The sequence below is a fragment of the Chinchilla lanigera genome, unplaced genomic scaffold (genome assembly GCF_000276665.1).
Source record: "Chinchilla lanigera isolate Chin_1 unplaced genomic scaffold, ChiLan1.0 scaffold00043, whole genome shotgun sequence".
In the NCBI taxonomy this organism is placed as follows: domain Eukaryota; kingdom Metazoa; phylum Chordata; class Mammalia; order Rodentia; family Chinchillidae; genus Chinchilla; species Chinchilla lanigera.
Window position 1 is genome coordinate 4,502,781 of NW_004955444.1, and position 72,089 is coordinate 4,574,869.

Sequence of the window (72,089 nt, forward strand, 5' to 3'; positions counted from 1 at the left end):
ACTGGCCAGAAGGAAGAGAATTAATAAGATATTTACTGTGGATCAGTCTAAGAAATTTCATTCGGGAGGCTGAAGTTGCCTTTTGTAATGTATTTCACTTTTTGTGAAAAGAGGAATTTGAAATCAATTATACATTAAAGTTCTGTTATGACACAAATGCAAACTAAATAATTTTAAAATTCTAATATTCTAGATTTTACTGTAGGCAGAATAACATATAGGTACTGGAAATAATGGCACTTGAGTATTATCCACAGTCATTTATCAACATCAATATATCTTGTAAAATATTTCTTTTAGAAGAATAAGAAACATAGAAATAGATTTTTTGTTTGAAACCATTTTTGTTTGAAATCATTCTTACTTAACTAGAAGTTTATAATGTTTTTTGAAAAACAAAAACCAATATTTTACATTATTGCTATACTTTTAAAAAATGAACAAAGATGATCATGTTTATAAATGAAAAAGTAAATGGAAAAATTATAAATGGAAAAGAACATGGATTTGAGTATTTGACATTTAAACATTCTATAGACCAAAATTAAATTTGTGTTTATTCTCCAACTCAATATTTTAAATTTCAATACTATATTTTCTAATCTAATTTAAGCTTTTAATAACAAGGAGAAAAGAACTCTTTATAATTTATTTGTAAGAACTAAGATATAGATCTAGCTATTATGATCATTTTGACTTTGCCTTTTTAAATCAATAGTTGAAATCCCACTACAGGGATATATTTCCTCCCTTTACCTCCTGATCCAGGGTAGTGCTTGACAACTGTGAGATACAAACATATCTTTTCAACGCCAGTCACTCCTGGTTGGCTGGACTTGTCATACCTGAATAATAAAACCTGTATGTTAAATCTTCCATTGACATGTTTAATACTCTTCTGACAGGTACTTTTTGTGTATTATTTTTTTTAAATACTGTCAAACACCTTGCAAATCTCTCATTATTTTTCAATTCCATTTTTATGTGCTGGACTGAATTTGGACCTGAGTAAGTCAAAATAGTGTGCTCCAACGAAGAGTTTAAGGATATGAGAAAAATATAAGAAAACACTATATTTAAGTTTTAGATATACAGTATCCATAATAATAAAACTCTGATAAAAATATAGGCATGTAAGATTGCTTAAACAATTAAACATTAACTGTTCCTTTCAACAAAACAATAGAAATCAGTAGTACAACTATCTTAGCTAGCCCAGTATACACATATACATATTTTTCCCTTCTTTCTTTTCTCTTTTCCCTCATCCCAGTTGTTCTTTCTCTTTGAGCAATTAACTTCCCTTTCACAATATCTATTGTACATCCTAGATATTTTAGTCTGAGTAACCAATGTGAAGATATCAATATGCAATTGCTAATGTTTCTCAGCTCATCTTAAAGAAAGAATGACATTCTTTCCCCTTTAAATTCCTGCTTCACCTGTAAACTGTAATTCTATAACTCTATCATCCCCAACTGCATATGTACCATGTAGGCAGGGTGTTGCTCAAAAAAGACGGCCCATTTGAGTTTGTGAATGTAATGTTGGTCCCTGTCTACCTCAGTGTAATCCCATAGACTCTGATTCTTTTATGCATTTCTAGTTTAAATGAATATTTTCTCAAAATTCTTTCATCAAGATAATTTTTCTTCCCCCTTCCCTCCATATTGGAAGTAAATTATCTATTCCTCCACCTATAAATGATTTTTATCATTGAAGCTTCACACATAAGATGGACTCATCTTTATTATGATAATTGCTTTGAAGATATAGGATAGATTTAATAGTAGACTAACTGAAAAGTGTTTTTATTTTATTCTGATACTAGTATGCAATTATTTAGGTTAGTCAAGATAAAATCATGGTGTAACTTCACGTGAGGAAACAAAAAATTCCAATAGTCAAATAAATACCAATAGTTAAGTGACAGCCCAGAAAACCATCAGCTCTTGACACTTTACAAAATACCAAAAATATCCATCTTTATTTGAATCTACAGAGCAGCAGGAGAATCTCATCATTGTTAACAATTTATTTTACACAAGGAATTTTGTGACAAGCTTAACTATACATAATTATCTTTTTTTGTGTCTTTTTTTGGAGACAGGGTCTCGCTATGCAGTTCAGGCTGGCTTGAGCTCACTTTGTAGCCCAAGCTAGCCTGGAACGTGCAAGGATCCTCCTGCCTCAGCCTCCTGAGTGCTGGGATTACAGGCATGCACCACCATGCCTGGCCTATACATAATCATCATAGTTGTCACTAATTTACTTTTCCCTGAATACAAGAAGCCAAAGCATATAACTGATGATAAATACAATATATGTAAAAAAAAATCATTCTTTTCATTTAAAAATTAATATGAGCTTTAAAATTTCATTGGAGTTCCAAGAAATATATGAATCAGGCAAATCTCTAGCTTTTTGGTCAGAATCTATAGAGGACAAAATCTTTCTTGTAACATGTTTTTATTTTGTGAATTCATGTTTTTAAAGTGATAATTGCTGTATTCTAAAGAAAGACTTAAAGGCTTCACACTCTCTCAGACTTAGAAATACTACGCAGCAGAAGCACTGGGAGAAAACCTTGTGAGTGTGTATTCTATAGATGATATTGCCTCGCTATGCTTTATTTAAATCTTAAATCACAAGAAGGAAAAAAAAAAGCAGAAAAAAGGTAAAATACAAGTAATTCATTTTCATAGTGTTATATTTGATACTCAGAAAAACACAAATAAAGCCTACATATGAAATAATAGCACCATTAAAAAATAAGTTAGCCCCTAAAAATACAGTGAGACAAACAGCAAATGTCCCTGTACCATTATATCACAGACAGAAACAAAAATGCATCCTACTTGGTTTGGGGTATGAAAGGCACCGTGAAGTATTGGAATGCTTCAGAAAAAAATCAATAATATTATGTGTTTGATTTAATAAAAGTTAAGGAACAGCAGATCTCCATGCGTATAATAGTCACTGCATAAAAGTCCTGAGATTCTAATCGCTTATTGCTTAGTTCCTTTTGAAATATTTGTAAACAATAAACAAACTAGTAATTTCCAGTTGATTATATATAGTACATTTTAAAAGTTATTTTAGGAACTAAAATATTTCTACTGTTTTATGTAATTAATTGTAGGATGGGTTCTTGGCCTGCTTTTCAAATAATGATGTCCATTTTGAAATCTGTATTGATGGTGATCATTTAGTAGGTAACTCTTGATAGGACAAACCTACGAGTTTGTTTGGAGTAGGTACTGTTCACTCCATTTGTAAGGAACTACGTGTGTGTGTGTGTGTGTGTGTGTGTGTGTGAGTGCGTGTGAACACTGTGCAACCTCTACCCTCTACTCTTGAGAGCTGTAGCAGCGGCAGCTTTAATCTCTGAGCCCCTCAAGGCCTTTCTCTGCTGAGGAGAGCTCCTCAGTGAAGGTCACACTCTGTCCCTCTGCGGGTCTCATCCAAAAACTGGTAGGGGCTAGAATACAGAGGCCTGTACATTCTGGAATCACTCTGTGCTCAGTTGGGTTTTATGTTCATTTGTTTTGCTTTGTTTTGTTTTTATCAGGCATCACAAGGTGACTTTTCTCTCCGCTTATTCTTACCTCTTTCCTCTCTTTATTACCAGAGTGTGTTCCGAGGTTACGTCCTCATAAGCTGCCGGACACTGGTCTCTGTGGTGGAGTCGGCTTTCTGACAAATCATCCCTCAGCCAGCCACATCTTGCCCAAGGTCATTTAGAGAATAGGAGACCCAGTCAGGATTCGAACTGTTTGTTCAGCTCCAGACCTCTTTGTCAGTGTGCTGTATTCACAGCCTTATCACCCTACGGAGCTAATTCAGAGATTATTTCAATGAGCCTTCAAGTGACATTCACATTCTGTCTATTCATAAGGCATCTCAGTGGATGACTACATTTTCACTGGATTTAGCCACAGTCCAATCATTACAAACTGTTCAATGAAAGGAATGCAGCAAGTTCAGTTCTAATGAAATTATTACCTTCCCTTCACTACATTTCAAATTAGCCTTTTTATTTCTTTGAATTTTATTTTAGTTTATAAGCAGTTAAATTGCAAAGTTGTTCTAATTGTGTAGACACATGTGCTGTGCTTTAACAGGATGACCTAGAAATGCATTTTTAAGTACATCACACTTATATTACCAACATTATGTTTTATCATGTGTACCTACCCTTTCAGATTTACTTCAAAATCCTCTGGCATACTTTAACTGGATTTGTATTATCAGTAGCCTGACAGCTCTCAAAATAAGGTTTTAAATATAAAAGCAATTTCTAAGCTTTCAGCAAGATCATAACAATAGATCCATTTGCTTGTGGAATTAGCATCATACCTCAACACTATCAATATGTCCGCAGAGCCTAGCGCAGACGTATCTTGATTGTACTGAGCGCTTCACATCTCAAAACGAGTGCTACCCCAAGTGCCTCATGACTAATAAACACAGGGCCCTGTGCAAACAGCACTGTTTTTGGAGGAAATAAACTGTCGTTGGTAACGTGTGAGTTGATTGTTTGGATCTCCTAGTCAATGGAAAACGTGAATGGCTTTCATTTATTATTTGTGGCTGGTAGAAAATCGCCCCAGGATCTACAGTTTCTCAGATCTATCTCCCTGAAAGAGTATTCTGTGGAAGTACTGCAGAATCTACATGGCTAGCTGCCCTGTGATCTGGGGAGTATTTCACCAGAGCTGCTGCTGCTGTCTTTACAGGAAATGGGTGGAGAAATTCTTTCAAATTAATTCTATGGGCTGTTCTGAACCCAGACCTCACTCCCGCCTTCAGATGTGCACCTCTGTCCTGGACCCTGGCAGGGCTGTTTGAGTTCGGACGGAGCTGTCAGCCTCTCCCACTGGTGTCATCTCTTTCTCTTTTTCTCTTTCTTTTCCTTTTTTTCCCCTTTCAAAGCCCCATTGTTGCAGAAGCTCAGCATCGGGCAGGGACTGAGGAAGTCTTTGAAAAGAGACCTAGCTCCGCTCTGCCATGGGGCTGAGCAGCAGTGAGAGAAACCCACCTCACATCTGTCTAAATCACGCTGCAGCGCATGAACTTTTAAACAAATGAGCTGCGTGTTTTTCTCTAATGCTTATTACTAGCTGTGCACTGAGGCTGCACCGCTTTGAAAGGCTTTTCAATCCCTGCACAGAACTGGGAGGCTGTGCCAATGGTTCTTTGATAAGAAAACACCACGGCTGGGACAGGCAGGCAGCTTGCGCTTGGCTCAAAGACCTCCAAAAGTGACAGGGAACGGCAGAGGGGACGGTTCGGGCTACAAGCAGCTCAAGAAATTAATATAAAAGAGGCTTTCGTCTGTCCCCTACTGCAAATATTTTCCCTTGGGAGAGGAATTCTTGGAACTTGTCACACGTATGAATTCTCTTTCAACTCCAAGGGCCAACTTGCAGCCCTGCCCTTTAGAACCGCTCTAGAAGTTAGACATTTTAATAACCACGTCTGTTTACTTTTTTAAGCTTCAGCTAAACCTCTTTAATTGTGCTCTTCCTTATTCAATATTTTTAAGCATTCCTAAGGAAAGTGTGTATTATGCTTTGTTTTCGCCTTTGCATTCTCCAAAAAGATTCTGAATGAATCAGATTTCTGACGTGAAAATATTTAAATTAAGGATACAAATGAAAATTTAAAATAGTGTTTTCAGTTGAAAGGATTCCTCCACCTAAGCCCCTATCCACGGGATTTTGGACAGTTCTTTGGTATGCTAATTGGGAATCACTCTAATCTCTTCAACAACAGAACTTCTTTTAGGTGTCCTCCATTAGGACAGTTCAAGTTACACTCTCTACCTAGATGTGATGAAGCTATGTGTCTTCAAGCATATCTGCTAATTTAGGCTTCTCTTTCATTTTTCCTAACCAATACTTCTTTGATCCAAACTAGCAAGGTTGAATGTTGAAATTTAAAATAATCCTTCAATTCTGAGGATATAGTAAAAAAATCTCTGAAAGTTAGTAAGAGAAACTGCATTAAATATTTTAAAACTATGCCTTCTAACCAAATGGGAAACCAAAACATCATCTCATAGAGTAAAAAATACTCATAAAGATTGTTTCTGTAAAGCAATTTGATGGTGTGTGGAGTTGGATAGATTTGGATTTATTACTGTACATGTAGTTATTTTAAGCATTGAATAGAATGAGTTTGTGTGTGTGTGTGTGTACATATATATATATTTTATGTATATATATACACATAAAATCTCCTTGGTTCGTGAACTTAATTTGTTCCACAGTTCTGGGGAAGATGGCTGTGGTCATGTTCATCACCCCATGTGGAGTTTGGGAACAGAAGCAACATTTTCCCTAATGGTTCTGTTTGTAATCCAATTAGGAAATAGAGGAGCTTGTGAACTGAGGTATTACTTCATGTGTATATAATCTTCCTACCAAGATAGAAAATATCTTAATATACAGCCTTAAATTACCCAAATGGCCTTTCTGAGTTGGACGTCCTGCTTTTAACACAAATTCCCAGGATGATAATCTTTCTTTCATTAAAGATTAGTTTTATATATTGATGAACTTCATATAAATGGAAAACCACAGAAAGTAGCCTTCTGTTGAACAACATGTTTTTGAATTATGTCCATGTTGTTTCGTGCATTAAAAGTTTTAGTTTTTCATTAATACTTTATTATAGGAAAGTATCACTCTGTTTAGCCCTTGAACTGTTTAGGCATTGTCCTGACAGTTATTTGAATTGATTCCAGCTTCAGACTGTCATGAATGAAACTGCATTGAAAATTTTTGCATAAAATTTTCTTTCTTCATGGACAAAAATTTGTGTTCTTCTTGGTAAATATGTAGGAATGAAAGTTTTAGATTACAAGTAAAGTACTTATTTTATTTTATAATAACTGCTAGTTCAATAGTCTTGCAAGGTAGATATACAACTTTATGCTCTTGTAAGAATTGTACAAGATTCCTAGTTGCTTTATATCCTTAGAAATACGTGGTATTATGTGGAAATTTGCTGGCATGTCATTGTGATTTTAATTTGTATTTCTCTGCAATGATATTACACATTTTTAGAAGCATATGAACATTTTATATCTTGTTTAGTGACTTTAATATTTAAATATTGGGTTTTTCAATTCTATTTTTAATTTGGAAGTTTATATATCTTTATTTTTTCAGATAAGCATTGCAAATAATTCATCTTATTACTTATCTTATTACTTATTACTTATCTTATTACATAATGTAATGCTTCTTGAAAATATTTTTCCTCCTTAAATTATTGTAGCACCTGGTAGAAAATCATGTTTCCATATATATGTGCACCTAGTCTAGACACATTATTCCATTTCAATTACCATTATTCACTTTTTTGATTACTGTAGATTTACTGTTTTTAAAATCATGTAAAAAAATTCATTATATTAATTTTTGTTGTTCTTTAAATCACATTGGCTATTTTTGCTTGCATTTTCAAATATCTTTTTGAATTAACTTGTCCATCGTATAATTAGAATAGAATTTTATTTTATTTTTTATTTTAAAGAGAAAAAAACAGTAATACAGAATTTCAAAATAAGTCAATAGGAAATTAACAGAGGTTATTATATTGCATATTATTATCTTTAAAGTAGTTGCTCCGATTACCAGGTACAGGCATGCAAAATTGACCAAACAGTATAAGCACTAACCGTTCCTTTCAATAAACTAATAGAAATTAGTAGTATAATTTTCTTAGCTATCTTGTGTATATATATATATATATATACATATATATATGTATATATATATATATTTGTTTGTTTGTTTGCCCTTGTTTCTTTTCTCCTTCCTCCAGCCCAGCTGTGATTTCCTTTTGAGCAGTTTCTCTCCCTCTCACAATGTCTATTGTATATTTTGGATCTTATTCACGCTTTCAGTTTCTTACACTAGGGAGACATCACTATGTGTACACATGTGAGTCATTTATTTTACTTATGAGTATGGTCTCTAATTGCATCCATTTACCTATAAAAGCCTCGAATTTAGCTTCTTTAGAGCTGAGTACTACTCCATTGTATAAAAGGACCACATCTTTTTTATCCATTCCTCTGTTGATGGGCATTTGCGCTGTTTCCATGATTTAGCTATTACAAGTTGTGCTGCTATACACATGGGTGCACATATATGGCTGTGATATGCTGTTTTTAATTATTCTGGGAAAATATTCAGAAGGGGAGTACCTGGGTCAAATGGAACCTCTGATCCTATATTTGAGGAATCTCCATGCTGATTTCCACAGTATCTGTGCCAGTCTGCATTTCTACCAATAGTGGCGTGGTTCCTTTATCCCCACAGCCCCTCCAGCATTAGTTATGGGTTGATTTCTTGATGATAGCCATTCTCTCTGGGGTGAGATGGAATCTCAGTGCTGTTTTAATTTACATTTCTTGAATGAGCAATGATGTTGAACATTTTTTCATATATTTCCCATTTGTATTTCTTCACTACAGAAGTATGCACTCATCTTTGATGCCCATTTTTGGATTGGGTCTCTGAATTTGGGAGGGCCTCGTTTTTTCAATTCTTTACATGTCCTAGGCAGAAGTCCTTTGTCTGAGAGACAGTTAGCTAACATGTTTTTTCCTGTCGGTTGGTTTTCTTTTCATTTTGTTGATTTTTTTATGATGTGCAAAATCTTTTTAATAAGATGAGATCCCAGTTGTTGATTCTTTGAAGTATTTCCCATGCAGTGTTATTTTTATTCATGAACTTTCTGCCTACCCCACATCTTAAAGATTTCTACCTATTTTCTCTTCCAGTGGATTTAGTGTGTCTGTTTTAATATTTAGATCTTTGATTCCTTTTGACACTAGTTTAGTGTACAGTGATAGTCATGGGTCTAGTTTTGGTCTTTGACGTGTGGAGAGTCTGTTTCTCCAACACCATTTATTAAAAAGGCTTTCTTTCTCCCAGTAGGCATCTTCCTTTCTGTGAAAACAAGGTGCCTGAGTGTTTTTGTAGTTTTGCTTCATCTTTCAATCTGTTCCACTTATCTTCAGGGCTGTTTTTTGCCAGTGCCACTATCGTATAATTTCAAGTTAGGGATTGTGATGTCCCCTATCTTGCCTTTCTTGCCCAGAATTACCTTTGCTATTCTAGGTCTCATCTGGCTCCAAATGAATTTTAGGAATGTTTTCTGTAGATCTGTGAGTATGCTAATGGTATTTTGATCAGGATTGCATTAAATATTTGTAACAGTTTTGAGAGTATGACTATTTTCACGATATTGGTCCTTCTTATCCAGGAGCAAATAATATCTTTCCATTTTCTGATATCCTCTTCAATCTCCTTTTTTAGAGTACTGTAATTTTCAAAATATAGATCTTTTATTTCCTTTGTTAGATTGATTCCTAAGTATTTCATTTCTTGGATGCTATTGTTAAGGGTGTTTTACCCTAATTTTTGGTTTCAGTGAGTTTCTTGTTTATGTACAGGAATACTATTGCCTTTAAATGGTGACTTTGGGGCTGGGGATTTAGCTCAGCGGCAAAAGTGCCTGCTTGGCATGCGCAAGGTCGTGAGTTCGGTTCCCGGTACCAGAGAAAAACCAAAAAAAAAAAAAAAAAGACTAGAAATGTTGACTTTGTATCCAGCTATGCTATTGATTTTGCCTATAAATTCTAGAAATCTTTTGGTGGGTTTTTTTGGGTCTTCTATGGAGAGTAACATCACCTGAAAATAATGATAATTTAACTTATTCTTTTCCTATCCTTATTCTTTTTATTTCTCTCTCTTGTCTCATTGCTCTGGGTAATGTTTTCAGAACTATATTGAATAAGAGTGATGATAGCAGACATCCTTGTCTTGCTCCTGATTTTAGACCAAATGCTTTCAGTTTTTGTCCACTTAGTATGATGTTGGCTGTTGGTTTGTCATACATGGCTTTGATCAGATTGAGGAAAAGAATATCTGTTCTGATTTTCTGTATATTTTTTATCATGAATGAGTGTGAGACTTTATCAAAAGCTTTTTCTGCATCTATTGAGATCATTGTGTGATTTTTGCCTCTGGCTCTGTTGATATGGTGTATTATGTTTATTGATTTGTGTATGTTGAACCATCCCTAAATTCCTGGGATGAATCCCAATTGGCCATGGTGTACAATCTTCTTGATGACTTTCTGCATTCTGTTTGCTAGTATTTTTTTGAGGATTTTTGCAGCAGTGTTCACTAGGGATATTGGCCTGTAGTTCTCCTTTCTGGTTGAGTTTTTCTCTTGTTAGGAATCACAGTAATACCTGTCTACAGCAATGAGTTAGGGAGGATTGCTTCCCTTTCAATTTCATTAAAGAGTTTAAGAAGAATTGACAATAGATGTTCTAAATTTCTTGTAGAATTCAACTGTGAATTCCATCAGGATCTGGGATTTTCTTTGTAAATTTTTAATTATGTTTTTTATTTCATTAATTAATACTAAGTTATTCAGAATTTTTATATCTACTTGATCCAGCTTTTACAATTCATGTGTCAAGGAATCTGTCCATGTCTTATGTTTCTCATTCAATGAAAGAAGTGATTGTCAAAGTACATACTGATGATCTTCTGAATTTCCGCAGGATCTGTTGTGACTTCACCATTTTCTTTCCTAATTGCATATTTTTTTCCTTTCTTTTTATTGGATAAGGTTGGCTAGGGTTTTATTAATTTTATGTATTCTTTTAAAGCATAAATTTATCAATTTCCTTAATTCTTTGTATTGTTTTTTCAGTCTCAATTGTGTTAATTTCTGCTCTGATTCCATAATGTCCTCCCTTCTCTCACTTAGGGCTTGACTTCCTCTTCTTTTTCTAGGAGCTTGAGGTGTAGCATTAGGTTGTTTATTTGTGCTCATTCGGTTTTCCTGATGTGAGAATTTACTGCTATAAATTTTCCTCTTAGGACTGCTTTTACTGCATCCCACAGGTGCCAGTAAGTTGTATCTGCATTTCTGTTTGTTTGTAGATATTGTTTAATTTTTTCTTTAATTTCACCTGTAACCCATTGGTTGTTTGGAGCGTGTTATTTAATTTCCATGTGTTCCTGGAATTTTTGCAGTTTCTTTTGTTATTAACTTTCAATTTCATTAAACTCTGTTCAGATAATAAGCAGGGGACAATTTCAAATCCTTTGCATTTACTTAAGCATGGCTTATGGGTAGTGTATGTACAGTAGTGAAGAATGTGTGTTCTGATATTATTGGGTGGCACACTCTATATATGTCTACTTAGTCCATTTCTTTACAGGGTTGGTTCAGTTGTATTTTTATTTTGCTGAATTTTGTCTCATTGATCTATCTCTTGTGACAATGGGATATTAAGGTCCCCCATTACAATTGTGTTATTGCTTATTTGATTTTTCATGACTATTAATATTTGTCTGATGTAGTTGTATGCTCCCATATTTGGTGCATATATATTTATGATTGTTATCTTTTCCTCTTGAATTTTTTCCTAACAAGTATGTAGTGACCTTCTTTATATCTTTTAATCATTCTTGATTTAAAGTTCACATTATCTGCAAATAGTATAACTACCTCTTCTTTTTTCTGGGTTCCTGTTACATGGTATATTATTTTCCATTCTTTGACTTTTAGTATCTGAGTTTTTTATTTTTTAATTAAATATGCTTCTTGTATACAGCATATTTGTGGATATTGTTCCTAGATCCATTCTGTCAATCCTTTTGTTTTGATTGGTGAATTGAGACCATTTATATTAATGGTTATAACTGGTATATATATTGTCTTGTTTTTGTCATTTTACTTTCCTGCTGTTGGTTCTCTGCTTTCTTCCTCTGTTTAATTGCTTGCCCTGCCTGGTGGTTTCTTTTTGATATTGTTCTTAGAATTGTGATTATTTTTAATCTGTATATAGAATGCCTTTCTGATATCTTTTTGTCAGATCTGTTTCTATCTATCTTTGTAGGGTTGGTTTAGTGGTCATGAATTTCTTAAATTGTTCTTTTACATGGAAGTATTTTATTTCTCCATTAATTTTGATAGTTAGCTTTGCAGGGTATTTCAATGTAAGTTGGGAGTTGTTTTCTTCCAGTACTTGAAATTCTTCAGTTCAAGCTCTTCTTGACTTGAGAGTGTGTGTTGAGAAGTTGGCCGTGATTCTAACGGGCCTCCTATTATAGGGAATCTTCCATTTTCTCTAACAGCTTTTAACATTCTGTTCTGGTACTCAGTTTCTGGGTTATTGATTACATATGTCTAGGTGTAGATTTAAATTGGTCATGACTGCTTAGAGTTCTATATGTCTCACTTACTGTATGTCAGATTCTGTTCCATCCTTGGGAAATTTTTTGCTATTGCTCTGCAAATGGTCTTTTTATGTCATTTGTATTGACTCCTGCTTTTTCATTGACACATATTAGCCTTATCTTGGTTTTTGTTTCATCTATTTGCAGCTGTGGAATTGTTATTTCCTGGTCCCTTGATATGTTGTAGAGATCTTTTGTATCATGATTGCTAGCTGCAATCCTGTCTTCAAGGTCTGAAAGTCTATTTTCAATTTTGTTCAAGCAGTTTAGCCAGCTTTCAGTGGAATTTTTAATTTCCTGGATATCTCCATTAATCTGTTTCATGCATTCTAATTTTTTCTATATTGTTCATTCAAGGTTTCAGTCATTTTCCTATCTTATGTATTTTTTATCTATGTCTTCTTTAGACAAGTTGAGCAACTCTGTAATTATGGTTGTCATTTTTTTTAACCAGAGATTATTTCTGATCTGATTTCCTCTATAGCCTCATGGAGTTGTTTCTTTACTTTGATTGCTATCTTTTCAGAAATTTCAGTTTTGTGTCTTCCAATTTCATCCATGCCAATATCTGCTGGACTTGTTCTGAGTGGGCTGGATGTCTGAGATTGCATTTTGATTCTTTATCTTGTCATTTTCTATTTCAAAAATATTTTATTTTGTTTTCTGTTATGATCTTTGTGAGTTTTTGCATTAGATAGCTATATCACTAGCATCAAGCCCTGTCTAGGAAGTGTTATTTCGTCAGGGGTGTCTTCTGTGTGTGGGAGAGTTGGTCTGCGTCTGTCCCAAGATCCAGCTTTCCCAACTGAGAGCGGTATGTTGGTGTCTGTTTGGCTCAGTCCCCAGTCTTTTGATGTAGGCCTGTGGTGAGAATATTACCCCAGAACCTCCCAGTATTGTTACAGAAGGAAGGGCAAGTGATTACAACAGATATGACATCCTAGCTAAAGTAGAACAATAAGCAATAAGGATAGCATCAAGCAGAATTTAGAAACTGGCAAATTGTAGTATATAATATAGTTATATAATAACCAATCATACAGTTATATAACAACCAATCATAAATTAGGAGTTTGTGTACTAAGTGTTTCCTCTTTGTAGAGTGGATTTACCTTGTGGTGGAGAAATTTAGGGAGGATGGTGTGCGAGATAAAAATAACTGAGAAGAAAGTAGAAGGAAGGCTTGAGGGCAAGGGATGGTCACGTAAGGTTTGGGAAACTAGAGAAGGGGTAGAAAAGAAAGATGAAGGATTTTGAGGGGTCACCTGAACTTTAAAGGATTATCTGACCTTGATCTGTGGTCTTGTGGGATGGTGTTAGAACAAGAAAAAGAAAAAAGAAAAAGATTGAGAAAAAAAGAAAAGAAAAAGGAAGAGAAAGTACAATAAAAACAAAGATAAAATAAAATAATATTAAAAAATAAAGGGGGCAGTCCCACCCACCTGTTTCTATTTTGTGTGTCTGTGTCACTAAGCACAATGCTGGTGCACCTAAATTACCACCTGTTGACTCATATTTCAGACATTTCCATCTCACTAGTCTTGCCTGTCCATCTTGTGCATCCTAGCCTCCTGTGTGGCTGTCACTCCCCCAACAACCTACCCTTGTGGTATAGGGGTCTGGACCACACACCTGGATTCCACTGATAGGGCCAATTCCTGAGTCCTGGGTGTTTCCTGTGCTGGGCTGCCAGTCTTGCCCTATAAGTGCATGAGCCAGACACCTTAGAGTAGAATTTTAATTGAAATTGCTTTAATTCTACAGATAGGCTGAAGGAGAAATAAACATCTTAGCATTATTATGTTACCATCTCTCATTACCTAAATATTTAATTATTCTTCAGCCATTTGTAGTTTATATATTTACTTTTCTAAATATATAATAACTATTTGCAAGTAGAGTGAAAAATTGTATTTTTCATTTGGTTTTTGATAAAATATAGAAATTCAATTAGGATTTTATATTCATTTTGTGTCTCATAATCTTGGAAAACTCATTTATCAGATCTAGTATTTTTTGTTTGTTGTTTAGGTTTTTTGACTCTATACAAACCTGTCATCTTCAAATAAAAGACTTTTTGTTTATTTCATTCCAATTAAAAATATCTCCTTTCTTAATCATTTCTTCTTCATTAGTTTACAGGTTAGGTCTTTGGCTGGAATGGTGAGTAGAAATTGTAGGGGATAACCCTGGCTGACCTGAGAACTCATTAGAAAAATCCTACAATCTTTCATAACTAGTAAGAAAGGAATCCAAAAATATTCAACTATAACTATAAATTAACTGAAATCATACTGATTTTATCTGTATTTTTTATTCTGTATTATCTTTCTTCTCCTGTTTTTCACTGATGATGGTATAACTGGAGTCACTATTTATCTTTTTTGCACATGTCAAAGATAGAAAAGGCAAAAATACAAAACTGTTTTAAATTCAGGACATTTCCTTGAAAGCAAGAGATTCTAAATGCCATTAGTAGTAATGTGTGCCAATTACAGAGGAATTCATTTTGTTAGACATTGAGGAAAATCTGCTCTAATCTGTGCATGCTAGGCATTGATGATTTCTCCTCTCAGTCTGTGTAATTGAAAAAGATAGACACAGAAGCAGCCATTTTCTCATAAAATAGAATGTCCTGATGGAAATACATTCCAATATGATAGGGTAGGGTAGCCTAAGTATTAATTTTATTGATATAATTGTGCCTCAACTGGGTCTGTGCAGGTGAAAATTCAATCCATCCTTCCATCCATCCATCCATCTGGAAAAGAGAGATGCAAGGAGCATTCTGGCCAGAGAATATGAAAAAGAATGAACTAATTAGCCAAGTACAAGGAAGCATCATTTCTCTATCCTTAAATAATAGAATAGAATGCACAAGAACAGTTTAAGAGTCACATCACCAAATGATATGTAAATTCTGAGAAAGAAATTAAGATAATCCTAGAAGGAATGAAGAAGGGACTAGGGAAATTGGAAGAGGTTTCTGCACATGAGTAGCGTGGATAAATTAGTGTGACTTCAACACAGTCACGTAAGAAGGACAAGATAACAAACGTAGATCAGGAATAACGTAAGTGTGAGTCAAGGTCAGTATCAGTAGGGTTTAAAATCAGAGTATGGCTTACATAAATATGTTGGAGCTAAAAATTTGAGAGATTTGTCAGTTGATTATAGAATATAAAAAAGAGACACCAACTAAGATTGATTTCAATATTTTGGATGAAATGAAAGGATTTAGAAGTAAGTAACCTATAACTATAGGTTCATATTTGCCTGAAATTATCACAAGGTAAACACATGGGAAAATTACCAGTCCCTAAAGACTTTCTATCTACAGAATTTGCATCTTAGTGTCTTTATAGACATCATAGCACTAAGATTAGTTATCTGAAGAACACTGACATCTAAAATATTGGACAAAAGAAGAGGAAGATGGGGAGGCTAGTCAAGTGTTTAAAGAGCATGGTCATCGTTTTCCAGTGCGGCAGATGCTAATGGACTTGGTGATGTGCAGTGACACGCAGTGCTACTGAGAGCACTGGTGGGAAGTGGGGATGAAAACTGATTAAACAAATCTGAGGACGATGCCAACACACCCTGCTCTTTGGTGATGCTTGACTGTGCATGTCATAGCGACTAAAGGGATGCAAGTCAGGGTCAAGAGCTGGGTCTGAGTATTGCTTCTATCACACGCAAAAAAACATGAAGAAAATAAAGCTCTTTGCCTTTGTGCAGAAATGAGCCACTGTGGACTCAGCTATGCAAATGTAACTTGGGTATTAGGGTGACTGTCTTATTGGGTTTCTGCAAACTTCAGAGGAGATGATGCCTTGAGGGTGTATGTGATATGCTTGGCTCTTCGTGAGCATGTAGTGGTCATTATGTAAAAATCCCACAAAAGTGTTGATTTTAAATTGTATTTCTTTTTGGCTATCTATCTAATTTCACATTACAGTAAATAAATGTTAAATTTTCCTTGTGTTTATTTCATCTAAGCCTACATATAGAAGAATAGGTCATAGCACAGTACAATACACCTCCATTTTATCTTTGTATTATTGTTGATATGTATTTAGACTTTGTATCATTACACTTCAATCTCCTCTTCCTCTTGCCTCAAAGAACCATTTTATAGTAACTTATTCATTTTACATTTGTATGTTTTAGAAATTTAGTTCCCTTTTATCTTTGCATATATTTTTCATACGTCTATAGAGGTTCATATAATGTGGCAGTCTTCACATGACAACATATTTTGCAAGATCTTTCCATTGCATGCAGAATCAACAATGTCTATTTGTGACACTTCACCTGTTCTCATGCTGATGGTTTCTGAGATACATTCCAATTTCTACCACTATAAATCACCCTCACTGAGCATCTTGATACATGTTGTTCACTTATATTACATTTTTCGGGCTGTGAATATTCTGGATGGGTATGGTATGTTAATAGTGTATAGTGACACTTGATTGCTTGATTAGATTCAGCGGGTTCTCCGTGCTAGCTCTACTATTCTAGGCTCCCATCAGCAGCACATACCGGCCTCTGACTCTCCATAATGCCACCAGTATTTGATATTATCTGTTACTCCAATATTTTTAAGTTAATAGATGTTAAATGATATCTTCCTGTTACTTGCATAATCACGAAAAATAACAGTGACTGAGGATTTCTTCATCATTTTTTCCATTTTATGTTTGAAAGTCCCTATCCTGTGAGCCTAGAATAAGAAAATTTAATACCTTATTAGGTGAAGATACCCAAATGCATTTCCCAAATGTGCACTACGCCTTAAATCAGAGTTACTGTTTCTTTCATTAGATTTCACTTCATATACATATTTATATCAGAGGATACAAAAGGGAAAAGTGACTTTAGACACTTAGAACAAGTATTTTTGTTTCAAATTAGAAGGCAATTCCAAATGCTAGGATGTTTTTTCTGAATCATAACAAAATTATAAAGAAATGTTTGCTTTGGGTGCAGTATCACTACTGATATAATCATGATCCTTGACTCCTTAACATTTTTACTTCTGTCTGATGTATAAGTTATCTACTCCTTAACAACTCCCGAATCCTTGGACAAATCTCAGCTTCTTTCATCATTCTTTGAAACAGCAGTTTTAATACAGACATCATCAAGATTTCATCTCGGTCACACTCTTCTTTTGTTGAAAGCTATGAGTTTTTAAAAGGGTTTGTTTGAAAGAGTTCTGACATCAGGCAGTCCTTTTGTCAGAGATCCGAATGTTCCACGGATAAAAATGCAAAGACAGATACATACGTGTTTTTTCCTATTTATGTTAGTAGATTGAATTTCAATTTGGAGTGTAATTTACACCTTTCTAATTTATTGAAACAAAATGCCAGAAGCAACAAGGAAATCCGGTTTCTCTGATTTCTTGCTACTTTTCTGTCCAATTAGCTTTTTATTTATTTCTTCCCCATAGCCTAAACACAACATAATTACTTAATTTTATTTTCTAACTCTATTTTCCTTTAGTAAACTCCAAGCAGGAAAATTTCTCACTCTATATGTAAAACTCTGATGATTATTTGTTTTTGTAGTACAATATATGCTTATTTTGGTTTTATCTCTTAATATATGTTTAATTCTTTACTGGTACTATCAGAAAGATGCTTTCTCTATAAATCATGATGATTCATTTGTGATAACACTTGTGCATTAAATTCATTTTTTTTAAAACTTTCTAAACAAGAGAATAGTATTCGTAGTATATGCAAAGTGCTAACTCAGTAATTCATTCCCTCCAGTTCCCCTCTGTGTCTTCTTTGGAAATAATACAAATTTGTATGGCTCTAAAATTCATCTTTTATTTTTGATTGTACTTCTTGAGCTATTGCACTTTTCATTCTAGACTTTTCCTATAAGCTATTGGCTTAATTCTAAAAATAATTATAAGCAATATAACCTTACCATACTAGAAATAGATATCTCTCACAAAAAGGTAACTCTAAAAAGAAAAATATTTTTCCAGGGATAGAATTAAGACATTAAATCTATTTTTAGTTTTTACCACCACCTAAAGGTCAGAGGAAAGACAGAAGACCAAACTATTAACAAAAAGCATAACATTTTCTGTTTTTTTGGTGATTTAATCCATGTTGCAAAATGATAATATTCAAAGCTATACAAGGTTTATTTTAAATATGTGTTTAATCAACAGACTAGATACAAATAAAAAAGTAAAATAAAATTATATTTTAAAGCATTCAGGACTTGTGCCCAATTTTAAAAATTTGAATGCAATGTTTATAGGTCTTTTCAAAACTAGATGATTGTAGATGCTTGGGTGTGAACAAAATAAGTATTGATCCTTCTTTGAATTTCAGGAACCAAACAATGATCCAAAACTATGGTTTTGTCACAGTGAAATATTTACATTTTTGTGATGGCGTACTTTAAGATAGTCATAAATATCCCTAATTGAGGCCAAACACAAAGTATACTACAGAAAAACATAAATAACTCTGATAATAACCTACCTGTCTTGTGCTCTTTATTAAAATACGTTACAAAGTCCTTGCCTACTTTGCTGCTATTTCTCTATGCTGTTCCAATAGGTTCAAGATCACCAAGTCTGTTCTTTTGTTAACAAAGCCCTCAGAGCATTTTTGTGTGTGTGTTTGTTTACTGTGTCGTCACAACCATGTTAAGATTCAGGGCACAATATTTAGTGTCAGTCTCTGACAATCTACAGTTTGTACATAAGCTTCCTTCTATTTTATTTCAGTTAGAGAAATTCTTATGTCTTGTATGAATCTGGTTGTAGTAATGTGAACAATATGATCTTTGATTGTTTTTATATATCCCATAGGTTTTGTCTTACTCCTTTCTTGATGAATTAAAAAAAAAAAAACTGTTTTGAAGGAAAAGTAAGGCAACTTATGTCCTTTGATAGAAATTAGCATTTTAAATACTTAAAATTACGCTTTTTCCTTTAACACAACAAAGACAACAAGAGAGTGAAGACAAGTCTAACTAAAGGAAAAAATCTCTTCCAGACACTATTTCAAAACAGGATTAATATCCAGAGCATATAAATAACTCCAAAATGTAACACCAAAGGTGGAATAATATTATTAATAAATGAACAAGTGATATGAAGAGATACTTCTTGAAAGAAATACAAATGGACAATAAACACAAGAAAAATGCTTAAAACCCTTAGTCATTAGAGAAATGCAAATAAAATACCATCTTATCTTATTCAGAGTGGCTATTTTTAAAAAATTGCTGGCAAGCATATGGAGAAAAATGAACTCTTCTACACTGTTGGTGGTAATGTAAATTAGTATGACCAAATGGAAAACAGTATGGGGATCGTCAGAAAGCTAAAAATAGTGCTACCTTATGGTCAGCTGCTTCATTCATGGGTATGTATGCAAATAAATTAAATTTAGCATATGAAAGAGATTTCTCTACACCATGCTTATTATGCACTATTCACAAGAAATAATTTGTAGAATAAACCTGGACATCCATCACTGTACAGATGAATAAAGAATATGTGATATATATAGTCATATATAATACTTTATTATTCAGCAAAAAATAAGAAAGAAATTATATTATTTGGAAAAAAATTGTTGGAATTGGAGATCAAGTAAGTAAAATAATCCAGTGTGTGGTGACACATACCTGTAATCTCAGGACTATGGGAAGCTGAGGCAGGAGAATCACAAGTGCCAGTTTAGCTTGGGGAACTCAGTGACTTAGTAAGGCCCCATACCAAAATAAAAAATAAAAATCAGTAGAGATGTAGCTCAACGCAATAGCCCTGGATTAAATCCTTAGTGCGGAAAAAAGGGGGAAAATAAAAGAAATATACAACATGAAAGTGGATGGGGCCTATTAGCAGAGGGAAACAGACCATGGGGAGGGGCAGAGCAAAAGGGCACATGGGAAGAATGGGCACAGTGAGCCGGATTAAATGCGTGTGTATACAACTGACACATAATAGTAATTACAATAACATGTGCTTCAGAGAAAACAGTGGCAACTGACAGAAATTCAAGCCTGCTTAGATGCTATGTCAAAATACTCTAATAGGATGTATTTCTCACCATAGCCCTTCACTAGCTTGAGAATCAGATCTTACCACTGTTGATTTGGAGACAGTGTTAGAGTTTTCTGTCAGTATTGAATGTCAGACTAGGTAGCTCACGGAGCATTTTAACCAGGGCCTGCTGAGTAACTCTCTGCGTTTCTCACTCAGGTCAGGTTGACAAGCTCATCGCAGCAGACGTTTTTACTCCACCTGATTTGATTCACTTCTTTCCGTCTCAGTGTTCATTCATATGTTTTTAGGTAATACAAGCAGGTGCAGCTGTGCTCAGAATGTCGCACGTCACTGTAACCCACATCCTCACCCAGGTGCCCACAGGGTGTTTCTGACTCTTTGGAAGAAATGCAAAAGGTGGTGGGGTGAGAGTTACGTTTACTGTTGTCAGAGTCACAATAGGTACAACACCAAACTTTGTGCCACGTCACGCTTGGAACGCTTCTGTCTCCCACTAGAGACAAACTTGAGTAGCACAGCTACACTGGCTGAGAGAAAATGACCAGAGATCTAGAACAGAGATGAGGAAATTTTTTTTCACTTGTGAGCAGGAAGGAAATCAGGTATTCTGAGTTTTATTTATTATTAAGGTGTTCAAGCTTTAACAATAAATTCTTACAATTTTAATTCATTCTGTACAAATGGTCAATGATATTTCCACGAACTTCAAAAAGACTGTTGTAAGTAATACTATTTTGGTCTTTATTCTAAACAGACACCTAGCAAGGTTAATATGGTCACTTTTTCTGTGTAATTGGCAGAGAAAAAATTGATTAAATGCTCAAAAGCTGCTTCTGTTTCTTCTTTTTGAACAAAGTTGAATTTTGTTTTTTCAAATTGCATGATATAATTATCTTTTCCTACTTGAAATAGTACTGATTCCTGCCTTAATCTCTTAGTCCTTTGGCACACAACCTGGCAACATTCTTGGCAACATATGATAACTGCACCATTTCCCACCTCAATTTTCTGATAAACTCAATCCCTAATTCCAAAACACATTCATTCTATGGAATGAATAAATAGTCCTATGCATCTATGCTATTAGCCATGTCTCATTGTGGTGAGAACTGAAAAAAAATTGTTATTTAAATCAGATCCAGGGCTAGGGATTTAGCTCAGCGGCAAAAGCGCCTGCCTGGCAAGCGCAAGGTCATGAGTTCGGTTCCCGGTACCGGAGAAAAACCAAAAAAAAAACCAAACAAACAAAAAAAAAATCATATTCAGTGGGGTTTAATTCCCTTATAAATCTCCAGTTGAGACAAGTTGAAGTTTAAGGTATTTTCAAACTTTTGAAAATCATCACAATTTCTTCTTCAGGTAAAATTTTATGTTGACGCCCAGAACAGAAGATCCATGAAAGCCGAGCTCTTCTGGGGTATCACAGGATACTTCGTTCCACTTTCTTCCCTTCGCACAGGGAGACTCTGAGTGCCTTAAGCAATGTGCACGCACGTGTGGCACACAGTTATAAAGCATTTGCAGTCGCCTTTTGATTTGTGCAGCTTTGAATGCTGATAGCCAGATATTATGCAGCATATTTCTGACAGACGTTTTCCCTGTTCTCTTAGGGTAATGAATAAAAGCTTCACAGAAAAAAAGCATCGCATATTCACAAATAGCTTTCAGAATAAATAAATAGTGGCTAGTGCTGCATTGACGGACTGGAACTTTTCCCGATGTCTTCTGTGTACTGAAAACTCTGGGGAAACGTAGGAAGATTCTGCAAGAGAAGGAAAAAAGGCGTCAGATCCACTAGAGATGCTTGGATGAATGTAATGGCGCATTAGTGAGTTCCTTGGTGTCTCCTTTTCACTCTTAGAACCAAACAGAGCTAAATAAAGTGATAGCCTGGAAATACCAGTAAGTACAGACCTAAAATATCCCAACGCAAGACTCTTGGTCTTCAGCCAATCTACCAGGAAAATGCCGCCCTAACAAGAGAGAAAATGTTTAGACAGGAAGCACGGTTACAAACAGCACAGAAAGAGGGAGCGGCACCACTCCCGGTCACGCCATCAAAGACTGAGACAGGATCTTTGCTTTCCTCATTGCCAGCCCAGAATGAGATGCTCCGACCTTCCTGGTAGGGTGGTTTCCACGGAAATCCAGACATTCCCCTGCCTGGTGGTGATGAGCCTTCTAACCTGTGGTTTGGGGTGCACAAGAGGAGCCTGTGGTTCCACCCACACCTGGAAGTAACACTGTGTACTTTCCCTATCCAGTGGAGCGGTTTCAGAGCAGAACTCAAAGAAAGCCAGGAATTTCACCCCTGCAGAGGTAAGGAGGGCACATCTCTACCCTTGGGGTGCTGGTCAAAGGTAAGTGGGGAGCAGAACAAAGCTCTTCAGGCTCCCAGCCAGAGATTCAACAGCAGATTTTTTTTTTTTTTTTTGTCTTTTTGAGACTGGGTCTTGCTGTGCAGGTCGGGCTGGCCTTGAGCTCACTTTGTAGCCTAGGCTGGTCTCGAACTCTCAACGATCCCCCTGCCTCAGCTTCCCGGGTGCTGGGATTATAGGTGTGTGCCACCACTCCCGGCCCTGAACAGCAGAATTCTAATGAGAAGCATGAACTCCCACAAGGGCTTGAAGTAATTTTGATCCATTTTTTGAGTACCGAAGAAGTCATGAGGGAAACTCATGCAGTAAATATATTTTCTTTCTTTTCTTTTCTTTTCTTTTTTTTTTTTTATTTTCCAGTACTGGGAATCGAACTCATGACTTCGCGCTTGCCAGGCAGGCGCTGTGCCGTGGAGCTAAATCCCTGGCCCCCATAACTATATTTTAAATAACTAAGTGACACTTTCTTCCCTTGTTACAAAAGTGTCAGAGGGAGCCACCAGAAATAGGATGTTTAAATAAGAATCCCATAGTATTTGAATATTCAGATTTCACTACGAAATAGTTTGTAATATTAAAAACTAAAGAGATATGAAAAAATACCATCTTGGAAGTCAACATTTAAATGAGAGATATTAGGCTTCTCTATCAAGATTTAAAATATCTTTCAATGAATAATTACCAAGATACTTGAAATGAAAAAAAAATAAATTTCACAAAAGTAGAAAGGTGTAAAGGAGAACCAAATGGGAAAGTTTGAAGTGTAAAACAATAATTGGAATGAGACTCAATGTATGTTTCCTTAGACTTTTTAGTCCGCCATAACAAAATAATTAGACTAGGTAATTTATAAGTCAGAGAAATTATTGTTTATGGATCTGAAGCCTGACAAGTCTAAGAACAATGTCCTAGCCGATCTGGTGTTGCTGAGATCTTGCTCTACACTTTCAAGATGATGACTCCTGAAGGAGTCCTCTCCTGATAGAAGGAGTGAACAGCTCCCTGAAACATCTTTCATAAAGGCACTAATTCTATTCATATAGTGAGAGCCCTCATGTCGTATTCATCTCCCAGAAACCCTAACTTTTAATACAACCACCATAAGGCTTAATTCTCAAAAAATAAGTTTTGGGTAGACACAGATACTCCCATCAAGGCAGAGAGGACGGGTACAGCGGAAAGAATAAGAGAACTAAAAGAACAAGAGAAATTCTGCAATGTGGAAAACAAGAGAAAATATATTTGGGAGGAAAAGAGTATTAAGGATCTGTCAGACTATAGCAAACACTTAATAAATTCCAAATGTTAAATATTAGAGTCCTGCAGGTGGTGAGAAATAAGGCAGGATTGAAAATATGCTTGAGAAAATAGTGACTGAAAAATAAACAAAACCCAAATTTGGAGAAAGACACACACACACATGAAATAAATACATAGAAAATTAAGAAGCTATGCTAAGAATATAAGCTCCAAGAATGCTAAGAGAAATATTACTTGTTAATAATAGATTTTTCATTAACATCTATAGAGTTGTGAAGGAAGTTGTTTTCTTCAGTATTTTTCAACTGCTGAAAGAAAAAAATGTCAGCTCAAAATCCCATGTACAGAGAAAATATCCTTTAAGATTTTTTTCAAGCAGACTTACTCTAACTGAATGGCCAAAGAAAGTTCTAGAAGCAGGAATGACCAAGGAATCTAGGAACATTAAAAAGGAAGGAAGAAGACGGTAAGCATGAATGTGGCTGTACTGTGTGTAGCAGACTTTACTCTCCTGAGTTTTCAAAATTATATTTGATGGTCAGAGCAAAAACTATAGCACTCCTCCATGTGATTTGAAATGTTCTAATTGCAATAAATATGATTATATTTTAAATGGGGGAAGGTGAGACAATTAAAAGGAAAACAAGTCTTCCACACTTCAACTAACCTGATAAAATGGTAACACTGGTACACTTTGTTTACAACCATGTAAAATATGCTGAGAAACTACTAAGAAATACTATGAAGAGATATACTGCATTAAAAATACTCCTTGACTTCTAAAGAATGTAACAATAATACATAGGAAGGTGATAAATGACAAATAAAAAATGAAGAGACTATAAAAACAAAACATAAAGCAGATTGAAGCAGTAACATCAAAAATTAATTTAAATGTCAATAATTTACATGTAACAATAGAAAGGTAGAACTAGGCAAAATTTATTTTAAAATAACAAAATGTAACTATGTACTGTCTGAGGGAAATTTAACAATAGTAGTTGAAGTAATGAGAAGGTAGAAGTTATAACATTGAAATATTAATCAAAAGAAAGGAGTAGCTACATTAATAACTTAAAGTACACTTTTTAGGAGAGAAAACTTCTAGAATATTAAGATTTTATAAAATGATAAAAGGGTCAATTTACTGTGAAGAACAGTAATCTTAAATGTGGAAGCTCAAAAATATATTTTAAAAATGAATAGAATTGAAGTGAAATTTTTTTATTATAAAGATACACAGATCAATTAGATAAATTAGCAATTATGGTTAAAGCCATCAATATATTTCTCTGTCAAAAACTGACAGGATACCTACACAGGAAAGTATCGAGTGCACAAAAAACTCAAACACATAATCAAACATCTAATCACTGCCTACAAGGCAGGAGAAAACATGTTTAAAAGTGCTCAGGAGACATATACCAAATTCGTGCACATACTGGTCCATAAAATAAGTCTCAACACTTTTAAAATAATTGAAATAATGACAAATGTCTTCTGTGAATTACAAAACAGCAGAAATTGAAAAATATTTAAATACTTAGAAACTTATCCAAATACTTAGAAATTGCCCCAAACTCCTGGCAATTGCCAATCTGTTCTCCATTCTGAAGTTTTGTCATTTCAATGAAGTTCTATGAAAAACGCATATGGTACAAAACTGCTGGTAAGAACTGTTTCTACTCATCAGGAAATCTATCCAAGTTCGTGTATTGGTGATTTATTCCTCTTTGTTGCTGCATAATATTATAAAGATCCACAGATCATTAAAAGATTTTCCTGGTCCAGAACATCTGGGTTGTTTGCTTTTTTTCTATCTTGTTATCATGAATAGAGGTCCCATAAATACATGTTTTCAAATTTTTTATAAACATAAAGTTTTCTGGCTTCAGAATAAAATTCAGAAACACAATTGCTGAGCTGAATGGTTATTACAGGTTTGGTTTTAGTTTTAGTTTTTCATAGTTCTTTTTTAGAAGAAACTCAAGCTTCTCCAGGGCAGCCATATCATTTTACACTTTTATGGGTAACAGGAATTATATATGTTCTCAGCACATCCACTAGCATTTAGTGACAACTAAAACATTTGTAGCCATCCTGACGTCTCACTGCGGTGGTTCACCTGCATTATCCTAATTGTTGATGAAAATTAAATGCTCATTCATGTGCTTCATAATCGTATTTTATGTTCTTTGTTGAAATGTCTTTTTTTGCTTTTTGCTTGTTTATTCCACCGTATGAAGACAATATTTTGCTTCATTTTTATTGTATTATTGGTTCTTTCACCGTTGAGGTTGGAAGAATTTTTCAGTGTAGTGCTACTTACAATTGTTTTCATTACTCTTTATCAGGGTGAAAAATTTCTCTTTTATGCCCGTTCTTGTGATATTTTTTAGCATGACTGTTGTTTGAAATTTCAAAAGAAGTAATATGATGATATTATTTTCTTCTTTTAGCTTGTTAATATAATGGATTTCATTATTTGATTTTGAGTGAGCCAACCATGACCCCTTTGGATAAACTCTGCTTGCCCGTGGTACATTACTCTTTTTTTTGTTTGTTTGTTTTTCTCCGGTACTGGGAACCGAACTCACGACGTTGCGCTTGCCAGGCAGGCACTTTGCCGCTGAGCTAAATCCCCAGCCTGGTACATTACTTTTTAAAAACTATTTTACTAAGAGATAAGGAATCTGCACTTATAAGTAATATTAATCTGTGTGTTTACTTTGTGTCATTAGATTTTATAGTGAGGAACATCAGATTCTGACAAAATGATCTAGAAGGTGTTTCTTCTAGTTCTGGAAGAGTTTGAATTGGAATTAATTCTTTGAGCAGCTGGTAAAAAATTGGGCTTGGTATATCTGGATTTAGGAACTTTACTTAGAGTAGAATTTTATTAGGGATTTAATTTTCCTTAAAAGTTATAAGTCTTTGACAACTTTCCATTTCTGCCAGAATCTGTTTCGGTGGTTTTGTTTATGGTGGAATTGGTACTATTTATCTGAGAAGTCAAATGAACAGGTGTAGAATTGTTTGTGGTATTTTGGTGTCTCCGGGACCTATAATGATCTCTCCTCTTATTAGTTACTGGCAATGTGTCCCTTCTTTCCACTTTCTTGGTCATTCTTCTAGATATTTGACAAATTTCCTAATTTTATCAAAGGACCACTTATTAGTTTCAACAATTTTATTGTATAGATTCAACAATTTTTGTTTTTGTCTTTTCAGTGCACTTCTACTTGGTGGCCTTGGGTTTATTTTGCTTTTACTTTTCCAGGTCTTGAAGCAGGAGTTTAGATTAAAGTTTTTCTAATTAACATCTGCATTCATTGTTTTGTAATTTCTTTTACTCACTATGACTGTAGTTATTCCCACAACTGTGGATATGCTGCCTCACCACTTTCGTTCAACTCAATGTACTTTTCAAAAGTTCCTTCTCTCTTTAACTGTGTGCATTACACATTCAGGGTAGGCAGAGAAAAATCAATATATTCAGAAAATCTTTTAGTTTAAGAATACCAAAACTGCCAATAATACATTATCTCAACCAAGTTGTGATACACTAAATGTTAAAGTGTCACATTATGTAACAAAAAAACCTTCATTTTACCAAATCATAAAGGTATGTGCCATCGTATCTGAGATAAAATGTCCTCTTAAAAATATATGTACAATAACATTATCTCACATTTTGAAGCTTTATATGAAATAAGGCCACTCCAAAAAAGGAATGTTTATGATTTTAAACTCATCTCCTTTGTATTTTAAAAATAATGCTGTTATTAGAAAAGACATTTTTCTTTGAATACTTAAAAGACAATTTAGCATTCAACACTTTCAAGATTGTCCTTTGTCTTTGACTGGGGAATACACCAAAAGCAAAACAAAAATAAAGCAAGAAAGTAAGTGAATCCCTCAGTGAGCAAAATGAGGTGGTAGGAGTCACAATTTGGGTCAGATCACTTATATCTTATTGAAGGGAATAAGACAATGGTACAGCTATTTACATTTTAATATTGTTAAAATAGTCATTATTGGAGCCTAGGAAAATTATGCAATTATTAAGAATAATGGTCCTTTTTTTCAAAAAAGAGATTATTTCATGGCATCAAAAGACAGGCTGCCACACTTACCCACTTGTTTCTCCTTTTCCTTTTTCTCTATGAAGCAAAAGTAATTTCTTTCTGTTTACTCTTTCTTGTTCTGTGAACCTGATTCTGAAGGTAGTCATACAAAATGCTAGCGGGGAAAATAAGAGGTACTTTGTAGACTAGGTGTTACTTAATTATCTATAAAAAGCTAATTTAAAATAATACTCTGTTCACAGTAATGAGGCAGCGCTGACTGGAGGCCACGAGAGTGCTTTTAGCACACGCCTTCGAATCTGCCGGCGCTGGAGAGCACTTGTCTCTTCACAAATCATCCTTCATCGATACTGGCTTGTGATGGGAGATACTCTTCATATCATCATGACTTCCCTTTCCCCATTTCTCTTTGATTGGCTAGAATAATATGAAAGGACTGACACAGAGTGCTGTTTGTGAGAAACGTTATACTTAAAGATATATGACAGTCAGAAAGGAATAATATATTCTTGAATTGCGTCCTCTGCACTAATTAAGAAGGTAAAGGATGAGGGGTATTTCAGAATCATCGCATTAAATTGTTAGTCGTAATTTTCGGGACAGTAAGTGAGAACGTGCCATTGATTGAATAGTGTAGCTCTAAATGATCTATTTAATAGTAAAATAAAAATTTTCTTCAAAATGAATAGAGTATTATTCATCCTTTTTCTTTGTCCTATCCTATGCCTTCTTCTTCCAGGTTCTTGTTAGTTATAGCTGTCAGCTCATCAATATAGTTAACATTCCTGTTTGATGCTGTATAGAATGCTAATATCTCTAGCCAGTTTGTGCTGAGATACTATTACTACCCAAAGCTATTGATCTTTTGCAGGTATTAATTCAGGAGTCAACATATACGTGCTGAATAGAGTTATAATTACTCAGCTACAGGGATGACCTGAAAATCTGTGGAAATGACAGTGGTAATATGATTGAGGATCACAGTCATACTACCGCTAGATGAGAACATTTAGACATTATTAAACATAAAATTTTAAAAGCATTCATATGCAAATACAGAATAACACGGGTTTTGTTTGTTTTGCTCTAGTACATCTCACAGCATTTATTAAGTCAGTGAGTAGCAGTTTACACTTCGCAAATGCTAATCTTTCCACACAATTAGAGCAAAGATGGTTCTCTATGTAAAAGAAAATATAAAGAATTTTCTGTTTTCCAACAGACACATGCAAAATTGCCTGATGAGGTTCTCTGGCCCAGGTGTAAGAATAATGCATTTAAAAACCTGAAGGGCTGTCCGTGTTTCATTTGTTGTCATATTTGATCCAAACTATTTCAAGCCTCCTATTTAACTTCCTGAATAAAAAATTACAGCTAAAAGCAGGTCTAGTGTAGGAGAAGAGCTGCAGAGGGCCAGAGCAAGGCCAGTGGGCTCTAGTTTTGAAGCTGTCTTTTATTTCTGCATCTCTGATATCCAAGGTACAGCTTTCAAAAACACTCCTCTTGTGACTAGGCTGCTTTTATCTTCCCTGTTTTATTAAAGGAGTTAAATGGAAGGCATTCTGAAACTCCAATTTAGCTTTTATTTCTCAATAAAAATGACAGTCGACAAGAGTGTAGCCACAGGAGAGGCAGGGCAGCCTCGCACAGGGGCGGTGAAAGCCCACTGAGCTGGGACTACAAAGCGTTCGGAAAACAGACTCACCAGGCTTCCTAGACACTTCGGTGTGGCGCGGCCAGAGGAGGGCAAATGATAGTCTTCATCTTTGTGTTCACCAGGGCTCTTTCTCCTGTCCTGAAATTTTTATTTAAAGCAATCTTAAAAGGAGCCTATTAGAATACGGTTCTGGAACACCCCAAATGCCCTTATTTGGGTTGGATATTCCTTTGTACCAAAACTTAGAAAGCATAAATTTCACGTCTGTGTTTGAAGTCAAACAGTTAAGCCTCAAGATCTCTCCACCAATGATAACATTCAGTCAACAGCATGTCCTCAAGTCATATTTACTGAATTTCCCCAGTGGTCCCTTAGGTTGTGAACATAAACTGGCTCTGTAGGCTATCTTCTTCTAACATATTTGGAAGAGATTTGCGTTTCACACAACTTCTATAATCCTTGAATAATTTTAAAGTGTGATCTCAGTCCAGTTTCCTTCTGAGTATCTGTGTTTTCTTAAGCATATCATGATGTACTGATATATTTTATTTCTTGCCAGCACCAGGCAGGATTAACGATGGTCCCATTCAACAGCTTTTTAAAGGATAATAGGTCCGTAGTATGGATGGCACAGAGAATTGATTGGATTGTTGAAAGGGTACACATTGGATGCAATAACCTATGCAAAATTGCAAGCATAGTCAGTCATATTTTGAAAAATCCTGAATGGAAAAGGAATCATCATTTCTGTATAAGTGAGTGCAAGATAGTTCAGCTGAAGTAGACGGATGTTTCCATGATGCAGAATTTTAAAGGCGCAGCATCAAACAACCCCGCTCTACCATCTGCTCTCCTAGAACCCCAGTTCATGACCCAGCAGCAGTCTGCACAGTCTACTGTCTTACCTTTGCTCTTGAGAGGAGAGGCTCCAAGTGGAGTGAAAGCTGAGTACGCTGGGTTTATGATGCACCCAGAATTTTCATCTAGCTGAGTCCAATTTCTGAAGATCACTTTTCCACGAGAAGCATGCAGGTTTCCGAGCATGCTGTCACTCTGACTCACCCAGTGATGTGGCTGTTGATACACATGAACTTATTTCTGGTTTTCAGTGCAAGCTAAATGCTGACAATTTCAATCTACCCACTAATAAGCCCCCTGCATGGACTGCGTGAATCACTGCAGTAGATACTCATTCAAAAGCATCAGATTGCTGATTTTAAGAGTTAACCATTTAGTGCTGATTGATAAAAGTAGTTTCAAGGGTTAGAAGAAAAAATAGCAAATTAATTAGTTTACTCAGTGGTATAAAAAATAATATTTAAAGTGTAGCCTGAAGGATAACATCCTGGACTAAATGTACACCACTCAGTATATGGATCCGATTCACTAACTGTATTCCTCTGCCTCAGATTCCTCATTTGAACAAAATACGCCATAATAATAACTTCTTATAGTTGGTTTGCATTTTTAAACATTTTAAATTTTGCAGCTACTTACAATGTGTCTGAAGCATGATAAGGATTCCTTAATTGCAAAATGGTACCACGTGGCATACAGGACAAAGCGACTCTTTCCCTTTCTTCACCTGAATGCTGAGCTAATGCTTTCGACATTTCTTCTCAGTCATTTACTGGTTACAGCTGATTTCTGAAACCTACATGTTTATCCAGGTTTCTTTAGACCAGCAGTTAGGAGTTCATCAAAAGAGCAAAGTTAAAAGCAAGGGAATAATAGATAGAATGGGGTGGATGGCATGATGCCGGTATCAGAATCTTCGGTGCACCTGCTCCATCTTTTTCCAGGCTATCATCTTTCTGGCATTCTTTGTTAGGTCTTTCAGTATCTAGAAGACTGTCAAGTGCATAGATGCCACTTGATAAATATTTGCTTGATATGTCAATACACAAATTATTTTAACTTAATGATTATTACTAATAAAATATGAAAAACATTTACTAAAGATCATGCCATCCCTACATTTTCAAATGGAGTCGTAAAGCTAAATATTTTAAATTTATAAATTACTGCATCAAATAGGTTGGAAAATAAAAATGTAATCATTGTTTAAAAGCACAGCCTGGAGTGGTGGCTCACGTTTGCAATCCCGGCACTTGGGAGGCTGAGGCAGGAAGATCGCTGTGAGTTCGAGGCCAGCCTGAATTACATAGTGAAACCCTATCTCTAAAAGACCAAAACAAAGTTTTTGCATGTTGACATATTTTGGGCAATCTCCAAAGTTGATGCGAGCAGACATGCCAGGTGGAGCACTTAACTTGCATTAAAGAAACTAGATTAATTCTTGCACTCCGCCTTTCATAATGAAGAAATCCATCTGCTTTACTCAGAAAGTTTCCTGGAACTGTGACTGATTTTTAGTTCTCATATTATAGTTTCCGTTCAGTAACATTGACTAATTAGCAGATTGATTGTGCTTTGTCTATTTTGACTTTATAGAATGAAAGCTTCTTAAGAGATGCGATAACACCAAAAATTGTATTCCAGAGAACAGATGATTTTATCACCTGGAGATAACTTACTATTTAGGCAGAAAGAATTGCTATTAGGGACGTAATATAAGATGCAGAACCTTTATGATGTATGAGAGACACTTAAATTTCAGCCTAGCATATTCCCCACTGCCTGCGAGAGTGGAAACCGTGGTTACCGCCAAGGCACACCCAAGTAACCATTCCTCTTGTCGGAACTGTCTGGAAAATTGTATGGAATATAGTTTTCTTTGAGAAATTTGAGAAACACAGTTTTGACTGGTTGAAAACATTCAAGGATTCCTAAGCTCTCGCTAAAACATCATCACTATTGAAAATTTTCCCTTCTGTTATATTTTTGGCATTTAAAATACATGGTAGCTCCTAACACACTTACTGATGATTTTATTATGAAAACAATATATGATAATTGAGGGAAAAATCCAAGTACTGTGGATATATATATACAGTTAAAATATATGTGCTTACATTCATAATACTCTAAGCAGACACAGTTAACTTTTTTGTTTCAATTTTCCATGTTTATGACTGAATATTCATATACAACATATCTACATAGTTATACTGGGTATGTATATGATTATCCACACAAATTGCTGTAAATACTTTTTGATACTGTATATTTGAGTTAGCAGTATTTTTGTTTGTTTCTTTGTTTGTTTTGTTTTTCTTCCGGTACCAGGAATCAAACTCACCACCTTGCGCTTGCGAGGCAGGCGCCTTTGCCGCTGAGCTAAGCTGCCAGCCCCTAGCTGGCAGTATTTTTGAAGGTGTTTCCATCTCAGGGTAATGAATTCTGAATAATTTTCCAAGCACTGAAGTCACAAAATGTATTAAGAAATCCTCTAGTAACTTAATTGCTATTTCATTTGGTATTGCAGTAAAAGTTACAAATAAATCTATCTGCATCTACTTGAGCATATTGAAAAACTGTTCTGCATAAACAAGTTACAAAGTCACCTTCCTAGTAAAGGGTCACGCCCCTTCGTCAAGTGCCCACGTCGTTAGTAGGTCAAGCGCCCAATCACATGAGGAGGAAAGCAAGAACTTGTACCCCAAGCTCAGGTTAAAAAATAATGTTTGAGCTGCAGTATTATTTAATTTGAGACTTAGAGGCAGAGTACAAATGAAGCATGAAAACCGAGGGAAAAACGACTGAGACAAAAGTATATCCAGAGGCGTCCACTGAAGAAAGCGTCAGGTGCATGAGACAATAGACAGACATCAGGAAAGACGGATTATAACGCCGTCAGCGAGTTGTGTGAGTTAAAATGTGACACCCTGTTCCTAAATAACTTTCAAGAGTGGGCAGCCCATTTGCGAGTGACGTCCTAAAGCTGAGGCATTGCTAATCGGTGCCGGCGCTGAAAACGAGCTTCAGGAAAGCTAGAGGTCATTCCCTTAGGATATCTGATCTCTCCTAGACATTCTCTGGAGACCCTTCCTGACTCATCCATGGTGAATTTCATAGTGGGAGTTTCAGAGTGGAAAAAGAGATGCCTTGATTACACATCATATTTATTCCAGGGGGGTCTTTTGGTACATCCAAAATTATATAGTACGATGCGATTTTTCTCTCTCCAGGGCCATTCCGGAAGCTCAAAGCAGTAACGAAAACTACAGCACTGTTCTAACAAGGATGCTGTGATGTCAGATGGTCAAGCGTAGCAACTTATAAATCGAGAAGTAGTGGTTCTTAAAAGTTAATGCGTTAAATCTTAATATTGTAATAGGAAATAAAACTGGGACACTAGTATGAATCTTCACATAGTTGTCCTTATTAGATTAGAAACTTACCTATTTGATCAGAGGTCACATTAGAAGGAAATAACTATCCTCTACTAAGGCTTTGTTCATGAACCATGTAGTTCATAAAGGTCTTAGACTAACACTTATTTTATTACTGAGCTACTTATATGTATATGATTCAAATAGACTGAAAAAGGTCAGGCCAACAAGAATTCTCTAAATCATTTTAATCTCATTAATATAAAATTTGACAAATTTTCTTACCATATTATGTAAATGCATTTAAAGTATATTTACAAGTGCATATACTTGCAAGAAGCCTATGATTCGAATACAGAGCTGTTTCACAGAAGTACTTATAAAACATTTATCCATATTTTAAGGTGCCAATTCTTTGCTTATTTATCCAAACTGATAACAAAATAGTCTTTAAAATATACAAGAGCAAGAAGCTGTCGTGAATATCATGTGTCTTGGAGCAGAAAATCAAGTAAAGAAATATGGAATAAGGACCAGGAAGCTCTCTGTAGAACATCAAACTTCATTGAAATTAGGAATTCACAGTTTTGCTGAAAAGGACAGGGACAATGTCTACCCATGGCCAAACAGTTATGTCCACGAACGGAAAGACTGACTGCCAGAGAAATAGATAGCTGAGGGAGAAGCAGTGACCTTTATTTCCATGGAGTCAGAATACTCTAAATTCGTTTCCTTAATGTCTTCACTTTAGTAGTCAAATATGACAGATAGTTAAACCAGAGAAAAATATACCTGAAGGCAAACCTGAAAAGGAAAATCCAATTCCTAAGCATTCCTTCGTATGTTCTCAACAGTGCGATGTATGCTTTGTGGGTAATATTTAAGTATTGCTGCAACTTTAAGAATGTATCATGGGAGGTTTTCTTTTCTTAATGTCTTTTATTAAAGAACAATGACTTGCCTAAAGTAGTCTGTGATGAGCAACCAGAAGAAACAAAATCTTACTGGTCAATAAATCCAAAATGAATAAAAAGAATGTTTTGAATTTTACCCAATATTACTATGACAAAACTATGAATTAAATCTTTTATTAAATGTTAGCATAAATGTATTCAGAAATGTACATGTCACCTGGGACCCTGTAGCTCAGTGCCAGAGTACTGTCTAGTATGTTCCAGGCCTCAAGTTCAAGCTCAAGAATTGCAAAGTAAAATAAAGTACACATAGTCTACACCAAAGAATATAAACATTGGTTACAATATCTTATTCTATATTCACATTCATTCATCCATTCATTTGTATATTTCATTACAAAACTGCAAGACCAGCAACTCTCATAAAGGACATTTTCATGACTTCACAGCATTATGGATTTACAAAAATAGAATTAATCCCTTTGTTCAGGAATTTACTATATGCTGGAGTATTATATCAGAAATATTAAGAGCAAAATGGTCAGTGTGAAAGTAGCAAAAAAAATAATGTAACAACAAATAAAACTAAGTAAATGTAGGAAATAGAGTAGAAATTCAGTAAAATACCACAGGTTTTATATGATATTTTGATATTTTTCCCTTTGAAAAATAGTATGAATTATTGTGTGTCTATTTCTTTATGAATACAAATACGTTCTGGTGAGATACTAGGTAATCTGAACAGTTTTCAAATTACTCATGATGCTGAAAATGTAACTATTCAATGTTTGTTCCCAAAGATCTGTTGCTTCCATGTAGATATGTTTTAAAGTACAGTATATAGTTAGAATGGAAGTGATGTCTATAATTAGTGTTGTCCTCCAAGGACATTGCTATCAAATTTAAGTAATTTGGAGCTTCAGTGTAGCTCAGGTGTAGATCATGTACTTACAAGCTTGAGGCCCTGAGTTCAATCCCCCCACCACTACAGCCTCCACAAAAAAATAATTAATTAGGCTTAGTGTTGTAGTCGGGGTTTACAAGGGAATGTATTTAATACAGGATACATAATTGATAGTATTATTTTATATTTATTTACCAAAAAATTTAAATGCAGAAGAGTGCAAATGATCTGTCTATGCACTAGAGACCCAAAGAATCCAACCGAGGGCCTGGATCCCATGGCAATGTCCTGCAGGAGTCCAGCGGGAGGCTTAGAATCCATGAAAATGTTTCATGAAAGTCTGCATCAATGATCTACACTAGGAACGTCCAAAGTTCAGTGCTGGAACCCAGGAAGTCTGCGCCAGCAGGAAGAAAGATCTGTGCCAACAGGCTGAGGGATCTGCACTGGAGCCAGGAAGCAGCACTCAAAGTAAGGACCCACGCTCCCATGAAGAGAAGTGAGGCCATCCTCAGTGACAGTGGAAAATCAAGCTCCTCTGACAATGAGAACAGCTGAGCTCGTATCAAGAAACCCAGAGTGACAAAGCTTCTTCAGGAGAAGCAACAGCTCAGCATCTTCCCCTTCAGTTGTCTTTTATGCTGTTGGTGACAGTCCACAGGTGGGTCTTCCATACCCAGAACCACTCTACTGAGTGGTTACAAGTTGGCCATTAGTTAATCTGCCACAGTTTAGGCACTGTGTGTAGAACTGGGAGTATTTATGATTTCAATATCAGATTTTTCTTAGGAAAGATGTCTGAATAATGCTTAAAATGTAGTTGTCTCATTTCCCGCAGTCCACACCTGCCATTCACGGTGGTGATTGGAAGAAGAGCTATGCTGCTCTTTCTACAACGGCGTAATTTCTCTTAGGGAAAACATAATGAGAATTCTCAAAACAGTGAGTCCATGTTTTTAACAGTCTGCTCTAAGAGGTTTCCATTATGTATGAACAAAGTGATCCATTTCTAGAAATGGCAGAGTAAATGGTCTTCAACTAGCTCTCTAGCTGAACATCTGGTAAAGATGCACAATACTATGTGATTTTTGTGATTAGGAACCGAGGAACCAAGAAGTGCGACAGTCGAGTAGTCAGGAGATCCCTCTGTCTAGCTCTACCTCTCAAACAAAAGTGAAAGTTGCAGTAAAGGGTTTTGGAATTGAATGTGTGTTATGCAAACTTATGGGACTATAATAAACAAAAAATTCAGCTTGGGACTTGGCAAAGAAGGGAGTGGGCCCTGAAAATCACAAAACTGGGAGACTGTATTCCAATAAGGCTATGCTTAACTCTAGTGATACATAAAAAACAGGATCAATTTTTGATTAATTTAATCCCTAACTGGATTAAGCAAAAAATAAAAGTAGTTTTTTTTCTAGAAATTAAGATTATACAGAATCCTATAATTTATAAAGAATATTTTATATCCCCAAACCAGAAACTCAATAACTGCCTTAGGCATACAGGAATACAAAACTTGAGCAAAACAGAAGAATGTAAAATAAACACTCAAAGGAGAAAGAGCCCGAAAACTCTAAGTAATAGAATTATCTGGTATAGACATCAAAATAAATATTATTAATATGTTTAAAAGTGTAAGAGACCAAATTAAAACAAAGCTTTCAATGAGTATAAGAAATTATATAAACAAACAAAATTGAAATTTTAGAGAAAAATGCATATCCAAATTTAAGAACATAGTGGGTAGGGCTAATTGTAGATCAGACTGGAAAAAATGAAAATTACTGAACTTCCAGATGGATTAGAGGACATGTCTCAACTAAAGCATAAGTAGGTCCAAAATGATGTTGGTCTGTGAAAGAGCTGGAGCCGTGCTAAACACTGAGAGCAGATCTCATTCAGACATCAAGTTATGCTCTGAAAGAAGGCATAGGGGACAATGAATATTTAAAGATCTGATAGTAAAAAAATTCCAAAACTGACAGAAGAAACATTAAAAAGATTTAGAAAATCTTATGAGCCACAAATAGGAAAAATACGGCAAAAACCATGAGGGAACAATATAGTAAAACTTGTAAAGACCAAACTCAAAGCAGACAAAGAAAACAGAGTACTTGCAAATAGTTAAATAAGGCCAGGACCTGACTCAGAACAGAAATACGGAATGAACCCTGAAGGCAACACACACCTAGGGAGTGAGAGAAGATGACTGCTTACCCAGACTTATACACACCTAATATCATATACTGGAAGAATGAAGGGGAACTGAAAGTATTGTCTGTACACTAAAATCAAGAATTTATTTCCATCGCACCTATTATTTCCAGCAGGTTGTCCCCCAGAAGAGAAAGGATTCCAGAAGGTGCCTTGCAGATAAGAGAATAATTGAAAGGCATGCAGATGTGGGTCAGTGTAAGTCCAGGTTCAAAGTAGGGACAATAATATCTGAAAAAGTTTAAGTGTTATACAATTAAAGGCACTCAACAACAACACATTCATCAAGAACTAAGTAGGAATAACACCCTGATACTTATTTCATATTGCAAGTTATAAAAGTATTAACCTAATTTATATGTTAATAAATCAATAATGATTTGTAGCATAATCACTATGAGTAAGAAAATAATTTATAACCAGCAAGGTAAAGAGAAAAATAAAACAGTATAAACATGTAATTCATTCAGACCCCACTGATCATGTGTGAAATATTTTCATCTTCACTCAGAATAAATATTGCTCTGTAAGATACACTTTCTGTCTGTCCTTTCACTCTTGTCTCTCCTTCCATTTTAATGCAAATGTATTTGAAAATCTTCCAGATTTGCTAATTATTTTTTCCAGCTATACCCAAACATGTCTTTGGTTGCTCTCATAAAAGATTTGATAACACTTGAAGTTACTCTACGTTTTGTTTTCAGGTAGTGAGTGAATAAAGCCTATTCTTGATGACATTAGACTTTCCAAGAGGTGCAAGTACAGATATCAGAGACAAAATGTCTTTAGGTATCACCATGCAAGCAAGAAAAGGAGTTTGTGTTCTACCATACATAACTACGCTTTATATCAATGAAAACATTCATATGTAAATATTTTAAAATTTTTACCAGTTAGCTTTCATCGTGTCAAAGAATAGAACAAAAGTTATAGTCTACATTGAAATTTGAAAGTCATATGCTTTATTTTAAATGAAGAGATGCTTTTTACTTTTAGATACAGTTATTTAGTGACTTTCTATCTTTTACTCTAAATCAGATTTTTATTCTTCAAATATACACTCATAATTTAAAATTATATTCTAAATGTTCTCAACACAAAGAAATGGTAAATGCTAGGAGTGATGGATATTTCCACCCTCTATTTGAACATTTCATATTGTATATATATATATATATATACAATTTCTATATATATAGAAATGTAACACTGAACCCCAGAAACATGTTCAATTATGTGTCAATTAAAAAATAAAGTTATATTCTTACAAAGAGGAAAGCTTTACTTTTTCATACTTTTGTAAAATCTATCCCACATTTTTTAGACAATTTAGTGTGAATAAATGTTCCAAAGATGAATTTTGTTATAGATTTCCATTTTTCCTATAATAGTGTTTAAGACGATGCTCTCTATGTATGTAACGTCTACAGCTGTTCACCCCTTCCTTTAGCCCATCATACACCTGCTGATCAGAGTAACAATTGATGTGATTATATAAGAATTGGTGTCTTTGTGGCCCCTCTATAGTTTCACTTCTTATTAGCAAAAATTACTACTCTATAGTGTCTTAGTGTGATTTGGAGTGTTACTCCACTTCAACAATAAAAGGGTATAATTTTTCTGAAAGTATTTAATAGAAGTTGTGTTATCTTGGAAAACTTCAGAAAGTAGAGATTTAAGCTGGAGACAATGGGGCTGGGGATGTAGCTCAGCTGCACGGCGCCTGCTTGGCAAGTGCAAGGCTGTGAGTTCTATTCCTGCTACCAAAAAAATAAACAAACCTGAAGACATTTCAAAAGAACTTTGTTCCTTTTCACTAATCTGGGAAGATATCCCCTAGAGTTAAATTCAGCATTGGAAAACGTCATGTGAAAAAACTTTATAAGCACTTCGTGTTACCTTAAAAATTTAGAGGCTAGACACCAACAAGAAAATAAAACTTAACAATGGTTATTATTTTGAGTAGTGTTATCTGCAAAGTAGTTGCTCAGATTACCAGATATAGACATGCTGCATTGACCACTGTTAATTTCCACTTTTATTTTTCTTCTTTCTCTTTAAAATAAAAACTTCAAAACAAAGAAAATAAAGCATAAGGCTTCCAAGTATGTAAGTCTTCATTATTTTTTAAACATAGGCTGTCACATCCATGAACTAATTTCTAAAAAGAATAATCATAAAAAAGCAATCCACAAAAGAATTCTGTGACTTATTCTGTAAAAGCTTTTTATATAGTGGTAGAAAAATTCTATTATTCTATGTACTTGTTTCTCATATTCTCTTCTGTGGTTGTATTTTCAGAGGAATATTGTTTTGTTTTGTTAATCATAATGGCAGAGTCTGACATATAATCAGTGTTGGGTAAAAGGAGAGGAGGCATTATTTTAATTTTCTGAAAAACAACTTAAAAACTGTAAAGGGTCCTGCAGTAGGTGATCTGACATACCACTTCGGTCCCATATTACTTCTTTTCGTTCCACTTTCTTAAATCAATTTCCATCCTTTCTCATTATAATAAATCTTTTTTGTGCTATGCTAAGCTTTCCTCATTTAATTCTTAGTTGCTCTATTTTATTTTATTCTGATCACAGAATATTCTAAATCACCCCCCTCATTTCCATCTCCTTCTTTCCCTACAAATCATAATTTTGATCTTTAGTCATAATTCATATCACACTAATTACCATAGCCATCTCATTTAACATCTTTATTTTTCTAGTCATTGAGGTCTTGTCACATTTATGTGTGCTCAAGTAGCAATAAATCACTTCTGTATTCTTGTTCATTTTATGACTGTCACCAGATTAGAGTTCTTCATACTCCTTTTTATATATATATTTTTTTTTTCTGAAGTATATATACCTATTATTTTCTTTATGAGAGAGTGGAGTACTGTTACTGTCAGTCTCACATCAAAAGTAGGTTGCTTATTTATCATTTGACATTTCTTATTTCTCTTCCTCAAAACATTTTTTGTTTTTTGTTTTTTGTTTTTTGTTTTTTTTTGGTTTTTCTCTGGTACCGGGAACCGAACTCACGACCTTGCGCTTGCCAGGCAGGCGCTTTTGCCGCTGAGCTAAATCCCCAGCCCCCCTCAAAACATTTTGAAACATTATTTTTCAATCAGTTTATGGTTCAAAGCATCTGAATAAAGTGTATTATATTTATTTAACAAAAGTAATTCTACATATGTATAGGGTTCATTGTGATGTTTTCACACATATACACATTTTGTAATGATCAAATCAAGGTAATTGACATCCATCACCTCCAACATTTATCACTTCTTTGTGATGAAAATGTTCAAAACTCTCCCTTCTAACTCTGTTGAAGTATGCATTACTTTTAAGCATCATTACCCTAGTGCAACAGAAAATCAGAACTTATTCTCCTTGTCTGAATCCAACATAATACCCACGGGCCAGCCCTCCACCCTTCTCCCAAACTGATAATCACCATTTTGCTCTCTCTTTCTGAGAGCAATTTCTTTAAATTCCGTATACAAAATGTGTTCCAATGTATACACTGATTCATGGTTTGGACTGTAAATTGTTCATGTCAACAAAATAGAACCAAAACTTTATGTGTTAAGGCTCTCCATCACTCTTCAATGTGATTGATTTCCATGCCATTTTTTATGTGTTTGAGAGCCTCCTCAGTTTTCCTTGAAGTTGTTTTTGTTTTTGTTTTGTTTTGTGTTGTATCAGGGGCTGAACACTGAGCTACATTCTGAGGTCTTTTGTGTTTTTTTTGTTTTTTTTTTTTTTTAGAAAAGGTCTTGATAAAAAGCCCAGGCTGGGCTCCATTTGAGATCCTTCTGCATCAGCATACCAAAGTGCTAGAATTAGAGGAGTGTAAGAACCAGATATGCTTCTTCCTGCAGTACTGTCCTCTGACCAGGCCAGAATCCTGAATAAATGGAACTCCAAGAATAGCTACTCTAAAAATTATTCCTGTGAAAAATAAAATCCATGACTTTGGAAATTCATCCATTTCTTTTTCTGATATATTGTTTTACTTTAGCATGACCTTAAACCTAACTATGTTCTGTATTATCATAATTGCAACTTATTTTCTGTTTTTTTCTTGCAGATCAGTTCTTTAGTCCAGCAGTATATTGGAAGTTCTGGCAGGGTAGGTGCCTTATTCTTATTTTCACTGAATTGGTGAGAAATCCTGTTCAAAAGATTGCTCACCTGGCTTTTTCTGGGCTGTAAATTCCCCAAACTTACAAAACATTCCTCTTCTGTGTATTACTTCTTACTTTACTTACACTGAGGTTGTTCCCTAAACTACTGATTTTCTTTGACGTTTGTATTTTGTTAGTAGTGTATGATAATAACGTAGCATCCATTTCTACTCTGACTTCTTTTCCTTACTATGGTACAAGTGCCTAGCACTTTTTGGGTGGTCAGGTCCTTTGCCTAACATTTTCGGTGGAGTTCAACTGAGTTTATGAAACCCTGGCCATTTCTTGCTGCCATTATAAATCTAAGGGTATTCAATTAAGTTAAATATATTTATTTTACTTTTCCTCCTTCCAAGATTTTCTACTTAGAATACAGTATTAAAGATAATATTTATTGATTTTTCTTTGCGCAGTGACTTGTTTTTCTTTCTAATTCGAGGTGGCCTTGTGACAATTTATTTCACTGCCTTATGAATGCTGCTCTGGTCCCCATGAGCTTCAGGCTGGAGTGCAAACGCTGCTCGGTGTGTAGCTGTCTTAACTAGAAGTGGTGAAACTGGTTGCATGTTCCTGGAAAGTCAGTTATGCTCAAAGCCTTGAGAAAAAAATTGAGTTTTACAAATAAAATGTTCATAATATCAAATATTTTCAAAAGGCAAAAATGAGACTTAGAAGAAATTTCATGGCGACATTCATGTACTTTGGTCAAAGTTCAACAAATAAGTGGAAGCCTTCAGCCATTTTTCTCTACCGTCACTGACAGATACCCCTACGAAGTACTGACTCCAAACGTCCCCAAATAACTATAAAGTAAGCACTCATTACTTTTGAGCAGAACAAGATTCCTGTGTTTCAGTACATAATCTTTCTGTTTGAAAGAGCATTACAATAGTCTCAAATTACAGAAATTTTGACAAGTGACTAATTCATTCTTCACAATATTTTAATACAAAATGACCAGTGATAGTAATATTTTATCCATCCTTTTATTTAGTGGAGTTATTTATTCAGTAAAGATGGATACTCACATGGGTAGATGAGAGGAAACAAGGACATTGACTCTGTGGAGGCAGGAAGGGCATCTAGGGATAGAGGGGACTGGAGGGAGATGGGGGGGAGTGGGAAGAGGTGATCTGCACACAGACCAACTTCCCACTAGGTACTGCAAACACGCTGATGAAAAAGGAGAAAATGGGAAAAATCTCACAACATATAAAACACAGATACTACATCTATTAGAGAATGCTAAAATGTTAGAAATAGAACAAACAAATCAGGCATGGTAACACATGCCTTAATCCCAGCAGTCTGGGAGGCAGAGGCAGCAGAACTGCAAGTTCGAGCCCTACCTTGGCACAACTTAGTGACTGAGGGAGATCCTTCCTCAATTTAAAAGTGCTGTGGATGTAACTCAGTGTATAGGCCATTCGTTCAGTCCCTAGTATCATAAAAAAAATCCAACAAGCAATTTCAGGTAAAATAAGTTAATATAAATATGTGTAATGTATGCATATATGTTATCATGTATGTATTCCAATTTATTATATAATTACATACACAGAGAGAGAAAGAGAGTAAAGAATAAACCAACTCTTCAATATTGTATACAACATTAGAAAATAATTAGTCCTGGACTTTTGAAAAATGGAAAATGATGCTAGCTAAAAAGTTTATCGATAATATGGTTGCCATTTTTGTTAAGAAGTACGTATATTTTATCATATGCATATTACTGTTTACACAAGAAACTAAACACATTAACATAACATAAACACATCAGAATGTTAGGTCTGTTCCATTGTGTTGGTGGAACTTGGTAATTTTTATTTTCTTCTTCTCTTTTCCTGCGTCTTTTGTTGATAAATATATATTCCGTGACAATTTATCTTAGCGTGCGTCTAAAGCGCTCACATCCTAGGGTATACTCTTAGAAGGGTACCCGGGTCCTTCCCACCTTTGAGGCACAGATGGACCCTGAAACCCCGTACAGTGCCAGCTTCTTTCCACATTACCATAACTGGACAGTACCATTAGGCTGTCTTCACCAAGGTTATTTTACCATTCCATTGTCTCCATCAACCTCAGTTTACTATTCCAGGAAAGTCTGACACAAGTTTCAAGTAACTGTATGTTCATTTAAAAGCTTCCTGGAAAAACCATTTAAATACATTAGACCAACTTTTCAATAGACAGCATCATGTGATTATTCATTCTTCAGGACTCTTAGTAAACCCTCACCCCAAGCCCTCCCATTACTGCATTCACCAATGTGAATTATTATGTCACAGTTCTTTTTTAATCCTAGATTTCTCTCCCCCTTCTACCACTATACCAAAAAACCCTCCCTAAAACATTTTCTGAAATCTCACAAATATCCTAACTTAACCATCTCTTCCAGGAGGGTAGAAATAAATCATCAAGGTGGGGTTTTCACTTGTCAGTTATGAGTAATCCTGACTTTGTCTTATCACCTCACTCCTTTCAAAGGTTTTTTAAGTGAACAAAAAACATCACAAAATAGCAACAACATAGACAAAAACAAAACAAATCAAAACCAAAAATGATACCAGGTTTCAAAACAAAATGATAGGAATTAACAGTGGTTGTTACATACTGTCTGCTTTTTAATCATTTTTTATTCTCTTTTATGATTTGATCAATCTTGTGTTCTTATATCTGGTAATTAAAGGTTTTTTTATACAATCACCATTGACCCAAATAAGAGTAGCACAGTGCCTTCTACATAATAGATATTCAACAAGTCTACATACATTGGCTCTGTATGGCCTAAAGATGTGGATTTGTGGATTCAACCAATGACAGAAAAATAGTTACATTACTGCTGACTTATTAGGTTTACCGTGGTTGTACCTATATTGAACATGCAGATATTTTTCTGTGTCATTACTCCCTAAACAATACAGTATAAAAACCAGTTATATAGCATGCACACTATATTAAATTTTAAAAGCACTCTAGAAGTGTTTTCAAATCTACTAGGAGTGTATGTTATTGTAGCCAAATATTAAGCAATTCCATTATACAGGAGTTGAGCATCAGTGGATTTTTGTATCTGCAAGGGATCCTAGAACTAATCCCGGAAGATGTATTAGATCAATAATGCAACTCAACGAAGTTACTAAAAAATGAAATGGATACATGATTTTTTCCATAAGTTTACCTTCCTTTTATAACTTGCCTTTTATTTTAATTTATCTAAAAAATAACGTTATTAATTCCAAAATTGTATTTGTAATCACAGATTATTAGGTGAGTACAGTAGATGACATTTTCCAGAAAAACACAATCAATAGAATGTATGTACCATTATCAGAAGGGATTTATTTTGCTGATTGACATGATCCAAGGTCAGATAACCTCACAATGACTGCCTCCAGGCTAATGAACCCCAAAACCAGTAGCTTCTCATATCAGGAGACTGGAGGCTGTAGAATAAGAGAGATCAATAATGCAGCTGCAGTCTGAGGCTGAAGACCTGGAAATACCCAAGAAGGCTGCTGGTTCATTTCTACTTTCAAAGACTGAAGAATCTGGAATCTGCTATCTGTGGACGGTAGCCTCAGCAGCAGCCGCAGCGCCACCGCCACGACCACCAGCAAACCTCCGCGTAGCTCAGGAAGAGCCAAGAACTTCCCACGTGTCCCACTTCGTGTTTTATCTGAGCCTCCAGCCTACTGGAGACGCTCCCCACATGCAGGGTGAGTTCTCCTCCTCCGGCCTGAATTCACAGACCCACACACTGCCTCTGGAATAATGTTTCCAGACTCGCCCAGAAGTGGCTGTACTGTTATTCTTGGGCACCATTCAGTCTAGCCAAATTGAAAACTCAGATTATCTCTCACAGAGGCCCTCTAGACCTATGCATTTACTGTGACTTGTTTACCATAAATTTATTTGCATATGTTACCAATAAAAATAGTAATTAATGCTTATTGAGTACTTAGTCTCACAGGCAAGGTACAATGCTGTCTAATGTTCACAGTAATCCTGTAAGTTTCTGTTGTGAGTCTTTCTTCACAAAGGAGAAGATTTAAGCTTAATGTAATTTGCCTTAAAAAAAAAACACAAAAAACAAACAAAATAAAACAGAGAGTGAACAATAGTACTAAGGCTGTAATGTGTGCTATCTGGCCCTGTCGTTCACGGAATAACCCTCCTCAGAGGTATGTATGTATGCTTTAATCCTCAGATAAGTGGAGATTTCAGTGTGTAGGTCAAAGGGACTCTGCAGGTATGACTAAGTTAATGATCTTGATATGAGAAGATGATTTTGGATGATCCGGGCAGGCTCAATATTATCACAGATGTCTTTACGGAGAAAGAGCAAGGCATAAGAGGAGAGTTAGAAAAGGGGATGTGAGGATGGATTCAGAGGTCAGAATGATGACACTGTTGATGACGGAAGACACACGGCGGAAGAATGCAGGAAGTGTGCCAGGAGGCAGGAGGAAAGGCAGAGACAAACTGTCTCCTAGAGTTCCGGGAGGAATGCGGCCATACCTGCACCCCCACCTTGGATTTTGAACACAAAATAAATTTGTGTTGTTTTATCATTAAATTTGTAGTCAATGATAGTTGCAGAAATGGGAGACTAAGGAGGGATTCAATTGTCTCTTCAAACAACAGCTATTCTCTGAGAATGTCCGGGAGGTGGAGAGAATAGGAAGGATGACCCAGAGTACATTTTAGCCAGAAGAACCATTAACACTGCTTGTACCTGAAGAATAACCCTTGCCTTAATATGCAAAAATGTGTTGTGCCGGGACCTGTATAAATGGCATCCTCTGTAATCATCAGGACACAATTTTGAGGATTATCTCTTCAGACAGAAAATTTTGAATGTTAGATTTTTTTGTTGTCTTTTTGAGACAGGGTCTCGCTGTGCAGTTTGGGCTGGACTTAAGCTCACTTTGTAGCCCAGGCTGGTCTTGAACTTGCAACAATCCTCCTGCCTGAGCCTCCCAAGTGCTGGGATTTACAGGCATGTGCCACCACACCTGGCTTGCATATTAGATTATTAAATTGACCTGAGGCATTGCCAAAGGTATTCAAGCCAAAGTTATGTCTTGATCATGAAGGCTGTTATTAATTTAATAAAACAGAGAGGAAGCAGTTTAATATAACAATGTTGATCCATGGGCACAGGCTCATAATTCCAGCATTCTGGGAGACTGAAATGAGAAGCCTACAGGTTGGGGTCCAGCCTGGAAAATTTAGTAGCAGCAAAATCCTATCTCAAAAAGAAAAAAGAAAGGCTGGGTATGCAGGTCAGTGTGAAAGCCCTGGGCTTAATCGCCCACCAAAAATGTTTTTAAAATTTTATTCCTGTAATTTTGACCTTGTTCTCATGATAAGGGATATGCTTCCCAAATATGTAGTAAATGCCATGAGGTAAATCCAGAGTTTCTAAGTTGAGCTGAAAAAAGAAATTCACTCTGATGTATAAGTTCTAGTGTGTTTGTTTAGAACGTAAGCTTATTGCTTTATAAACACAGGTATTACATCAACAGCACTTATTCCAAGCATGTCTGTAGCATACAGATATTTCCTAGCTAAACGCTTAAAGATATACTTCAGAGTGTGAGCAGAAAAAAATAAATTAGATACACAAAGTATGGCATGTTTGAAAATGCTCACTTCTAAGGTCCTTAGATGAATTTTTCCATCTTCCTATGATCCTTGATTATATTAGATATTAACTTAGTAAATTCTTCTAACCATTTCATTGGGTAATATCCTTTAGTACAATAATACGAAAATACTGTGCTTTTCAAATTTTTGACCACTTTATTTTCCTTCCATAAAACAGTATTTAATGATGCTGTTAAGGCTGGCATGGCTCCTAAAATGTCTGTTTTACCCTGTGCTTTACTCTGTCCCACCACTAACTGTTCTCATTTGCTTCCAATTTGAGTCAAATTCTCCCATCCCCCACAAAGAGCTTTGTTCTTAACTGTCCAATTACTTTGCAAATAATACTATGTGATTATTGCCAGCTTAATTTTTATTTCAATCTCAGTTATGAGTTACTCTCTTTTACTTGGTTGGACATCACTTGAAGACTTATTAGTTAATGGCTGAAATCACTTTGCATTCATTATTATTTTAGATTTTTGCCATTTGTTTGACAATTGAATTTAATCCAATTTCAGCAGCAACATTTATTGAAGACCTATTCGTAAGAAAATGCTGCTAACTTCTGCAGCAGATGTAAAAGATGAGAAAATACGCTTTGCCCTAGATGAAGCAAATGACCATGTACATAAATGGCTTTTTAAACTAGCAGAAAAGATTGCCTCTGGAACCTATACAAATGACAAAATTATAGCAGATAACTTCTCTGAATCTCTTGGTCAGTTTCACTAAAATCAGATTTCTTGGCCCTTTCCGAATCTCTTGGTGACTATTAGGTTTAATGGCTTCATTTCTTTGTGGAATATCAGAGGCTAAGTAGAGAATCAGATATTTTAGTTCCTTCTATTACATATTGTTTTTCTTCATAAATGTCACTAAATTTTTATAACTGTTCATTTCCCTTTACATTCTAAGAAGTCATAGCTATATTACCTTGTGAATATCTTTATGATGATGTGGTTTTGAACTAGCCACTGCTCTATGTGAGTATTGAAAATGTTAGAATTTTTTAAATAAGAAAAAATGTTCCAAGAATCTGTGCTCACTCAATATCAGTGTTAGTCAACTGGGTAAACAGGGACGATTTTTCAGGTTAATATAATTTTGTATTTTCATATGGTTCATATTAATGTTACTGCCTTTGCTTTTGGAATGGTATTCATAGATTCTAACACTATGTGGCTTTGTATAAATGTGGCTTTAAATAAGAGAATCTTTGAATTTCTAGACATTTCTATTCCTACTTGACTTTTTTATCACTTACTTTTTTCATCAAGAATTCTACATAGGGAAACCTGAATGAGAGCTGCTCATCTTACTACCGAAATCCTTCCTGTTCAATTATTGCTAGTAGAAAATCTCATACCGTACCATACAGCTTATACTGGATTATTGTTCTATGACTGAAAACAATTCATGTTTAATATTCTTATCAATTGCGTGCCTATGTGTGTGCATATGTAAATTAAATAGCACCAAAGTAAGAAAAATCTCACTACTTTTAGAAAATTTGTATTAATCTGACCCATAAGTGAAAAAATTTATCTTTCTATTCTTACAACTTCCTGGCTCCCAGTTCCTTTATAACTACACTAAAGAAAACTACATGAGCAGTACATAAGCAAACTATTAATTTTAATATTACTGAAAAATAGCTAAAGTGTGGAAGATATGTACTAAAATTATTAGATTTTTAGTAGCAGTTATTTAAGTGACTTAAAACTTTTTTAAAAATTATTTAGTTCTTTTAGATCTTGGAAGTACATCACAATCAGACCAAAAAATGTTGCTGCCTTTGTCACCTTCTTCTCAGCTTCCTTTGTTTCCAAGAAGAAGAATGGACAACCAGTTCCAGAAATTATCCTCCAACTTCAGCTTACATAATGAAATGACATCGTTCTTTCCTTTTCTTTTTTTCTCCGTTTGTGTGAAGAAAAAGATTAGTTTCACTCATTAAAAGGCAGGATTCCTGCTGTTTCTATTTTCACATGATGATGTCATGAGTCAATCAAAAGGCAATTATAAATAAATATTTACTGAACACATATTAAAGGATAAACACATTGCCACTTAATATCAGTGTGGTTTAGATCACAACAGCTGTGGAACTACTTGCCTGTGTAAGAGTTGGGGTTCAAGAAGTCAAGAAATGCAGCAAGGTTCTTGAAATATCCACTTACATCTGTTATTGTATTTGGATTTAATGGTATCTGATGATATCTTGACAAAAAGAATTTGAACCATGTTCATATTGGAGGGGAGATGAATAAGAGGCCCGATTGACTATCATAGTCCCAGCAGATGGCAAATTGCATTAATGAAGGAGAGAGAGAGAGAAAGAGACGGACAGACAGAGAGAGACCCTTGACACTCAAAGGCCAGAGAAATATCCCTTTGTGAGGTTGCTTGCCGAAATCATCTTCTCTCCTCCACAGTAGATTTTCAGCTTCAAGGATTCAAGTTTTGTGTACCATTCATATCTTTGCAAATGTTTCTTTTCTTGCAGTTCATTCAAGCTATCCTTTCATCTCCTTCAGTCTTATAGTTGATTTATCCCACTACTTCACCTTTCTCTCACCTAAATCCATTGTCTCACTTTATAATCACTAAGTTATGTACACCCTGAATTCTCTAGCTACCTATTTACCTAGGAAAAACTCAAACTCTATAAAATCCAAATGTCTTCCTCCTCAACACTTATAATAAAAGAGATGTACAAATTTTGAAAAATGTAGAGGAATATCCTGACTGTGTCAGCTTAATTTATGATGAATAACTTCCAATATCTATAGCAAATCTACATAGTACAGCATTCCTTTATTTGTCTACATTTACATGGTCACACTTTCTTAATATCTCTTCTCCATTCTCCATTATGTCAAGAATAGTTTTTTCTGAAAAGAAAGTTCGCATACGTATGATGGAGACCAGTATGAAGGAGTTCTGAGCAGTATTCAAAATTAACCAATTGGCTTTCCATGTTTACTTGTGAATTGTCCAAGGCCTAGGCCTCTTGTCTGGAGATGGGCCACTACTCATAGTAAGTGAACCTCTGTGAGTCACTGGTCCCAGCTGAGGCCTATAGTGGCCTGTGATGCCATGAATGCCTCAAAGGACAAAACAAGGCCACAGATAAGGATGCCTGGCTCCTACCCCAATTAACTAGACAAAGACTATAGCCTTAGGCATCTCACTTCTGTGGTGAAGGTCTTGGAGATAACATAGTTCTCTTGAGTTAACATAATCTATTCCTTGGAGAAGTCCTTGAACTGACTCCCAAGATTTTCCTCAGATTCCTGTGCTTTCTTCATTATACCCCCTTGCTTGAAAACCAATCAATGGGGGCCACCCACGAGGTTCTTTTTCTCAGAATCTAAACTTCTGCTAAAGAGTTTTGATCCTCCCGGAGCCCTCACATCATACCACTTGTCTCTTATTGAAGCCTTAGCCCAGCCAATCATTTGGGAGGCTGTGAGCCTCATCAGTCCAGGATAACTAAGTTATAACATGAACCCAATACTTTTGTACCCTTCTCTATCAATTACTTTGTTCTGAGTTGCTCACAAAGCGCATAATGGGGCAGGACCTGGAAATTGGCAGTTTAGTTGAGGGTGAAGAGAAGCAAAATTGGGGAAGTTAAAAAAAATGAAATTGGAAGACAAAAACATTGCCAAAAATTGTATTTAGCGGGATTCCCTGATGGGAAAATTATATTCTCTAGGAAGTTCTGAGAAGCCGTGCAGCACAGTCCTGGGAAAATGTCAGGGTCTGGATGCAATCTGCATTTGGGGCTTGAGATGATCTCTGGAAGCCCTGGGAGATACAGCATGGAGCACCCTGAGCGCCTTCTCGATGGGTTACTATTACTTCTGCTTGATGAGCTCCTTCTGTGCAGTCTTTTTGTGACATTTCCTTCTTTAAAAATTGGAGTAGCTGGGCCCAATTGTTATACTTCTGTTCTCTCTTCTACATGTTTGCCTTCCTTAATCTTACCCAACTTCAAGACAGTATATATAATCAAACTTCTCTCAACTCCAAATTTGTAATTACAGTATCTACTCAACGTGACATCCCCACCCAGTTTATTTCTAAACAAACCATCAAGATATCCCACAGAACTCCCCTAACACTTGATTTTTCCATCTTTCATCTCAGTATGTGAATATTTAATCTTCCAGATTGCCCACACCTATTATATTCTTGCCCATGGCATAGGTCTGGCTCACATTACTTCATTTGGAACTTTTGAAATAACCATAATGAAATATACCTTCTCTAGATCTAAGTAAAGTAACATCCTATCATATCTTCAACTCCTAACCATGTCCTTTTCTTCACTATGCTGATCACCAGCTAACATGCACATGTACATTGCTTTTCATCAAAGAATATGCATTCTGAGGATCTTTTGTTTTATTCATTGCCCAATCAGCAGCTGTTAAAGGAGTGGTGCATGTTGAGAACTCTACCTATAGTTGCTAAATGAAATTATATTGCTGAAGAAAAACCAAAGAATAGTAAAAGAAACTATGAGATATACTAAGCTGAGGTAAGTCAGTAACAGAGATGGACAGCAGGAAACATTGATGATGTTAGGAATAGTATGAAAATTGGCAAAAGACTCAGTTCTAGGAAAGGCACTTAGGCAGCATGTATGTGACTAGGGAAGATCTTGTTGCCTTTAAAGAAAGGTAATACTTTGAAACTCATACGAGGTTGATGTGCTATATAAATGGCATAACCCTTATAATTTCCCAGTCAGATACTCACTCAAGCCTTTTAGTCTTAAACTAGCTATGTGAGAACAGTTGCACTATTAGTCACATTTCCACCACTGGACAAAATACACAACACCCACAATTTAAGAGAAGAAAGGTTTAATTGGCTCATGGTTCCAGTGGGTACAGTCCATATTGTCAGACTAAATCAGAAGCAGCATGGTGGGAGGACATGGTGAACACAGTGGCTCATTCACTAGTTCTCAGGAAGCAGACAGAGAAGGGAGGTTCTGTGGACAAGAGTACATGCTTCTAGGTCGAGCCCCCAATGATTTTTCTACTCAAGGTCACTAACACACTGAGCTATGAATTTACCAATGGATTAATCCACAGATGAATTGTTCCAGGTTGTCTCCGGATGTTCCCACAGAGATTCATGTGCTCATAGGCAGAGCTTTGAAACATAATTGAATCATGGGGAGCACACTGTCCTTGACTTAACTTTACACACCATTTCTTTTGGGACAAATGGCAAAATTTTCACATCTTTGGCTCCACTTTTCACTCATTTGCATCGCAGGTCTGACTAAAAGCACCCAGTCCCCGTAGCACAGCCTGAAGATGGTTTCCTCGAAGTTTCCTCCACCAGGTCAATAACTGTAACACCTTTAAATTTACCCTCATGTAAATTCTTCATACATTAGTAAAACATGGATTAGTACTTTGCCAGAATGTAACATCAGTGGTGCCTGGTCCACATTACAGTAGATCACTCATTGCTAACTAAAAACCATCATGAGTCTGGCCTTTACCATTTGCCTTGATTACTATTATTCTGGTTTTCTACACTCTCACTAGAATTACCAGTCAATATCTGTTTATAATATTTCAGGCTTCTTTAGCTTACATCTCCAAACCTTTCCAAATTCCTGTAGCAAAACAGTTCTAAGACTTCTAACCTACTTGATTTGGTAGTCACAGCAATGATGTAACTGTGAGTCCAAAATTCCTGTATCAGTCACTTTCCTATTCTTAAAACAAAATATCTGGTATCCATAACTTAAAGGAGTCTTTTGTCACATGTTCTTGGAGCATACGGTCCATAGTTATTGGACTCCAAGGTAGAATGGAACGTTGGAAGGGGCTGGCAGAGGAGAGGTAGGGCCACAGTAGTCAGGAAGCAGACAGAGAGGAACAAGAATACATACTTCCAGGTCAAGTCCACAGGGACCCAACTCCACTCAGGTTAATCCACTAATGAATGTACCATTTCCATGACCTGGCTACTTTCCCAAAGCTTCACCTTTGAACACGTGAGACTTTCAGAGGACACTTTATTTCAAAACCATAACAGCTGGCAAAAGTAAACATTCATTTTCCTGGTGAAAGAGCTGGTGAGAAAAAGTTCTAGGACAGTGGAAGCAGCTTCTTGGATCCAGAAGCAACCCATTTAATGGTTGACAATGGCAGTAGTCACCTTGGTAGACTTTTGGTGCACACCTGGAAGCTATTTCTGGAAGTTTAGCCTAACGGCTGTTTCTTTACCTCTTCCAATAACTCTGCACACTATTATAATTTTATGAAACTGTGATTATATTAGCTAGAATAATTTCTTTTTTCTACAACTCAAAACCTTGAGTAATGCAAAGGTACACCTACAAGTGAATATAACAAAGAATGAGAATTCTCATTTATGCTAATGATTCTCTTTATGCTAATGATCCCGTTCTTCATAATATGGGCTGACTTTTAGAAATATGATGAATGTCATAGTGATTGGAATAAAATTCTTGCCTATGAACGTCCTTCAATTCAACAGTCAAGAGATGGGCTTTTGGAATGCCATGCCCAGGACTATTCTGTGGCAGTCTTTATACAGTTTTGACCCTTAAGCATATCTAAAAGAAGAAAGAAATTTTTCAACCATTTAATTCTTGAAGAGACAACTTCTTCTTATCAGCAATGTCTTAATTTGGAAAAATGATGATTTTAGCATTAATAGAACATATATATCTTCTCTCTCTCTCTCTCTCTCTGAAAATATACAAAGTTGTAAAGTCTGAGTTTTTAAAGGACGCTAAGTGTCCTTTAAATTCATATCACAGGCTTTAAACTACAGGGCGACCGGCATGCAGGTCTTATTTGATAGGACTGTATCTGCATTTCTCATTTTACCTGTAGCATACATTGCAGCGCCTGGTGAATACAGGAGCTTCAGCATCATAATTACCTATTGAAGGAATAATTCAGCATCATAATTACCTATTGAAGGAACAAAGATCAAAATTATTTGAGAAGCACCAATACTTAAAAATAAAATATTGGTAAAAGAAATTTTTGAAACTAAAAATAGAATATTTCAGATTTTATGAATGGCAAAATAAGTTTAAACAACAGGTTTTCTTACAGTTTTTCATCAAAGTGAATAGAAAATGATGTCATAAACTGTCCCCCTGAAATAGTTGTCAGTTCTATTGAGTATGCCATACAGAACTACTATTTTACCTTTACAATTGATCAAATACCGTTGAAGTAAATGCAATTGCACAGTCTCTCACATAGGTTGTGATTACTATAGCAGGCATTATTGCAGTTGCTTTGGTTCAGCTTCAGCTTTTTTGTGTGGGGAAATATCAAAAACATAGCTTGTAACAGACATAGACAAATGCACTTATGCTGAATTTTTAGAATGGAAACTGCCCATTCAATTTCTGCCTTCGATATTTTCTCTCAATTCTGATCCTGCAGACGTCACAAATTTTGAGTCTTACTGAATACCGAAATAATTTTCTAGGGTAGCAACTTATTATTCAAATACGGTAAGTTATTTCTCTAAGGCTGTGAAAATGCTAATGTTGTTAAGGGAATTCACAATTCATTTCGTACAGATTCCAAGTATTGGTCCAACTAAATATTTAAAGGAAATCACTTGAGAATAATAGTGGACATGAAATGTACAGTTTAAGAAAAGCAGCTACAGGAACCACAGATATTCAAAACGCTAACTTTCATGAACTGTCTTTAAGCCCTTTCTTCCTCCGGCTTTCACCACTTTCTACTCTTCATTCAAAAGCAGTTGTACCACAGTGTCTTGAAATCCACTTTTCCGTGACTTGAGAGTAGTTGCAGAGATGAAGTCTGGGTACGTGTAGATTCAAGGGGCTGGGTACGTGTAGATTCAAGGGGCTGCATCAAGGCAGTATAATGTCAAGTAGCTTGCTCCTCAGCTCCTGCCTCCTACTCACCTACTACCGCTGTCCTGGCCAGATTAGCAGAGAAGAGAGATTTCTGAGGTTGCACTTTGGAGACAGAAGAACTAGCATCAATCTGAGCTCCATTCATTAACAGTTGTATAACCTTGGGAAAATTTTAAAACTTCTTCACTCTGCATTTCTTTATCTGTAAATTATTGGTAATAAAACATGTATACTATGAGACATGAGGAGGATAAAGTGAGATTGAAAACTAAACCACATTCTGCTAGTAAGTAATGGTAATTAATCAAGAGCTTATTTAGCCATGTACTCTCAAAGTGGAATGTATAAACAATTCTAAAAGGTTTCAGCCCACGATGATGTCTTCATTTCATCCTCCCAAACCTCAGTGTTTTATTTCATAAACCCTGTATATAATTGTAAATTTTCCCAAATGCCTGATATCTAGTGGGTTTTTGATAATTAATGAAAGAACGACCAAATGAGCATATTCACAGCCTTCATAAAATTTCTCACAAAATTTATCTTAATAATGTGTAAATGTAAGTACCTTTGGAACAAATTTATTTAGATGCCGGCCAGGGAGTGTGGTGGATATTTATTTGGTATTTCGTTTTTCTAATTTTGTTGGCAATTCTGAAATGGGAATATGATTTCTACCTGTGAGTGACTTGATTTCAAGCACACTGGTCATGGTGTATGTTCAAAATTCAGTCTGCCTGTATAGAAACCTAACTTCCAAATGGACCCACAGCTGCACCACGCCTTGTCTTTCCCGTGAGGTAAGTGACTGGCTGGAGCACAAGCCCTGCCCCATCTCACATTTCGTATTCCGTGGTTTCTTGGCACTTAGCACAATTGATCAGCTCTTCCTCCTTGTAAGAGTTTTTGGCTCGACCCTTGGGACTCTGTGTTCTCTTGGCCTCGCCTTTCTCTACTGGCTTCATCTGCACTTTCTCTTCTGCGTCCACTCTTCTTGCTGTTCTCTCACTGCTAGGTTGTTACAGGTTTTTCCTATTAACGGTTTTGCACACTCACTTTCAAAGTACTTTCGTTGAGACATGGTTTTAAATGTCATTCTGACCCACAAAACCCTTACATACATTTTCCCCTGATATCCAGGTTGATGCAGTCATCTTCTATTTAATTACTGGTATTTCATCCTTGAAATGACTGTGGTGGAACTCTTGGTTTCTTTCCTCCACCCATAACCCTTACCTCGGGTAATGACCACCTGTGGCCCACTTGAGAAGTACAAAAGCCTAGGGCAGCCCAGACTGCCTGCCCTTCCATAAGCTCTTTTAGCTCGATCTGAAGACTCTCTTGCATCTCACCTCTTTTCACCATGTCCTCTCCTCCCATTCAGTCCTAAAATCTCTCTGGTGCACTACATGGAGACTTGTTCTAGCACGTGTTCCAGAATGACTTGCACCGAGGAAACTTCAAGTTGAACTTTTCCCATTAGAAATGTGTCTTCAGATTACAAAAGGAGTGAGGCAGGGATGATCTTCCTGGATCTTGGTCTCCATTTTCTCTGGCTTACTAGCAAAATTAGAAAAATGAAGAGCGTTTGATTTCCTTCCTTCCTTCTTCCCTTCGTCCTCCCTTCTTCCCTTCTTCTTTCTCACCTCCTCCTCTTTCTCCTTCTTTTTCTTCTTCCTCTTCTTCCTCTGTCACTCCATCCCTCTCTCTCCCTTCTTTCCTTTTTCCTTTCTTTTGCAGTAGTAGATTCCGGGGCAGATTCTTCAGCTTCCCCAATAAGGAAAGGTAGTCACACATTGTAAATGATGACAAATGACATCTTGTTTCTAACTTTAATTTCTGCATTTCAAGAAACTCCTCAAATACCTCCACAGAATTTGTAAAGCTCCTAATTTCCTGCATCAAATTCCTTCATGCTTAAAATAGTTAGAACTCACTTTTACTTTCTGCACTGACAAAACTTTTAACTGGCAATTTTGCTTTCATTCTTGTCCTTCACCTTCATTTCTCCCCATGGCAGCTAGAGAGAACAAGTCATCACATGTCCCCCCAAATACCATTCAGCTACCTGCCATTAATTCCATATTTTTAAGGACAGCCTCCAGATACATTTGTGATCTCTTCAGTGCCTCCTTTTCTAACCACGTCTTCTACACCTTCCTTGTTCACACCAGTACAGTTATACTTTGATTCGTTCACCACTCTCTAGTATTTCAAGCTTGTTTTGTCTCATGTACACTTTTTATTTTTATTTCCTGAAACGTTCTCTCTTCGCATCTCCCGTTCATTCTTCCACACTTCATTTACTACATGCCTCAGACACCGCCTTATAAGGCAGAACTTCAGCTTTTGAATTTGTTTTGTGCAGTTCTTGTTTCTTGGGGCATCTGTCTTCACAGAATGAAAGTCTCATGAGGACAGGGAATTTGCCTGTTTTATTTCCCCCTATATCCTTCAACATCTACAACTGTTCCTATGGATACAAAAATATGTGGAATGAGTAAATAAATGAGTGATACTAGTTTTTGCCAAAAAAAAAAAAAAGTATTGGTCAAAGGGAAAGTGTATATAAGAAAGGGACAAATTCTGGCCATTTAAAAATAATATAGATACTGGAGCTGCAGTGCTGCCAGAAAATTGTATTTAAGCTGGCACATGTAGATTTTCTTCTCTTCCACTGGGCCAGATCCACTTCGTTATTTCAGCTCAGTCACTTCTATGATATTTAATACCTGTCTCCCTCTGTTATGTGTGAAACAATGTTAGATTTATGAGTCAAAATCACATTAAAATGGATGAAACTTTTGATAGGAGGAAGGCCCTCCATTGGTCTATTTTACTCACACGTTCAATTCTGCTTCATAAGTAACTGCTTCCGGAGCTCAATACAAAGCTGAAAATACTTCTTGTGGGGCCAGATTCTGTAGCTCTTAGAGAAGCCATTAAGGGCTTCTGGGGAACATTGCTACAGTAAGGGGTGGAGGGTCAAGTCCAACATGACTACTTTGTGTGGGAAATGAGGACTGCTCTAAGATGTAAACACATAATGTATACTTTAAAATATCCAGAGATAGTTATTGCTGCTGTGTGAGAAGGAAAAGTATGCTATTAAAAAGTATTGTGATCTTACTAAAAGCAAGGCCACCATAGGTCCTTGGCCTTATTCGAACCCTAGTTTATTTTTCCTGATTGCTTCAGAAATACTTGAAAAAAAGACTAATGTCCTTCAAGCAGCACTCCTTTCTGGTTTGTACTGCAGCTGTTCTCATTGAGTAGTAATTCCTGGAGACACTGTTTTCTTATTCATTGATAAGTGTTAGAGCCAAGTCAAGACAGGAAGGAAGGAAATGCATAAGAATGATTAAAATGCTTTCTTAATTTAAGTATGCTGACAGAATGACTCTGTACTCCACATAGTATAAACCAGAGGCTTCTTAATACATCCTTTTGCAGAACAAAAAGTTAATTTAGTTTTAAATATAATGCATATGTATATCTTAGATATTGGAAATATAACCTCTTTCTTTAGTTAATGTGCAACTATCGAATTCTGAAAGAATATCTCAAAAGACAACAGCAGCAGTGGAAACTGCTCTGCAGAATTGTTCGGCATCATCAAGGCTGAAAATAAAATAATTGGTTTGGTCTCACATTTTCTGATGTTCAAATGGACAAAAATACATAATCCTCTACTGCGAGCCAGCTATTCATTCTTTGAGTGTGGTGGATCTGTCGTGGTGCCTAACACACAGGCACTAAAACAACGCTCTTCTGCAGTTAAGAAATATTATTACAAAAAGTGGTCCTTGGGAAACCCTTACAGCGCTCCAGATCCAAGTCACAGCAATAACGTTGCATGAAAAATTTCTCTCTGTCATCACATGGTCACTGCAATTAGCCTAAGGCTTCAAACAAAAGCTGCTGGATTATTGCAGCTTTTTCAGTTTGTACCAGTTGTGGAAATGGGGTTAGAGTTCTTTTAGAGTTCAAATTTTGCTTTCATATTTTTTCAAGGTGTATTTCTGTGCACGCGTGTGTGTATACACACGCACTCACATGGGTTTAACAATTCATGGCTAAGTCCTCAGGTTAAACATTTAATTCAGTGGGTTTTCACAAGTGTACTTACTCAGACAGCAAAGACCTTGATCAAGGTGCAGAATGCATTCAGTAATCCTGGAGTTCCCTCAGATCTGCTTCTGATCATTTCCGTTTCCTATAAGGCAGCAGTTGTCCCAGTTTTGGTGAACATTTTCATTGATCGTAAACCTGTATCAGTGAAATCAAATATTCTTTGTTCATTTGTCTCGGCTTTTGGGAGTGGGGCATCTTATATTCTTAAGGATTTCTTCCGCTTTTACATACATCATTGATTTTAAGTCTTTTTTAGTGTTAATATAGGCATTTAAACGTATCACTTTCCTTTCATTGTCCATTTTGTAGGCATCTCTAAAATTTCAAAATGTTGGGATTTACTAATAATTTAGTTGAAATGTTTTCAAGGTTTTCTTTTTTGTGAACCATATTGTATTTAAGAGTATGTTGTTTAATTTCTAAATATTTGAGTGTTTCCTAGTATCCTATGTTTACTAATTTCTAAAGTAATTTCATTACGACCAAAAGTAATCTATAAAATTAAAAATTTTCAAAACATTTTGAAAAGTTTTCTTTATGCCCATGGTATCAGTTATCTTAACAAATGCCAAATGCTACATGCTAACTTGTAAACAGTGTATATATAGTAGAGATTTTTGGAGTGAAGTAATATCTTACAAGTAATAACATAACAGCTGATCACATAGTTCATACATTTCACATTTTTACTGATTTTTTCTACTTCTATAAAAAATGAAAATAGATTAAAACTTTCAATTATGATTATTGATTTGTTTAATTTTATCTTTAGAGCTGACAGCTTCTGCAGCATATATTTTTACATTTGTATTTTTTCTCCTTTTTATCAATTGTCCATGTAGTTTATGGTCTCTCTCTATGGTCATTTGTCTTGAAGTCAAATCTGTCTAACCTTATTGAATCTATTCAAGCATTTTTCCATTTTTAATGATATCCTTTTGCCCTTCTATTCAGTTCTGTGTGTTTATAAATGTATCAAATATATAGGAATACTCTTTTATGCATAGTTATATTTCATTAAGATGTGCCATCCCATTTTACTATTTACTTTTTGTTTAATCTTTTAAATGTACATATTTAACCTTTTCCTGCTTTACTTTAAATTAGTAGTGTTTTTTAAATCCCCATTAATGATGGCTTATTGGCCATTACTCTTTCATTTATATTTTAGTCATTACTCTGAAGATACAATGTGTATTCTTGACATATTACACTCTTACTATAATTCATATCTACTTTATAGCAAATACAAAAAATTTAAGAATAAGATACAATAGACCTCGCTCTAATCTTATTACAATTGTTTCACATAATATATTAACACATAAATTATAAGTTCTATAATATCGTTGTCAATGTTCAAATAACCTTAAAGGAAATTAAAGCAAGAAAAATGTTTCTTATATTTACACATTAGCCACTATTTTTTGTCCTATTTTTTTCTAAAGATCTAGCATTTTATTTGTTGACATTTCCCCATAGCCTGAAGTACTTCTCTTAGCATATGTTGCAGTATAGGAAACAGTTTTCATTTATCTGAAAATGTTTTTATTCACCTTTACATTGATGAATATTTTTGCTGAATGTACAGTTTTTACTTCACACAACTTTTTAATGACAGATTTGATTCACATTCTTTGTCCTTACAGATTTTCCATTTGTACACATATAAAAGTAAGCATCAGAAATGGTTATAATTATTAACTTATTTTACACTGGTTTCATTAGCTGAAACATTTCTATAGTACCTTTGACTTCTATAGTCATGCAGATCATAATGAAAATATATTAAATATGCTGTTTATTCAATGTCCCTCACATGGAGATGCTTAACATACTTAAATTTAGACATAGAAAAAACATTATATCTAAATTGGAGAATTAATCTAATAATCAAGTAACCTCTCATACTTTTATTTTTTAAAATGAGAGTCAAAAGTAACCTTAAGGATCAGTCTCACGAACTGAATTCACATACGTGTGGAACATAAACTAAATTGCCTTATTGCATGTTCTAATGCTATTTAATTTTAATTGCATTCCTTTCTGAAAGTAGACAGTACATAAATTAGAAATAAACCTGTAAATATTTTATGTCATTATTCTGTAGTTTGCAGAAGTAAAATGTATCACAGATGATTATGTACAAACGTATTCAAGTACTTTCTACTAGCAGAAAAAAGTTGACATGGTGGTCTTATCCAGCTTCTATACCCACAGCCAGAGCTGGTAGAAGGAACATTTCTAGTCTAGAACTATGGGAATGTCAAAACTAAAGGAACTGAGGTTTGAAAGGTAAATAAATACTACAAAGATCTCATTGGTACAGAGAGATTGTGACAATTTCATTGTAAGTTTTGGGACTTGAAGTACAACATGATGAGAATAAAGTCAGTGATGGTCAGAGCAAAACGAGGACCACTGGAACACTCTGAAGCAGGTCTATAAAACCGTCCGGGAAAATGGAATGTACAGTACTTATTACTGCTTTCTGTCTGACTGATATAATGAACAGGCAGTTTGGCGCCATGAAAGAAAGTTGATGGAAGAAAATTATACAAAAATTCAGCACCTGCCTGGCAAATGCAAGGTCCTGAGTTCAATTCCTGGTTCCAAAAACAAAAACAAAAAAAATTTCAAAAGAAAATTATATAAAAATTATATCAAAAATGGCTTTTCAAAATGGAGTTTATTTAAAAACACAACTAACAGATTAAAATGATGCAACAGCAGTCCTTAAATTTTCTCCTTTTCCTTATTTTTACCAACTCATGTCTACTGAATACCAAACACAAGGAAAGTATTTATACTATGATGAAATGAACATAGATATATTCTTAGATTTGCATTCATTAGAGAAAGGTAATTTCTCAAATATCTAGAGTTCAGAGCACATGATATATGAGAACACAATATGTCGAAAAACATGTTAAGGAAATTGAAAGAAAAATGCAGCTTTCCCAGGGATGGGCTTACCTGTGCTGTGATAGAGCACTTTGGCTTTGGAGAACAAGTAGGACATAAAATTGAATGTACAGATGTGGTGAAAGAATTCATATAATGGTCAGAAATTCTTGTATCCATTTTATTTTGAAATAATGTAACGATGTGAAGGATTGGTGGTGATGCTGGTCAACAGTGATGTCACATTAAAAAAGAATCTCATGTACTATATTTACCTGTATGTAGTTGATATTTTGGAAAGAATAATTATTTCCTGTGTTGTACTGGAGTATTTTAATCATAATTCTAGTTTATGTAATTCAAATTGTTAAAATATAATAAATCATACCTGATGGCCCTGTTGACTTGAGTGGCATAAACACTACCTTCCTTTCCTCCTTCAGGTAGTAGCTCACACCGTCTTTGTTTCACGACACACTGAGCCTCCACCAGGTTTCCCATGGTAGTGGTTGGAAACAGATTTAATCCCGTCGTGGGACAATTTGTCCTATTCAAGGAAGGAATGCAGTAACTGGGGGTGAGGAAAAGGGCTGGCTGGCCAGTAACTCCCTTGCAACTCATCCTGTAATCATAGGATGAATGACATGCTCATTTATTTCTTTTGAAATACTTATTAGTCACAGCAGTAGGATTCTCCCAGGGGCAAAGAGCTGACCAATTCTTGCTGCAGTTTAATAGAACTCCTTGGCCTCAGGGATAGCTCTGGCTGGGGATTCCACTTGCACAGGTACGTGACACAGCCGAGGAAGAAAGCAAAGGTGAACCTTGCCTTTGCCTGCCCAGGTCTCGGAGGGTGACCTCTCAATAAAAGAGGAAAACTGTTTGAAGCAGCGGCAGTTCCTGGCTGACACCGCGGTCAACTGAAGTCCTTAGAGGAAAGAAGGATGGGAGAGGTGTTTAAACTCTGCCTGACTTGTTAACTGAGACATACAGTTTCTCACACTGGGAAATTACGGGCATTTAAGATCCTCAGGGAGGGCTTGAGACTTTCTTTTGGTTTGTCCTTCCTTTCTAATGTAAAAAATAAAAGCCGAACCATTGGAATCTTTGGACATTCTAAGATGTCACATTTGTTATGAAGTAATGAATGCTTCAAATAACAAGTAGAATCCTTCCACATGCAAAGGTTGATAAAGCTTCCTTTGGAGATGGGGAAGGCCTGGAGAACACACGCGTTTGTTCGCCTTCCTATGGCACAGTAATCACTTTCTCAGGCTCAGCTGTTTTCTTAAAATTGACCATGTAACGTGAAGAGTGTAAGTTTCATGCGTACAGAGATTATCATCTGTCTCATTGTGGCCTCTTCAATATCTAAAATAACGCTTGGTTTTAAAGTCAGTGCTCCACACGTGTTTTAAGTGTTTCATAGAAAGCTGAGACACCGGAACTGTGAACACCTAGAGTCGGCAGTCGGTGGCGGCAGGGTTGTGCATGACCCCTCTGGGAACAAATACCACACTGATGGCGAAGGTCAAGCAACTGAGTGGCTACAGTCAACAGAATCAAGGGTGCAGATAATGTACAGGAATTTGTTCCTGATGCGGAATCTAATCTACTGGATTTTCCTTAGAAAGTTTCTGTTGTATGAACTCAAAGAGTAGTCAAGTTTCATGTGCTTTTTTTGTTTTGTTTTATTTTGTTTTATCTTCATTTTCAGTGTCTACTGTAACAGAAAAGGGGCCCCCGGCCAGTGTACTTCAGTTTCTGAGTTGCCCAGATAATAGTTCCTGTTGCAGTTCAGGTTGCTTCTGTGTCTTAGAACACAGGAGAGACAACCAATCAGAAACAGCCAAGTACTCTGCCTTTGTACTTCGCCTTGTGGATCCCATAAAAATCTCCCTCACTGGGCCTTTGGGGCCTGACATTTTGAGGAACGATGTTTCCTAGTCACTGCCCCTCCAATGTGAAAATCGGCCTCCAAACCCTGGATGTCATTTCAGGATTTCTGCTTGCCATTGCACTATCATATTTTCTTCTATGTTGGTGTTTTATTCAAGGATTATACTTTGCTTAAACAATCAAAAGTGTATTTCACCTCTTCTCCTTCTCATGTATATTCCTGTTTAAAAAATTCCATCCTTCAAGGGCCTTGGATATAGCTCAGTGGCATAAGTGCCTGCCTGGCAAGTGCAAGGTCCTGAGTTTGATGTCTAGCACCAAAAAAAAAAAAAATGTACCTTTCAGACAAAAACTACTGATTTCATGAATACATTCTCTGTCTCTAAAGGTTCTGCAGAGAATCCCTCCCAATATTGCTCAGGAATTAACTACTCTTCTTTCTGAATTATCCAGGGCAATAGCTCCAGCACCATGACCTGGTGGTCTTCCCCACACCCAATAGGACACACACACAGAGTTGAGTCTGAGCTGAAGCTAACTGGAGTGTTCTAGAGGACCCTTTGGTCCTCCTGGATCATGAGGGGAAGAGAGGCCCTGCAGCAATGCTCCGTGCCACCTGTATCCCCTAAGACACTAGGAGGAAGCAGCCCTGCAGGGCCGCCAGAGTGCGGAGGCGCTGGACTGTCTACCTCCCCACTTGCAAGAGTCACGGGTGTCACACTGCTGAGCTGTACTGTGAACCTGGTTTTCCAGCAACAGGGCATCCCACAGCTCACACTTCAGCCTTTGAGCCCCTTCTGCTGTAGTGCTGTCCCCTTAGGTCTGCGGGAAGAGGACAGCAGGGAAGCAGTGCCTGCCCTTCATTGTCTGTGTAGGTAGCACACTGTCTGCATCTAAAAGTGACTCACGGTACCTTTAGTTGTTGGGTCAGTCAGGTATGAGGCGAAGACTTATCTTGTATGTATTTGACATGTTCTCTTATGATTTTGCAGGTCAATTCTATTTTACATAATTCATTCTTTTCAGTGTAATATCTGCAGTTGGTAGGCTAAATGTTTATTTTTCCAGTGAATTTAAACGATGCCCAAGTATTGTGGTATATACTTCACATTTACCTCCAGAAAATCTGAGTGCAATTCATGGGCTACAGAAGTGCTATGTCCCCAGTAAATATAAGAATGGATGATCCATTTAATTATTGGCCAAAGGAAATGAAGATATGGAATTGATATAGGGGAAAGAAACTCCAAAAATCTAAAAGATATCTGGGACAAGTTTGCATTCTTTAAAATTGAAGAATGAATTTTAGGAGCATCGGAGGTTAAGAGCAGAATATATTTATTGAGGGAAAGAAAGCTTCTGTCTGAGGGAGGGACAGAAAAGGGCTGAGTGGGTTTGTCAAGGATCCTGCCTTTCCCAGAGATTTTACAGAGCAAAACCACAAGGTGAGGCAGGTCCAGGGTGGGGGGAAAATGGGAAATCGCAAGGTAAGGTTTTGGCGCTATTGAGAGACATTGACAGACATGAAAAGCCGTTATTCCTGGAGGGAGAAGGTTGCAGGAGAATGCAAAGACCCTCAGAGGAGGGAGCAGGGGAATGGTGTTTATCAGGGTGGACTAGGGGTGGAGTTAATATGGGCAGGCCAGATGCCTTATGTTGAGAAGATTGAGGAATTGTTGGCGCGCATGCGAAAACAGAGCAGGAAGTTTAGTTTGCGACTAGAAGAAGAAGACAGAAGTTAATCTTGAAGGTCCACGTTATTTCTGGGATTGACGCCATAGTGGATTGTCGCCATGATGGTCTTAGCAGAGTTTTATGTGGGTGGAGACTCGTCACTATGGTCAGCCAATAAGATTACAAATATGATTGTTCAGGTAAAATTGAGTAAATCGGGATCAAATGGGAAAGCCAGTCATGTAGCAAGCGGGCGTGAAGTCTTTCCTGTAGAGGGTTGGGTCAGCGACTCTTCCTGGCTTTTTCAAGGTGGCTGTTACCTATTAGAATGTCAATCCCTGACGTCCATCCCTAGGGAGGTTCGTGGATGCATCCGTTTCATCTTTTGTCTTGAGGTCTGGCCCACAGCCTCTCCATTTGCAAGGTATCCCATCTTCTATACCGGCTCCTTCCCGACCTGGCTCTGTCCGACTGCCCATAATATTTCTGTCTAACTCAGCTGCCTACGACGGAATGTATTAATCCTATAAGCAGCATTCTTTTATCAACCAATTGTTTTTTTAAAATGTAGAGTTTTGAATATCTTTTCATCATTATATTTCCAATTTGATATAACTAAGGGAATCCTTAGAGTTTTGACATCAATTTTATTTTTAAAGTAACCTTGTTAGCAACTCTCTATGTAGCATTTTTATCATGAAATTGAAGTTAAGCTTTACCAATTTTTAAACAAATATTTATTATGTGGTTGTAAATATCAGGTGCTTTTAAGGATGTTCCAGACTAAGTAATGAATAAGATAGACAGCTCCTTGCTCATATGGAAATTATAATCATATTTTTGTCACACATTCTTAAATTAATCAATCACACTTTCCTGAACTTTAATGTGCCTAAAAATCATCTAGTGCTCTTGTTAAAATTCATAGTATGATTTGGTCAGACATGGTAGGTCCTGAGATTCAGCATTTCTAATAAGCTTCCTCTGGACCCAGGAGTGTTCATGATTGCTAGTCTGCCAGCTACATTTTGATTAGCAGGTTGTAGAAGACTTACCGGATCTATGATTTTTTTAATCAAATGAGAACTTATATGACGTATGACTTTGCATTTCATGGGTCTCAGGGTCAGGATATACCTCTCTTGTAGCTTAACTGGATATCGTCCTCATGCCTCATTACAAGTCATTTCCTATTCCTTTATATTTTGTTAAGTTTTTGGGTTCACAATCATTTGGTTTGATTCTGTCTCACATTTTCTTTGTCCAGTTCTAAATGGTGCATTTGTCAGATTTGAACTGGGAGGAATTGGCAGTTATTTAGTTGCTCTGAACTTTTGAATGAGAAAGCTGAATTTTCCAAGATAATTCCTCAATAGCACTATACTACTCAAATCTCAGCAGTTTTAAGGACAGGGGATTGCATGTGTTTAATGCATAATTTAAGCAAGTATAAGTTTATTTTTTCTATAATCACTTTCTTTCCAAGTCTGATTCACGGAATGTCATCAAAGACAATGTGATTATTTCCAGATAAATTTAGTCAGTTCCAGAGTTTTCTGGGTCATTTCCATTGTAAACTCAATTCACAATTTCTGTCCTTCCTCCTTCCATGTAGAACTATGCACAAAAGAGGAGGAAGCAGGGTGAATTGATTCATTCTTGTGGTCCAACTATGCTGGCATTGGCAGGTATGCCTTCATCTCCACTGCTGCTTCTCCAAATGTGAGCAGTGAACTCCACTGTCCTTTGCACAGACACTGCTCAGCATGGGGCTTGAGCAATCATTTTTCTGCATGCATTCACTATCGCAATTAAATTAGGCTCTTATCTGATCTCTCACTAAACAAAAAAATGCTTTCTCTCACTTCAAAAGAACTTCCACATTCTTCTTGGGGCATGCAAAAGACTTTTACTCCTTTTTTAAGAAGCCTTATAGAACCATTTTACATTGACTAGGCCAGCAATGCACAGAACAGGGGGGCTTCCCTGCAATGCTTAGGGGTACAGTTAGGAATTAAAGCCAACATTCTCTCTACAAATTGCTTTCTAATGTGTGCTCTCTCTTCTCATTGCTTTCTCATTGCATCAGAGCGAGGCAAAGTATAAGACTTTGGTGCTTGCTGCAAAATCAGCAGAAGTTTACTTGTTCTGCACTTCCAGCCCTGTTTTCTTTTCCAAATTAGTTGAAATTTATACGATGTGGAGTAAAGGACGCTCATCCATTTCTTTTGTAAATTTTAGGGCAAGATTTTAATTGTTAATTCCTTGAGACATCTCTATATCAATACAGGCAATGCAACTCCAACTTTTATAAAATGATTGTTTTAATTTATAAGTAATGAACTATATCTCTCACCTTAGTTATTCTTGAAGTAACAAGTTATTCTCATTACAAAAGGGGGAGTTGGCATAAAAAAGAAAGGGGACCTAAGTAATTGGAATTCAAAATGCAATTCAGCTTCTTCAAAATAGTTTTAATTCTGTATTTTTCTTGACTTCTGTTACCAATGAATTTCATATCAGTTTGTTAATATATTACTCTTCTATATTTTCCTGTGTGACTTTCAGCATCCAACACCCATATTATTCCTCTTTCGGTTTTGTTGTGCAATAGAATGAAACTCTTACTGACTAGGCAGTTGCATCTGCTTCACTCAGGACCAGAAATCCATCCTCACACAGCCAGCCCAACACATACAAGTCCACGTGGACATATCATTCTGTAATGTATAGTACATTTGAAACAGAAAAAGTTCCTGATTCAGTTTTTTTCCCTAATAATTTATTTTTCCCTTTTTATTTTAAAGTGAAAAAAATAAAACCCAATTCATTTTTATAAGTCCTAACTAACCCAAATTTCACAGGCAGTTCTTGATATCTGTGTTTTACAAATTGATAAGCGATTAGGACTGTATGAATATGGTAAAATATGCTGATGATCCTCACCACTCACCCATGATGACTTCTGTATTTGGCACTTTATTTAACACATGGTAGCCATCATACGCAACTCAAATGTTTGCCTCTTGAAATACATGTTTAATCTCTCTATTCTGTATATTGCTCACATAGACTCATTTGACATTTTTATAATTAAGTTTATTGGTACACTTTAGATATGCGTAATGATCACATGTAGCATGGGGAATTTGTACCAGCACATGATATATCTTAGTTCTGCTTTTTGTCCCCATTCCCCTACCCTTTCTCCAATCCCTCAGCCCTTCCTTATTTACAAAACTGTGTTTTCTATTTATCCATTTTGTTCTCAGTTTTTCTTTTCCCTTCCATTCCTCCCCCAATTCCCTTTTCCCTTTAAAAGATTACTTCCTATTACATAATATCTATTAGCCATTTTAGTTCTTATCTATACGTTCAGTTTCTGACACCAGAGAGAAAATGTAACATTTATACATTTGTATCCAATTTATTTCAGTTGAGAGTATGGACTTATGGTCCATCCAATTAGCTATAAATGTCTCAAGTATATCCTTCTTCATGGGTGATTAGTGCTCCATTGCATAAAAGTAACTCTTATATTTTTAAATCATTTGTTGGTTGATCAGCATTTGTGTTGTTTCCAATATTCAGTTACTACAAACAGTGCTGCTATAAATATGAGTGTGTATATATTGCTGTGATGTGATGCTTTAAATTCTTTTGGGGAGATACCAAGAAGAGAAGTAGCTGGATCAAATGGAACCTTTAGTTGTAGATTTTGGAGGAATCTCCACACTGATTTCCACAGTGGTTGCATCAGTCTACACTCCCACCTAGAGTGGAAAGCAGTTCCTTTTTCCTCACAGCCCTATCAGCATTTGTTATAGGCTGATTTCTTGATAATAGCCATTCTTTTTGGAGTAAGATGGAGTCTCAGCATTGTTTTAATTTGCATCTCTTGAATGATCACGATGTTACACATTTTCTCATGTACTTATTTGGCATTTGTACTTCTTCCTCTGAGAAGTAGCTATTCACTTCAGATGCCCATTTTTGGATTGGGTCTATAAATTTGGGGAGTCTGATTTTTTTCATTTCTTTATATGTTTTACATATTAGTCCTTTGTTTGAAGAACAAATGACTAAGATTTTTTTCCCAATCAGTGAGTTTTCCTTTCATTCTGTTGGTGATTTTTTTTATTGTGCAAGTGTTTTGTTAAAATGAGATCTCAGTAGTTGATTCTTTGTAGTATTTTCTTCCTGAGCAGTTGAGATTTTGTTCATGCAGTCTTTGTCTCCTCCAGATGATTTTGTGCTCCATTTTAATATTTAGATTTTTGATCCATTTTGATTTAGTTTCGTGCATGATGATATACATGGGTCTAGTTTTAGTCTTCAGCATCTGGAAAACCTGTTTTTAGAGCACCATTTATTAAACAGGATTTCTTTCTTCCAATACATCAACTGCTTGCTATGTTGCTTTTTACCTATTGTGGCTGCACTGTACTGTGTGTCTTTTAAAAAATATATCTAATACTGTGCTGCAGAGCTTTCAGTATATTGCAGGATTTTGTGGTATGTAGGTTCTTATATAATATTTATGATTTTAATTATTTTGCCTAAAAATTTAAAACAATATAAAAATTGTTAATTCAAACATATTAAAAGAATATTAAATTGAAATAAAATACTATACAGTATGTATTTCATCAGCAGATGAATGTGGTACTGCACACAATGAAATTGTAGTACACCATTACTGCTACCCCGAGCCGGGCGTAGGCACCTGGCCGCACGAGCGGACCCACACCAGCCAAGCTGCGGCTGCAGCTCGGCTGGGTCCCTGTCTTCTGGATCCTCGGCCTGCTCCAACCCTCCATCCCCACCTGCCCCATCCTCTCCTCCTGCCCTCAGAACTGAGGAGCTGATTAACCCCGCGTCCCTAGGCGCCACCCCAGCTGTAAACCGAGGCTTTGGGAGGAAGGGTCTCCCCGGGAAGGTGTGCAGGAGTGTGGAAAGCATTTATAGGAGTGTGGGAAGGGTTTATAAAGCTTTAAAATATATATAAATAATAATATAAATGCCACACTGCTACTTTGTGGATTCTCACCTATTGCGGGGTCTCTTGAACGTAACTCCAGCCATAGGTCAGGGATCACTGTAAACATATTTAGCCTCTTCTCAAAGATAAGATGGCTGACTGTAATTGAAGCTGTTTTTACCTATTCTAATCTGTTCCATTGATGCTCAGGTCTGTTTCTTTACCAGCACCATACTACTTTTATCACAGTAGTTTAGGAGTATAATTTCAAGTCAGGATTGTGATGATCCCTGCTTTGCTTTTGTTGCCCAGGATTATTTTTGCTATTCTGGGTCTTTTCTGGTTCCAAATGAATTTTGGGAATGTTTTCTCCAGTTCTGTGAGGTGTGCTAATGGTATTTTGATGGAGATTGCACTAAATCTGTATAACAATTTTGAGAGTAGAGCCATTTTTAATTTTTTTTTTAATTTTGAAGAGAATAGTAGAAAAAGAACAATAGCAAAATACAAATAAACCAAAACAAAGACATTAAAAATGATATGGGATTTCAAGCCAAATGACAGGGACTAACAGTGGTTGTTATATTACATATTGTTCTCTTCAAGGAAGTTGCTCAGAGTACCAGATGTAAGAATGGAAGATTGATCAAACCATTTAAGGGAAGTAAAAACAAATTAAAAACAACATTAGTGACGATACAGAGTTTCAGTAGACAAGACGGTAGGAATTCACCAACGGTTGTTATAT